Source organism: Phalacrocorax carbo, chromosome 2 (genome assembly GCF_963921805.1).
Source record: "Phalacrocorax carbo chromosome 2, bPhaCar2.1, whole genome shotgun sequence".
Taxonomy (NCBI): Eukaryota; Metazoa; Chordata; class Aves; order Suliformes; family Phalacrocoracidae; genus Phalacrocorax; species Phalacrocorax carbo.
Genome location: NC_087514.1, coordinates 158,938,503 through 159,009,779, shown reverse-complemented (window position 1 = coordinate 159,009,779; position 71,277 = coordinate 158,938,503). Strand labels below are relative to the sequence as shown.

At 46.5% G+C, this 71,277-nt stretch overlaps 1 protein-coding gene and 1 long non-coding RNA gene across 3 annotated transcripts; one reads left to right on the top strand and one right to left on the bottom strand.

Moving 5' to 3' along the window:
- Window positions 1-12,120: 12,120 nt before the first annotated feature.
- Window positions 12,121-12,648, bottom strand: LOC135312124 (uncharacterized). The gene is made up of 2 exons (XR_010371788.1): window positions 12,560-12,648; window positions 12,121-12,472 (listed from the first exon to the last, which is right to left on the bottom strand). It is a non-coding gene; the product is annotated as an uncharacterized LOC135312124 (long non-coding RNA).
- An 11,476-nt stretch (window positions 12,649-24,124) lies between these two features.
- INSIG1 (insulin induced gene 1) lies at window positions 24,125-34,881 on the top strand. 2 transcript variants are annotated; one of them, XM_064445031.1, is made up of 6 exons: window positions 24,125-24,253; window positions 24,706-25,112; window positions 27,757-27,881; window positions 28,556-28,722; window positions 29,218-29,317; window positions 32,582-34,881. In XM_064445031.1, the coding sequence occupies exons 2-6, from the start codon at window positions 24,722-24,724 to the stop codon at window positions 32,609-32,611; spliced, it is 813 nt and encodes a 270-aa protein (XP_064301101.1). In that variant the 5' UTR covers window positions 24,125-24,253; window positions 24,706-24,721; the 3' UTR covers window positions 32,612-34,881. The 2 variants fall into 2 exon arrangements, with proteins under 2 accessions (XP_064301101.1, XP_064301100.1); XM_064445030.1 differs by lacking the exon at window positions 24,125-24,253 and adding an exon at window positions 24,267-24,423.
- The last annotated feature ends 36,396 nt before the right edge of the window (window positions 34,882-71,277 follow it).

Below are 71,277 nucleotides of genomic sequence, written 5' to 3'. Positions count from 1 at the left end.
TAGAGACTTCTTCCTCCACTGTTGCCACAATACAAGGCACATAAGCGTGTTCTCTAAACCTAGTTATATTAGGGGAAAAATACTTGTAATAACACAAAAGCTTTCCTTGACCTTGTCGTATAGTTGGATCAAGATCTAATTGCTAAATGTTGCATGTTTCCCTAATGACAAAACAAATATGAGAAAAGCCACTGGATTGTGAAGGCTGGCAAAGCTATCTATCATCTGCAGAAATTCAGCTGGGCCTCCAGCAGATAACAACAGCAGACAATACCTTGATTTTCCTCATTTTTCTCTCCTCTTACACAATGGAATATCTTCTCCACTTAGAACTTGGTTCCCCATTAGTCTGACTAAGGAAATGTTTTCCTGGGACCCTGCTATTGTGAAATGCTGGAACGAATCTCATCTGTGCATTTGTGGTAAAAGTCAACATCATCTTGAAATTCCAGACAAGAATAATTGCCTCTGGTCCTAAAAATGAGCCTCCTGCTACTTCAACTAGGAAAAGTGTTTGCAAAGCTTGCACTGCAAGCACACACAGTTGTAGAGGTAAGGCATAGGTTGGCTGCCTATTTTTTCATAGAATCACTTGATTTTGGACTCTTTAAATGCACTGATCTCAGAGCGCAATGCACGACCATCTGCTGTCTGGTCCATGTGTGAGGGTTGAAAAGTATGGGAGGAAGGTCTCTACAGGGAGGACTTTTTGATTTTGCATTTTGAGGACAAGCTGGGAGAGCTTTCTGTGCCTCATGTCGGGATTGATTCAGGCAGTTCTGCTCTGGAAATAAATGGCACAGCTAGACGCATGTCCACATGACCCAAAGACCTCGGTGGGGATTCAGCAGGGTGTGGCACTGTCTGTCTCCCACAGGCAGAGCTGTCTTCTCGCCCACCCCACCTTTTTTTTTTTACTGTAAATTTCAGGTGGTTCAGACCACTTAGACCTTTCTGCTTAGGTACAAAGGAACACCGCTGCCAAAAGATTACACTGACCCTTGAGTTCCCAGACTGCCACCTTCTCCATATATAAATAAATGGCTTCTTCTCATCCACACAGACAATGCTGCTATAACATGATGCTCATTTAGCTGGTTGCAGCACTCAGCATCCCTCATCACGGAGCAGAGCTCACTGGTGTTCACCGTATTCCACCAAGGGTAGCTACATTCAAAGTGACTTGCTTCTCTTTTTTAATTTATGCCTCTAATTTGCTATCTAAATGAAAGATTCTCCCATGAGTATTTCTTTTCTACAGTCAAAGGCCAATATTTGGGGACGATTGTTTCCAAACTGTGTGGCTAAAGTCAGGTTGATACTGTTATAATTATGTGAGTTTGTATTATGCAGACTTGATTCCCTTTGTGTCCTCCTCTAGACTGTGGCAGATGATGGTAATGGAGAATATGCTGCTGTATTATACCCTAAAATTTCAGTTTCCTGTTTTGGAAACTCACATGGCTCATGTATCCCCTTTTGGTAAACGTCCACACTCTGGGGAACTGCTCCCTTGTCCGTGTGCTAATGAGTACTTCCTATCATTAGACCCACGAATCATTACTGTCTAATCATAAATGGTTACAAAGCAATTAACAGGGAAAAAGGCTCTTAAGAAGAATGCTGATGGTGTTCAGGAGCAGGTCCAGCTTTCCACCTGCCACCTGACATGGGGTTTATAGGGGAAAACATTTGAAGCCTGCCCTGCTCCCATGCCTGTCCCCCGGCTGGGGCAAGGCCTGGGACTCACCTTAGCCCCCAGGCACACATGACGGCCAGCGCATGACCCAGGCTGGCTCATCACGTTAACTAACCACACACTGGGCAGAATTGCTCGTTATTTCCCTGTCTCTATTTCCCCTGCTCAGGGACATATGACTGTATTTAAGCTGATTTCTCCTTTTGAAGGAACTATTGCTGGAGAACTGTGGTGAGATACCTTCAGGTCCTTCAGGCTGCCAGCACATCCATGTGGGACCCACCCGGCAGAGGACAGCCACCAGCACCAGAGGCACTCACCCCAGATTCCCTTAAACTGAAGGAGCTTAGCAATACAGTGAGGGAATGCAAGGGCACGGTTCAGCTTCCTCCAAAGTAAAACCTAAATCTGGACAGCTGTGCTCAAAAGGGAGCCTAAGGTAGGTGGCTCAGCTGTAGGTCTCTATTGCAGACAGCAAATGTTAGCTTAGATTTTGTCCTCACTTTTGGGTTTCAAATTTGTTTGGAGGATAATGGCAGTACTGAGGATTTTATTCTCTTTTGTTTTCTTGCATTCCTGACCAAGCCACTGTTTTAGTGGTAAAGCTGCCACTACACCCAGGAAAGAAAATCAATAAACAAATTAGCTAAACTCTATATGCCAGAGATAAAGGGAACAAGCAGTCCCCATGAGGCCTCACTGTACTACCGAGGACTTTATATCAGCCATGCATTAATTCTTAGAAAAATTCCCTCAAATTAGGGTTTACATGCATCTGATTGATAAGGCACAAAGACAACCAGAATGATATCTGGGTTAGGGTCCCAGTTGACTGCTAATCTGCACTAGCATCTCTGGGAGCAGGCTGTGCTTCAGTTCAGACCAGAAGCAGTGCTCAGGTCTTCTCGGGGCAGAAATCAGCAGATGTGGGTTAAGCACAACCAGGGAAACAGGATTTCAAGTGAGTTGCATTAGATCAGAAAAAAGAAGTTAGAACAAAACTGGGACTGAAACCTGGAGTAGCTCAGTTCTGCACGTGCACCTCCACCAGGCAACCATCTTTCTCCCTTGACCAGGATGAGTGCATAAAACCAGTATTCAAACTACCCTGTGGTTCAAGCAAGCTCTGTGCACTTAGCTGGAAACCATCTCTGTCTGAGCCCCAGCCCCTGGTAGCTCTCACCAGGAAATGTGTGTCCTCCTATAGAAAGAACATGGTTTTAATATGTACAGGACTCATGGCTTGAGTCACCCTTCCTCACTGTCACACAGTCATTTATACCAGAGCGGGATGGAAACAAAGCACTTTGGTCCTAATCTGAGAGCACGGCGCTGCCTCCTTGCCCAGCTCTAACCGATGCTACATGCCACGAGGCAGGGCAAGGCCGGGTGCACACGGGTATCCAGACGCACCATCCTTCCCCACATCTGTTGGTTTAAACTGCAATCGTGTTTTCCTGAGTTTGAAGTCAAAATGCCAGTTTTTTAAAGGGAAAAGCAAAAGAGCGGTTTAAAGCCATAAAATAATACATCACAGCAAAAGACTGAGTAGCAGAGGGCCCTGTGCTGGAAGAATAGCAGTGCTGGAGGGCAGGACTGAAAGCCATTAGCAGAGCTTTGTGAGGACACTGGCACAAGTACTTACTCCCATCACATATGTCATCGTCAAGGCTTTCAGCCTGTTTAATGAAGGTTAAATTGCTCCCATAGTTTATATCTACATGGAGGATTTTCTGAAGTCTCACCAGAATCCCTGAAGTGACGCTCCACCAGCACCAGCACTACTGCTACTTTGCTACTAATCCTGCTTGAGCAAGGTTATACAAAAATATGGTAAAAATGACAGTCATAGCAACATTCATGCTGCCATGAGGCTACAATGATCAGAGGAACACAGGCTTGTAGGAAGACATGAAGTCTTTTATTAAACCAATACTTTTTAATAGCTATTCCTGGAAAAAAAATTAAAAAACAGGGATAAAAGCTGTAGGAGACAAAAAGTTGTCAATGAAACCTATTAGACTAATGAGTCCAAGCTTAGCCTCTGTATAGACAGGCTGAAGTGAAGAGTATCACTCTGTTTACTTTAGGCAGCCAAGCAGATGTAAAAAGCCTTGGGAAGAGGTAAGAGAAGGTGAGAACTTTGTTGAAGAAAGCAGTCACTATGCCAAACAGAGGTAGTGCGGGGTGACATTATGAATAGAGAAGCCGCTCACACAAGGTACCAAACATCCCTCAAGTCCTGCTCTAATAAGTTAAGCCTGGCATCTCACAGTCAGATCCTGAGAAACTAGTGGAAAGCTTCCTGATGTATTGATATGCTGGAAGACAGGGGACAGAGCCAAGTGATTGAAAGCCGACAGTCCTGCAGCAACTGCCAAGATGCCAAATCACAGGCAGAATCCAAACGGTGTATACACAGAGAGGACATTTGTCATTGCCAATAGCTGGTAGCGTTGTTTATTGATCCAGTCCTCTAAGAGTATTAGATGCTGCCACACTGCACAAGTGCAATACTGATAGAGTAACAGGTCGCTCGACACTCCCGTGGTGCTGCTGTTCTGGGGATGAGGCAGCTCTGCAAAGCACACCACCATGCTCCATGCATAGCATGGACGTGGTTCCTGGCAGCAGCAAGGGCAGTATGAAAGCCTTATGGTTGGTACACTGCTTTCACTGACAGCTGAAAGGGTGAAAGATTAGTAGCTAAGGGTTCTTTAGCCATCAGGTTATCTGTAAGGTGATAGTCTAACTTACTCTCTGCCTTTCTAACTGATTGCTGCTGGGTTTTTTTTAAATGTACATGCTAAGAACGTGCACCCCGTTCGATCTTCAGCTATTCCCTGAATTGAAATGTGCTCTGTAAAATTCTTGTTCCGTATCATTGCTCTGAATATGCCTTAGAATGACTGAACAGTTGTCGTTTTACTAGAGAAGGAGTAAAATTCGTGCAAGTAACAGCTTCTTGGCAATGTCGAATGTGCTGCAGCACTGGCAGCACTACTCTGCTGAGGCACGGCACAGGGCTCGGTGAATGACTCGCTGGAGTACAAATTATCACCACACTAAAATGTGAATTAAATGGAGCTGCTCTAGCAAATGTCATGCCAAGTAATTTGATGTTGGAAAATATGCTCTAACTGATATCCCGATCCCTCCTCTCTACATCTGATGATCCTCTTTCTAATATATTTTTCACCTGGGTTAAAGAGAGGCAGAGACCACACCTCCCAGCTGGTGAGCAGCACCCTGCCTCTGGGTGCAAGCCCTGCTGCCGAAGCTCCAGGCACAGGTTCACTTTCACCCATTCGTGATGCCAAGAGGAGGAGGTTTAGTGGGATTTTGCTGAAAATGCCACATTTCCTTTCAAAAGATCCACTTCCTCAGTGATTTTCACTTCTTGTCAACTTTTGCGTAACTTGCTTTTTCTAAAGTTGGCAAGGGAGCTCGCCCTGCAGATTAACTCTTTCCACCCCCCAACCAAATGTATAAGCTAAAGTTTTACGTTTTAACATCAGTCCAAACGCAAGGGCACTCGTGCTGTTTTGGCAGCTGAGCTGCAACAAATTCCAACAAATTACCTAGGATATTTCCTCTAAGGGCTTTCTATGCTCTTAAAAGCAGATGGAAATAAATAAAATAATCTTAGAGCTACCAAATTGACAACAAATAATTGAAACTATACGAGTTCTCAAACTGCATATGCAGGCACCAGCGACTTTTGCCCGCATCCATGCGACTGAAAGAAGCTGTGTCACCGACTTCAGGGTTTTGCACTTTTAAAAGCCCATGATAAATGGAGCCAGGGTGCCAACATAAACACCCGTGCAAGGAACTGTGGTGAACTCTGCGATGTATAGGGAACACAGGCATGTCTTTATTCTTCTGACTGGTTTAAAAAAGCTTAAGCAGCACAGACAATAATTACAGCTGTGCTAGAAACTTGACTCTGATCCCAGCAGAAATCTGCTCTACCAATAACATTTTTGAAAGCTTGTCAAAGCATTTTCTTAGTTTTTAATTAGCTTCTGAAAGAGATCATGGCTTACAGCTTGGAACAGAGAGCTGGGAGTAAAGACCTCCAGGGTCTATTCCTAGCTGAGGAAGTGACAGGACAGGTGGCTCTGGGCCACTGGCTGCAGCCCCTCTGCCCAACTTCCATAACTGTAAAATGGGTAAATGAATACTTGTGGCCCAGGGATGGTGCAAGACCTTATTAGATGTTTGCAAGGAGCCTGCTGCCCCTCCAATGAATTGTGCAAGAGAAATGAACAGTATTATCATACGGGTAATGAGCTCTCACAAGGTGGGGACTCTTTTGTTCAAAGAGATAGGCTTTTTCAGCAGCAGCCAGGTTCCAGCAGAAGTTTATTAGAGAAAAGTGAGTGTTGCTCATCAATGTGTAACTGAGAATAAATTGCTTTATATTAGGAGGATTTATCTGCAACGTATTGCATTCCTTGGAGTCTTTACCTTTAGGGAAAGCCTTAGGAATAACTGCTTAATGCCTAGTTTTGTTATGAAAATGAACTTTAGCTATCTTATGAATTGTTTATCTTAAGGCTGCACAATCGTTTTGGTTATAAAAGTCTAGTGTTATTCAAAAGACTGCAGAATCTCAAGTGAGTAGATGAATATTGAAAAGATATGAGGGACATTCTGCTTTTCCAATTCTGTACCACTCATGTCCCCATTTCTCATATGAAGAAGAACTAGAGTGTAATTATATTGCAACCTATTATTGTAATACAGAAGAAGCAATTACTCTATGTATACAAAAAGATCATTAAATATTTCCACTAGTAACCACGAATCATGCCAGAAACATATTACTATCATACTGTATTTTCATTACATTCCCCACAAGAAACAATTAATTCCAGCAACAGCATAGGGAAATCGAAGCAGAAGATAATTTCTCAGCCATCCTTACAAGTAGACTGAAATGAAAAATGGGGTGACAAAATGTAACTGATACTTTGTAGGTTTTTAGCTAGTAGAGTAATAGATGCAGACTTGAGTGACTGTAGGGTTTGCAGCCACATGAGTGAAAGGTGGAGGTGTGTCGGTGCAGCCATGACTCCCTGCATGCTGAAGAGGTGAAGCAATCAGCCCAACCCTCTGTTTTTCACCACTGAGAAAACAAACAAACGCTGACATCCCTTCTCCCGCCTGTGCGTTGCCACCTGCACTGGCAGTTCAAGGCAAAGGTTCCAATAGCTCCAGCACAGGTTCAGAGTCACTCACTACTCTGTTCCTCTCACTTAAAGTGTATTTTCCTTTTTTAGGTGCCTTTACCAACAATGGCAGGAAATACCAACAGGTTTTCTGTTACTATATCATGTTTCCATGTATAAGCTAACAAGAGGCTACATGCAGCACCCCTACAGTATCACAGCCATAAATGTAAATGGCACTAACAGTGCTAATGTATGACATTTATGAATTACGTATGAACTTTATATTTCCACAGTGCCACAGCATCCACCAGACCAGCAAGATCAGTCTTGTGCCTTCCCTGCACCACCTTGCATCACCACACTGCACTGAACTGCCCTGTCTCTCCCGCTCCCGGCCGGCGGTCACTGCCCACGCAGCTCCACCGCTGTGGCCGTGGAGAGGAGGAAGGCTGGGAAGCAGCCACGCTCCATCTCACCTCCTTTCCCCAACGGGCAGAGTGCCTCTGTGTCCCCAGAAAAGTGCCAGTTCAGAGCAGAGTGTCTGTGGGGTCGGTCAGGGGCTGCACCAGATGGGAGTGGGAGTGGGAGGGAGCCCCTGACTCCAAGTGGGTAGTGGAGGCAGAGGTTTTCCAGAGGAGGGAGCAGTGCCAGAACAGAAACTCCTGAGCCTCAGGAGGGAAGGAGGATCATGAGCAGACCCATAACAATGTCTTGTGCTGCAGCCTCCAAAAGGCAGCAAAGGCCCCCAGGCCCAGGTCCCAGCCTCCTGGTGAGGTCTGCTGAGGCTCAGGGGAGAGGCAGAGAGAAGGAGACACCTAAAAGAGAAGCTGTTGTGGTTATCATCAGTGGACATTTTTAATTCTCACACCCTGTGACAATGCCCAGTTAACAGGTAGGGTGCTAGACAAACATCTCTGCCACTGTTATCATGCGGAATGGGAAAATCCTAAATTCTTTCTCCTCTGAAACATTAAGAGAAGCAGAACAGCGTTGTACATGCTCGCAGCCGGATTACTTAACAAGGAACTCCAGGCAGCTATCAAATAGGTATAAAACAGTGTTCCAGGGCTCCTGAGGTTCCACAAGCCTTAATCAAAGGTAAGTCCGAATGACAATAGCACCAGAGCCATCAAGTCAGCTTTGCTTGCAACTGAAGACAGACATCGCAACAAAGTGAGTCCCTTTCTGCCATTTATTTCCAGCTGGTTTGCAATTTGTCATAACTATAAAGCTTACGGCCTTTCTCAGCTCTTCCAAGCTATGTAATCACGCCAGCAAAAAATTAACAGGAGGCCAGTTCTGAATTAGCATTTTAGCAGAGTTCAGCTGTCATAGTCCATATTTTTTGTCGGTATATAACTAAATTCAGCACCTGCAGTGTGACTGCAGTCCTCTGGCCTCGTAATATGCACACCAGATAGAGAAAGCTTGCCTGAATTACTTCTTTAGTCTTATTCTAGAAGGAATCACCAACTGGAAGGAGAGGTAAGTCAGCCTGATGCCACTGTGATGGTAAAAGCTGCCACTTTAATGTCGATAACACTTATCATTGGCAAGTCAATGGAATGTCTTTCATGGTGAGTTTTATAACTTGGAGGTGAAAAGTTCTGGATCCAGCTCTTATTTTCCTATCTTCATCCACTGGAAAGTGTTTTGATTCCACCAAAGTTAAGAGAGCAATATCCATTTAGTATAGCAGAGAATACAGCATAACTCCCTAATACGTTCAATACTTAAATTTCATGTAAACTTGTTTAAAATTAGATCAGTGTAATGGGATCTACTCCAGACTAACATAGGCTTAAGCATAGAACCAGAGCTTAAGCTGAAGGCCTCAGGGTCCTTCTTTCTGGATCGCTATAGCTGTTCTACACCTCCATAGCTACTCCCAATCTGGCAGATATGATGAAAGTAGCCTACATAGCCAGAAAAGGTGTTTTCCCCTTTGCCAGCAGTTACTGCCAACATTAAAGCAGGCAAATATTGGGTAATCCCTATGACTCTGCTTATGTTCTGGCATATCTCTGCTTGGAAAACAGACAAGTCAGCATCTGAACAGAATGATTTCTGCTGTAACAAAAAACCAAAGTATTTGCAAAGTGCCTCTTATAACAGATGTTGTAAAGAAAAGGTTAGCAGGTGAACAGATGAAAATGTGAGAGCGTTTCTTTTACAGCATTTTCTAACCTGCTTCTCAGACTACTTTTGAACTTAAATGGCATTCATCCCTGGGGAATTTTCTGGATCTTGGGAAATACATATTTTCTACAAGTAAACATTTTTGCCTTTCCTTGAATTTCCATTCTCTGTTCTTCTCGCATTAGTCATGTCGTCATACAATGCTTACCTGTTTATTTTATTAAATATTTTTGGAACAGCCTGGTACACCCACTGTCTATTCTTCTAATCTGATGCAACTGCTTGTGGTGTTCAGAGAAGATAAGCAACATGCAGAAGACAGCCATCCTCGATCACATCAAAGATCTAGCTAGCCCAGTATCTGACAACGAGCAATGAGTTGTCAATGGGTTAAGAACAGCACAAGCTTGCACGGTTTGCCCTCCAGAATGTTTTCCCAGTTTCTAGCGACTTCTAGTTTAGGAACTTTATGAGCAGAAATGTTGTCTTCTTATTTAGTATAGTTATGTGTATAAACATTTCTTCTAGTCGTTTGTTTTATCCCTTTCTCATTCCTTGTAAACAGCATACTCTTGCAGGACGCAGATGTCAGATTCTCTGGTAGGAAACTAAAACAAGTAGATTTTTTACTGTTATATAAGTGGAGTCACATCATCTGTGGTCATTTCACGCCTAAGGAAAAGAACAAGACTATGCTTAATTATATTCAGATTTCAAAAAAACATTTAGTTTCTTCAAGTTTGGATATTGGTGATTCGGTAGACAGATTCTTTCTCCAAGTCATTAAAAATGTTGCCTCAGCATGTGGATATTGCTGGAGGTATCAGCCTTAATATTGAATAAAAACACAAAGTTCTCAGCACTTTGAGACTTTAAAAAATAATTAATCCAGCCTGAGTATTGCTGGTTCTGCTTTCCTCAACCTGCATGGCTGACACAGTCTTATTGATGGTCACTTAAATGCTCATTTTTTGTCCTCGGCTGCTTCATATACTTGCCCTGTTTGATGATGGCCCTGTTCCATCCAAGAGGAAGCCAAACATGAGGAAGCTGTACAGAGCTGTACTTGCAGCCAAATGACTATGTTCATTAAGACCTCACCCCACACTCAATTTTATGACTTCGGCGCTGGCTCTAATTACTGAATGGATTGAACAAGCTAAGCACTCTAGCAACCTATTATTAAGACTACCTGAAAACACAGCTGAGTCTAGCTATTAGAGGTGTGACCAACTTTGTTTTGGAAAATAAAATCTAAATGAGAGCAACTCCTCCCCTTCTACCCAGTCTCACCTGACTTCTGCTGATCTGTCACACCCTTAAAATTTTTACCTGAGTGAGATGAAACTACAGAGGAAACCATGAGTTACATGTGATTCAGTACCAACTTAATAGGACAAAAGGAGAGTGTCCTTGTTCCTTTAGTAGTGTGCTCTGCACAGCAACTCCTCTCTTCCATCACTACACTGGCCGTGCTTGCTCGTTAGCCTTGGAGTCGGTTCTGTTAATAGAAAATGTGCCAGTATGAGCCCACCCTCTCGAGAACACGCTGCTAGTAAGTGGTTGATATAGGAGCTTCTGCAGAGTCGGCGGGAAATGAGTTTGCTTAGCCAGGACTTGCACTGTCATTGACCGTGAGCACTCTCACTGCAGTGGTGTCAGCACACCAGCCCAGCTAGGACCAATAAAACCCCTCTGCAGGCCTAAGCATTTGATTATTGCAAAAATAGGTCACCTAGGAATACAGACTGCCAAAAGCACACGCGGACAAGTAAACAACTTCTGGATGTGCATGGCAGAATGGGGAAATATCCTAAAACCTAGGACCAGTAGATCAGTGGGAGAAATAATCCTGCTACCCCAGGATTCCAACTGCCACGTTGAAGTTAGTGTGAATACAGCCAATGACTTCAATGTGTACAGGATCAAAATCCTGGGACTTAGTTCTGCAAGGCATCAAGCACTCCCATACGGTGCTGAGAGCACTGGCTTTCCTGTAGAAGCTCATGAGTTTTGAAGAGTCTGAAATTTAAAAACAAAATGTTAGTGCAGATACTTTCTGAAAATGAAAGACCTGCAAAGACATGGAGTCAATACATGAGTTAATTACATCTCACCTGCTTTCAACGGAAACATAAATTACTGGTTTGGCTAATTACAAGATTGCAAGAGCACAGTTAAAGGTGAGATAGAACCTCTCTTCAAGATCTCTTTGGAATAATAAAAGATAAAGATAACAGGGTAAATACAAATCTATAATTTTTTTCAATTAAACAAAACAAACTATATCCCTTTTGCTGATATCATTTTAGTATGGAGTCTATTATTTAAACACCTAATCATTTAAAACTGAACCAATGACCTGCATTAAGGTCTAAACTCACCACATTCTATTAATTTCAAGTAAATACAGATTATGGTTAAGCAGTCCATATTTGTTGCTGAAGATGAAAAGGAAAACCATTGTGCTGGGGCCACCAGCAGGGAAACACACAGAACTAGAGCTTGCTGTAGCCATGACCAGTTTTTGAAAACAGCAGCCTTGCCTACAAGCACAGTATATGCAGTCTACTCCAATTTAGTACTAACTAAATTAAACTAACTGCTAACTAACTAGCTTATTTAAAGTTGGAAACCTCTCCTGTGCTGGTAGTTCAAGGAGCAAAGATTGTTTTCTCAGCTTCAGACAGCTGAGGGTCTTACCACCATAGGTCCCAGAGCATAAGTAAGCCCAGCTTGATTCAAGGTAAGTGTGCAAAGAAGTGCTATACCTCTGCCTTGCTCTCTCCAGCGCTCCTGTAGGAGCCTGATCATGACAGCTGATTCTGCACACCACCGTCTGGGCCTGCAGAGGCTATTGGCCTTCACACAGCCGTGACGCAGATAATCTGCTGCTGAACTGGAGGGAGCCATGGATTTGACAGATGTTCATGCAACACTCTGCTTGAATCAATACAGCCTACTGGTCTGAAGTCAACTTTCCACGTAGTAAATAAACTGAGGTCAGTGTATCCCCAGCCTGGTTAATCCGCAATCCAGACAAGCCATGCGTAGATAACCGAGAATTGATTTCCACATTGAAATGGTAGACAAATGACTACAAACTGTCCATTTGATTTATTATCTACAAGGAAAAAAATACATGTTTTAACTATAATCAGTGTAAACTCTAAACTTTTTAATTTTTTAAGGAAAAAAACCCAAAAGATCCAAAACTAAAAATAATGAAGTGGCTTATTTAAGGCATGGCTTCTTGTTTGCTGATTTAAAAAGCAAAGCAGTGTTACTAAGACAGATGAAGAAGCCTGAGCTGTCTCTCAGAACAGCATATCCAGCATAACTTCACACGGATTAAGTGGTGAGCTGAGAAAAGTTAATTTAAACCAGCTTTGGATCCTCCCCTTTTCAGTCTTCTCAGGAGATGAAATAACATCTGGTAGCATTATCAGATGGACTAAACAAGGAAAGGAAATAGGAAATCAGTTTGAAACAGCCATGGCTCAGGCAGTTTGGGGGGAAAAAATGAAAGAATTGTGGATACCAGCAGAAGAGGTCACTAGCAACACTGATGCAGTAGCTAATCCAGTCATGGACACTAAGGCTTGCTGTATTTTCCTTTCTTCTTTAGTTATGTGTTGATAGCTACTCCATGGGACCGTGGGCCTAGGAAGGAGAAAAGTTTTATGTGTGTTAGTTTGGAATAAAGAACTAAATTTGGGGGTTTGTCCTCTTGAGCAGTTGAGCCAGTGGATCTGTTCCTAGTAGCTGTCCAGAGGAAGACAAAGCTTTGTTTGCCTTCTTGATGCACTGCGCAATAAACTGGAACTGAAAGAGTTGAGTCAAACAGGATTTTAGCTATTGTGAACAGTCTTTGTAAAAGACCTGAACAGTACAAACTCAGTTTTTCCCAAAGGGTAGGATTGACCAACTATGCAGCTGCAGGTTGGAGCACAACAGACTCCTAGAGCATTCATTCAGCTTTGCTAAACATCGTTACTTCAAGCTTAGGTCCAAATTATTTTACTAATGCTTGGATTAAGCAGAAGATCTTCTCATTACTCTCTGTTCTCCTTGCACTTCTGCCATTTGTCTTTTCATGCTGAAGAGTGGCCTTTCAAAAAGACTGAGTTGTTTGATGGACAATATTACATAAAATCATATTTTTAATTGTTTTTCAGCCTGTTTGTATCTGTCCCTGAGGAAATGTTTATGGCAAAAGCAATGACAGGCTCCACTGCTTGGGAAGAGTTAAAGACAAACTATTGTGCAAGTTGTTTGCTCCTTACGAGGGGTGTGTTTGCTGAACCACCTTCTCCCGGTCCTTGTTCTCTCTATTCCCCTGGGAAAGATATTGATGGACATACTTCATCTTCAACAGGAACTAGAAGCAGGCTTTATTTCTACAGAGAATCCATTATGCAGAGAGGAACATAAAGACATGCCAATAATTCTTACAGTATTTATTACACTGTTATCTCAAACATCAGATGAATTAATAGTTATCTGTAAAATGTACAGTTAGTCTAGGCTAAAACAACCATACCAGTCTTTGAAAAAATTGTAAATTTCCTTTTTCATTCAACAGAATTTTTCATGAATGAATTTTTTGGGAGCAACCCAGGTTTTTGCATTTCCCATTGAAATTTATTGGTAAAGGGTATTTCCTAATACAAAGTAAAATGTTAATGACCTCCCTCAGCAAATCAGGTTGTGGACTTTAAACATGTGCTTAAAAATTTCAAGCGCATATTTAACTTTTGCTTGTGGGGAAAGTCATTGGGCAGTTAGGCACTTCTGACTGGCTGCCGATCCAAATACCAGATATTCGTGATGAAATTTCTCTTGTGAATGGACAAGACTTGGCTTTAGCAGATCCAGGAAGATGAGTAGAAGCATAAAAGGACACGCTCCTTCCCCAGCCTCATGAAAGCTTCTCTGCTACTTAAATGAGTCTTCAGTAATACCCCAAGACCAAACAACAGGACAAATTCTGCTTCCTCAACTCGGATAAGCATTCACAGTAAAATGTAATCCAGGTTAGAAAGCTTTGTCCAAATCTTTGGGCAAAACCAGATGGAATTATTCAGAAAATATGGCAATAGTGGGATAAAGATCTGATGGAGAGTGAGAAATGTCCAAGGCTACTCACACACATATCACCAGCATCACTAAATGCAGCCCCCAGAGAAAAAGCAATACTTGCAGGAGGAACCAAATTCCATGGGTGGCTGCCAGAAGCTGAGGATTAGGTGCTGCTGTACTATTACTACAGACTGTTTACACACAAGAATCAGGAAAAAAACTGTACAGAAATAGGATTGGTAATACTAATCTCAAAATCACAAGGAAGACTGTCTATATATATCTAATCTGTTAACCAATATCGAGCTGGGGAAGGGAACTGGTACCATTTCTAGCTACCTTTCTTAATGAAAAAAAGATTTATTCAGCCTTGCTGCCTTGTCTAGTATTTGTTTTCCTACTTATACCTTTAAAGCCACTGAATGATTTTAACCTGATTTTATAACTGGATAAAGGTGACTAACCAATACAGTGCAAAATGTTTTCAGAATGAAGGTAACAAGGAAAGACACAGAATCATACATGCTTTTTTATAAATTCCAGTTACACATTAATGAGGGAAATACTCAACATGAGCTTACAAGAATCTACAAAGAAGCTTGCAAAGACCCCAACAACAAGAAAAGTTACAGTCAGCTTGCCATCAGTTGGCAGGTGTAAGCTCATAGGAAACTCCTCAGCACAAAGCTTGTGAGGTGGCTTGGTGGTGAACTGAAGTGAGACGGAACATCCCAAGCAGGGAAGGCAAAACAGGCGGTGGAACAACTGACCTCACCAGGTTCAGTCCCTCTGTAGCTGCTTATTCTTACTCGCCACGCCATTCGTAAGGATGGTTGAAAGGTGGATTAGATCAGAGAAGGGATACAGCTGAAAACAGCAAGGCCATCTGTGCTACCTGGCTCACATCCCCGTTGTTCTTCACTGAATGATTACACACGGAGATCGGTGAGCTCACTGTAGGCACTGGCAACAGGAACTATGCAGGAGTAGAGATAGGGCTGACTAACCTGGTCAGTGAATGCTTGCTCAGAGACAATCTGAGCTTCAATACACACATTGTGAAGGCAGACAAAAATCTGGGGCCTGCAGTGAGGGACGAGGAGGAGTGGATGGCTACACTGTGGGTAATAAAAGGCTTAGAACAGACTGAGAAGTTTTACTCAGTCTGAGGGACACTTTGCAACATGATTAGTATCAATGAACCCAGCAGAACTAATGATGAAGATACCAGACAGTGTAAGAGTATCAGAGTTTGGCTCTGTGGAAGTGAAACTCTAAATTATTCCTATTTATTTTTTGAAGACAAGAATAAATATCTGAACCTTGAAGAAATACAGCAAGAATTTCAAACAAGATGAATAATTGTTCACAAAATAAAACTCTCATATATTAAAGTTTTTTCTTAGACCTACAGGCAGACACTTGTTCCCGTAAGGCACGCGTGAAGCAATGGCACTATGAGACTATGCAATTCTTTCAAGACTAGGCAGGATAAATCAGTTCACAGTAAGCTCCAGGCTTTCATAGCTACAGCTACATGGAAGCTGAACGAGGGTCAGGTCTACACAACATCTCAACTGTGGAGTTCAATCTTACTTTTCCGTATGTCACAACCATTTTTATTAACCTTTGTACAAAGAAAGGCTGAATTACCTATTAACAGCCTCTTCAGTCATAAGCCTTCATTACAAACTGTTCATATGTGTGTAGATCTTTATAGCGTACTTTGTAGCTTAGCTAATGATAACACACACAATAATCACCTGGTATGGTTTATACAAAGTATTTTTTATATGTACAAGCATACCTTCCATGAGCACCACAAGCTTGCAATTTTCAAAACAGCTTCAGGCATTTGGACCTATTAATGTTCACTCAGGAAATTTCTACATCTGTGGAAAACTCACCCTTGATGTCCAAAGACAGGCTGGTAAATAAATGTCTTGTTTTGAAAAAAGGGCTAAGTCCCAGTGGAAGTCCAGCACTTTTGAGCACGACTCAGTCAATAAGGCAGCTTCCCCCTTCATGGCTGTAATCACAAGACCTCCCGGCTGGAAAATATAGCCATCTGTAATTAGAAAGAAATATGCACGTGACAGTTATTTATGCTAAATCTACTTTATACGGTCTGACCATAAGAAGTGGCCTTGTAGTTATCAATTTTATTTAAGCCTTTACGTTGCCGGGCTGGCTTAAAAGGCCATTTATGTCAATAGGAATCCAACCCTCTTTGTCTCCTGTGCATGCAAGTATAGCACTGCAAATATTTACCCCATTAGACAGTTAGCTCCACCCGAGTATGAACAAACAAAAACAACTGCTCATAGCATTCCAGAGAAACAACACAGCACAAGAACAAAGATTTCCACATGCAAACACAGGCAACCAGCGAACCACAAAGCAGCAAAACCAGAAGATTCTTAAACTTTAAAAAATAGGGGCAAGTTCTCTTTGATATCCACAAATCTTTGTGCTGCTGATCCTGGAGTAAGGGATAGAAGCCTGCCTGATTTTTCCAGCTGAGATCCCTCCAGTGAACGTGAGAAAATTAAATACATATTCAGTTGAATAGATGCCAAGGTTGGCTGATGAGAAGACTGATAGCTTCTCAGATGGGAGGCAGAGACTTTTTAGCTTCTCAGATGGGACACAAAGCCATTATATCTTGAGGCATTTGTATTTGTTTCTTCTCTTTCCTCTGATGGGGTTGTCGTTCCTTATTCCTCATGTTTGTTTCTCGCTTGCTGGATGTGGGACATAAGAAACTAGTAACACCCAAGAGATTGATGCCTGTTTGCCATGAGATCTTTTTGCAATCAGAGTTTCTGAGGCTCTGCAATAGATGTGAAGGCACCGATCTCATATTTACAAATATCACAAACATCTGACCTTGTGAGGCAATACACAAACAAACCTGACCAAACAGTGAAACCTGGGCGAGTTCTACACCTATAAACCATTTCGTATGATAACAGGGTAGAAACATATAGTTGCCTTCTGACCTCAAAGCTTGAATCTATCCTACTTTGCTCACCTTTGAATAAAGAAAGCAGAAGCTTTTGCAGCAGTCAGAGAGAAACGGGCACCTCTCAAGGCCAGTCCAGACAAACTGGGATCTCAGCATCCCTCTGGAGGTACTACCTCCCCCTGCTCTCTCCTAGGGCAACGGAAAGCAGTGGGCTACTAATTTCGGCACCTCCATTACATGCGTTAATCTAAGCAAACTGAGTGGGCGCAGTGCACATTCTTAAACCATGCACGTTGTTCTCCGATCTGTTTTGAACTCCTTCAGCACTGTGCATAGGCAACATCCCAAAAAAAGCCTGCATAAGTGAGTGAAGCTGGCAGCGTGCAGCTCAGATCATTAACACGATGAAATTTGCAGAACCCTGATCTAGTATTTGATTTAAGACTGATCTGTTAGCAGTATCTGTAAAAATAGTGAAATTTACTGTGGCGTGTTTGAAGCTGTTGTATAAGGTCCAGTCGTGCATTACAATGATTACAATGAGTTACAATGAGTTACATCAGCATGTAACTAGTACAATTTAGCACATAATTATGTCCTTCGAGTTTGCATGCAAGTGGCCTGATCTCTTTATTACAAGTGAAGTGTGTGCTTATATGAGTAAAAGCTGAAGGGTTTGGCTTTAAGTAAATACATTTTTCAGCATAACCTAGTTTTAGCAGTTTCTAAAGTATCGCACGAGGCAAAGTGGTAGGCTTCCCGCATGCTGCACTTTGTTCAGCTTGGCAATCTGAAAACATGCCTAACAGCAATTCTTACCACCTAGGTATAGTGAACTGCCTTAGAGAGCACTGATGTAATCACTGACATGGGAATCTAAAGATTTTGCCTGAAAAGCAGCAATGTTTACAGCACCAATCGTGATACAACACAGAATCATAGAATCATACCACATCATGCACTAGTGCACGTGCACATTCTCTCTCCGATGTTGTTTCTCCTCTGCATTGGTCTTCCTGGTTGCATTGGGAGTTTTACACTGGAAAGCCTATCCCCAATGTCCTGTCCAAAACCAAGCCTATTCTCTGAATATATGACTCTACAGCACGATGGGAGAAAAAATCTTGGTGAGATTAGCTCCGTGTATTCACGCTCTCAGGATGGCAGCCTGGAAGAGGCACTGGCAGTATTCAGGCACCTCCTCTGACCTCTTTCATGCTGTCATAATGTTGTCCTGGAGGATAAGCTATAGATGTCTTAAAGTACTTTTTTTTAAAAAAAGCAATGTGAATTGGGCAGAATCATCCTATGGGACAAGCTCTGGAAGGAAGTATTTCCCATACAACAGCAACAGCTCTAAAGCTGTCAGCCACTGTGCTCCAGAGTTTAAGGGACATGAAGATGTGCAGACATAACCAGAGTGTGTGATACTGAGTCTATTCTTGGTAGCCACAGCTCTGCTATTTATAGGTATTACTGCAGTAAGGACATGGAAGGAAGGCACAGAGGAGAGAATTGCTCATCTGATTTAGACCCTGGCTATCTCATCAGACATCAGGGCTGCAGCTAGCTCTCCTAGATGGGAACAGTCCTTCTACCTGACATAGCAGGAAGAGTTTGGAAAATGAGGATGCTGTGAAGTTCCTTCCTCTCCTGTGTAACTACTCGTTCCAAGCTGAACAGCTACAGGAGACTGTCACTACACATCTCCTGCACTGTGGCATGATGAAGTCTAAAGCTTTAAGCAGGCACTGGGGGAGTAACTCCTTTGCAGTGACTTCATGGTTAACCCTACAAGCTAGCACAGGAATTCCAGAAGCACCCTCCTCAGGCACATATGACAAGAATAAGTGGGAAGTTTGCCATCACAAGAGGACAAGAAGTGCTGGAATGGCGTACCACGAGAAGAGGGCTGTAAGGGGAACTTAGTTCACATTGCAATCCTTGAGGAAATTTCCTTTTCATCCTACATGCAAATGACCAAGTCCCAGGTCGCCAAACAAGCTAAAACCTTTTGAGCTTACAGTCAGCCACAGACATGCTTGCACATACACCGTGGAGGAACCCTTTTACAAAACCTGATGTTGTCTAAGGATCGGAGATAGAAATGTGTTTAGTTTTCTTCCTCATGCAAGTAATGTTTCCATCAAGAAATAAATGCATATAAAAGACAGCGTTCCTTCTGGGCCTTTTTAAATGATGATACATCTCTTTATTTCACCTGTTCTTTAGACTGTAATGACTTGGACTGCTATTATAAGAAACTGGCCATCCCCTCATATAACAATTGACTAGCTACTCATTTACAAAGGCTTTATAGCCAATAATTCCTCTTTCAAGGACCCCCACTCCTTATAGTGCCCTGGTTTTTATGTCTCAGCTAATGTAAAAAAAAAGAAAAAAAGATGTCAACACCAATTCTAATTAGTATCTTTAAAGATCTGGAGGTAGTATAAATACATGTATAAATGTAAATATATCAAGACCAGAATCCCAACAATTTTTAACCATACCCAGATAGAACGGCTTGCCTCAGTAACACTGCTCGTATCAGCCTCAAAAACCTACTAGTATCAAGGAAGTAATTTTTTCAACAATAATACAACCAGAAAATAGTATTTTTTTTCACAATGGAGTTTAAAGCAAATCACTATCCTGAATATGAAGTATGAACTCATTGAACTCGCTGCTACATAAATATGCAGAACAATGGCCATGAATGGAGTTGAAACCAAGACAAAGCCGCTGTCTTTGTGTCAGGACAGAGGTTCATTGACAGTGAGTCAGTACCCACAGCTGCATGTGGCATGTCGCTTAGCTAATTATATGATAGCTGTTACATGAATTTATGGGCACTTGAAGACTGCAGCCTACATATAATTGTTCTTTCTGTTTTGTTCTGGTAAAAAAAACAGCTAGAGAAACGTCAGCAACTAAACAAAAAAAAACTTCAATTAACATTTGTCATATGCTCGCTACAATATTATTAACTACACAAAGATAGAGCTTTGTTAGGATATCTTAGGGTTTCATTTCCTTGCTCAGACTCCAACCATAGTTTATCACCCTTGGATTATGTAAAAGCAGCCAAGTTTTTCAGTCCTGCTCACTGTGGATGACTCACATTATTATATACTAACCACCAACACATTTTATTTTACTCCTTTGTTTTACATGCCTGAAGTGTTCCGGCTAGGGTTTGTCTTGTTCAGAGCCTGTACGTTCCGCATACTGCTTATTGTACCATGTAATCACTCCCTGTCCTTCTCCTTTTAGCTTTTAATGAGATCCTGCACTGGGACTTGGGCAATTTCACAAAACTATGCTACAGAACTCATCATACAGCCTGTATTACCGAGGTACGCTGACCTCCAAGCAGGCACCATGCCATCTGCAGGCTTTGCTGCTGGCGCCTGAAGATTCACACAACTACACTGGAGATCGCTGCTAAAGCAAAGAACTCAGTCTGACAAACTGCTGCTGATGTCAAAAAAATTTCTCAACTCTTAAACATAAGGTTGCCATCAGAATCAACGCATGCCACTAAATCCTTTTACGGAGACACAGGAGATTAAGGCTTAGCTTATGACTGGGAAGGTTTCTATTCTCTGTATCAATAGGAGAAAGGCTTGAAGGTGAATAAATTCCAAAAAGTCCCCAGCGAAGCAGAGGGAGAGCAGCTTTAGGCGCAGTATAGGTCTTGCTCTGTGACTCTCCACCTCTGCCTTCTGAGGTTGTACCAGCAGCCAACTCATTGGTTGATCTAGTTTAAGCAGGGAGAAAAATAAAATGCCCAAGTATCCTAAACTTCCTAAGAGGCCCATGAAACAGCCTTTGTGAGGCAAGCACGTTGTCAGATTCCACAACGGCACAGAGTGTAACACAGAAAGCATGAAAGAACAGGTGAAATTATTTATTTATGTAACGAGTAGTGATGCTGAGTGCTTCCAGATTCTGCCGTCTTTGCTAAGGAATGAGATAAAAATAATGATGTCATTAATCTCACAGACACATGAGCGCTTCCTTCCAGAAATAACTGTTAGGCATAAAATTTCAGGCATTAATCAAAGCTTGCAGAGGCCTAACCCTTTTCAGGATTCTAAAATGAAACGTAGAGCAATATGACCGTAAAGCAGCACGAATGTGAAGGGGCATTTAGCCTTTATTCTAAGCAGGTGACTTCAAGAGAAACAAGCTTAGGGCCGATTTCTTAACCAGTGCATGGTCGTATTGCTTCCGCTGGTTTTAGCAAAACTGCAGCAAGTCTTACCAGCTCAGAAGTTGGTCTCTGCTCTCTGAAAGAAGCCTGGAAGAAAGAAGGGCACCACCACATGATATTATAAATATGGAAAAAAAAAAAGTCATAAAAAGACACTGCAGGAAATTGCAAAGGAGACATACCATGAGGAAAGGAAAAACACAGGATAAAAAAAAATGCCTAAGAGGTTCTCTCAGGAAAGAAAGCTAGCAGATGCAGCTCAGGGAATGTGAACTCTGCCCAGACACTCCGAATATGGGTAAGACTCAGGGAAAAAAATTTTAATACAGAAAGATGTGTTTCCAAATAAAGTAGAGATGTAGCACAAGCAAGGATGAATTATATTTGCTTTCCATAGGTCAACACCAGAAAGAGATTTCTTAAAAAGATGGGCCGTTTTATCTCAGATTCGCAGTCCTGTTAATAAATCTCAAAATAATTCAACAAGAAAGAAAATTTCCCAGGGAATGAGTCTAGCCCTCATTTACAGCTGCCGAAGGTATTGCTTCGCAGTCCGGGGATACAGATAAATTGCCTGTGTCAATTCAAAACGCATACACTGTTGCCATGACGGGAAGTGTTATGTCTGCATGTAATTTCCTAGAACAAATCAAATGTTTCTGCAGAAGAACCCATAAAATGCTGACAATAAATTAAGACTTTTTTCTCTGAAACTAGTTAACTCAAACTTACGGTCAGGTCCGCTGGGTCAGAATAAAAATGAAGAAAGGGAAATAAATCATGTCAAAAAATCTGACATAAGAATCCAAACAATTTTAGCATATGAGACTAAAACCAAAAGCTGTTTCAGTATGCTATTGAGGTAAAACAGCAATGGCAACTGAGTATTTACAATTCCATGTGGAGAGGACACATATGCGGTGGTCGAGCACTGAAGTCTGCGAGGAAAGACTGGGCTGATCCCAAACCAGTCAGTATTAAGAGAAAAATGTTGGGCTCTTCCATCCCTTCCAACAGTGGCACTGACAATTTGGCCACCACGACGACAGTCGAGCACCTCGTCCAAAGGCACAGCGCTCAGCAGGCTCAGCTGTCCCAACTCTTTGCATCCCAGCTAGAACTGAGCAAAGATCACAAGGGATAACCATGTCCCAGATTAATCCTACTCTTCACCATATACAGAGGACCTGCCTCTTTCTGTGTCTTTAATTGATCCTACATTTTTTGTTTGTTACATTTAACACATCGATGAAAGACAGCTGGAACCATCATTGAACCCTCATTGAACATTGACGGTCCAAGACCTTGGACCATCATTCTGCCCGTCATGGGCACAGCTAGCAACGGTTCTTAAATCCTTGGTGTCATTGCTTGGGAAAGCCATTGGGTCCTATACTCTTTCCAACTGTAAAGAGGGCATACTTGACGTGGAAAGGAAGACCTGCTGGCTCCAGTGAGGCCAGCTAAATAAACAAGAAATCCAGTTATTCCTACTGTCAGCACAGTAGCCTCCAGTGTGTCCTGGAGGACCAGCGTCTTAAAAAAGAAGCCTAGCAACTGAGCCCTGCTCTGTAGACACCTCTTGGTGCTAAACTCTAACCTGATGTGCAACACACAGAGGTAACCATCTCTGCTAGGCCGGTTTCTGCTAGGCTGGGCCCATCACGACCCAGGCTTTGCTGGCGCTGGCAGAGCGGCTGCTCAGGTTGTCAGCACGGATGGTGACAGTCAGGAGCCTGGGATCTGCCGAGCGCCCTGTGGCTGGCTGCTGATGCGGCGTCTGGGTTTGATGTGATCTTCTTACAGAGTCCTGGGTGTGGCGGGATCTCACACCATCATTTCAGAATTACAACAGCCAGGATCACCGATCCCTTCATCTTCAGGGCACGCCGCAGCAGACGCCTTCAACCTTCCCTGTGACAAACTGCCTGCCATCTCCCAAGAGGATGAGCCACCCGGGTGGGCTGGACGAGCTGGGAGGGCTGGGCTGTGGGGGCCACCACCACCGCCACCGTCAGCACCACCACCACCAGTGTCAGCACCACACACCAGTATCAGCCCCACCACACACCAGTATCAGCCCCATCACACACCAGTATCTGCACCACCACCATCAGTGTCAGCACCACACACCAGTATCAGCCCCACCACACACCAATATCAGCCCCATCACACACCAGTGTCAGCACCACCACCACCAGTGTCAGCACCACACACCAGTGTCAGCACCACCACCACCAGTGTCAGCACCACCACCACCAGTGTCAGCCCCACCACACGCCAATATCAGCCCCATCACACACCAGTATCTGCACCGACACCACCAGTGTCAGCACCACACACCAGTGTCAGCACCACCACCATCAGTGTCAGCACCACCACCACCAGTGTCAGCACCACCACCACCAGTATCAGCCCCACCACACGCCAATATCAGCCCCATCACACACCAGTATCTGCACCGACACCACCAGTGTCAGCACCACACACCAGTGTCAGCACCACCACACACCAGTGTCAGCACCACCACACACCAGTGTCAGCACCACCACCACCAGTGCCAGCACCACCACCACCAGTGTCAGCGCCGCCGCCGCCCCGGCTGGGCGGGCGGGCTCAGCCGGGGTCCCCTCAGGGCTCCCCGCTCCGCGGGCGGTTACAGCCCCCCAGAGCAGAGCGGGGCGGGGTGGGGTGGGGCGGGGCGGGGCGGGGCGGGCGGCGCCGCGCGGTCCCGCCGCCCTCCGCCGCCGTGCGGGCGGGGCGGGGTGGTGTGTCCCACACGTCATATCAGCCGCCCGCCCGGGATTGGCTGCCGCTCCTCACCCGACCGGAGGCGTGCGGCCGGGCTGGCGCGGCGGGCTCCCGCGCTCGTGCCCGGCCCGGCCCGGCCCCGCCCCGTCCCGAGGGGAGGGGTGGCGGAGCGGCGCGGCGCGGCGCGGCGGGCCGGTCGCTGCCTGCGGCCGCCGGTAGGTCAGCGGCGGGTAACGTGACACCCGCGGCTGGGGGCTTATAAACCTTACCCAGGGCGCAAGGCCGGCGGCGGCGAGCCGGGAGGGAGGCGGCGGGGCAGGGCTGGGGCCGTTCGCCCTCCCTCCCGCAGGGGCCGAGGCGGGAGCAGCGGGCGCAGCCCCCTGAGGTGAGAGGGCGGGGGAGGGACGCGCGGTTTTAACGAAGCCGGGTCTGACAGGAGCGGCGGCGCGGGAGTGCTGCTCGCGTCCTCCCGTGGGGCCGAGCGTCCCGGGTCACGGGCGCCGGGGCCCCGCCGCTGCCCGCGACCCCCCCCCCCCCGCCCCGGCTCGTCGGGCTCGGGGCCGTTCGCCCGGTGCCTCAGGAGCGTGGGGCAAGCGGCGGCGTGCGGGGGCCCGACCTGGCCCGTTACTGCGGGGTTTAACGGGCTGTCCCCGCGCGTGTGTTTCAGGACTGCGGTGAGGCCGATGCCCAGGTTGGAGAGCTGCGCCTGGAGCTGTTCGTGCGCTGCCAGGGGAAGGCACAAGCCCCAGCTGGGGGACGCGGCTGCCGGGCTGGCCGCCAAGGTGGGCGAGATGCTGAGCTCCTCCGTCTCCAGCCCCCCGCTGGCGCTGGCGGGGCGCGGGGAGCGCAGCCCCGGCGCCTCGGGCGCCAGCAGCACCTCCGGCAGCAGCACGTTGATCTGGAGCCAGCACCTGGTGCGGAGGAGCGTCGTCCTCTTCGTCGTGGGCGCGTTCATGGCCCTGGTGCTGAACTTGCTGCAGGTCCAGAGAAACGTGACCCTGTTCCCCGACGAGGTGATTTCCACTCTCTTCTCCTCCGCCTGGTGGGTGCCCCCGTGCTGCGGGACAGCAGCAGGTGAGTTGCTGACCTCCACGGGTGTTTGTTTGGGTTCGTTCCCCGCCACCCGCCCGTGGGGAGGAGAGGAGAGGCGGCGGGGCTGAATTTGCGACCCGCGCACGTGGGGGCTCAGCGCTTCCGTCACCTGGAGTAGGTGACGTGGGCTCTGGCTTTTGCAAGGATGCGTGCCCGCTCCGGCTTCACCCACACGCGAGAGCGACCCACGCGTTCCCCGCGTGCCCGAAGGCTTTTTAATTTGAGCCGGCGCGCGCTGAGTGTGGGTAAAGTGTCCGTTCCCCCGCAGGGCGGTGGCGCGTGGCGCTGCCACGCGAGCTGCCGCCGCGTTTCCCGGTGACAGTGTGAGTTCGGTGCGGGGTGGCCCCGCTCTGTGTGTGTGTGTGTGTGTGTGTGTGTGAGTGTGTGTGTGTGTGTGTGTCCCCACGGCGGGGCGCGGGTGGGCGAGGTGCGGCCGCGCGCCGTGGAGCGCTGCCGTCGCGCGTCCCTGCCCCGCGCCGGCCATTGGCTGCCGGCGAACTGGTGAGTGGCGGACGGCGCCCGCCATTGGCTGCCGGCGCGAACTGGCCACGGGCTGGGCCGAAAACAAGGAAGTCACGTGCGGCGGCCCCCTGCCCGTCCCTGCCTGCCCGCTGCCCGTCCCTGCCTGCCCGCTGCCCGTCCCTGCCTGCCCGCTGCCCGTCCCTGCCTGCCCGCTGCCCGTCCCTGCCTGCCCGCTGCCCGTCCCTGCCTGCCCGCTGCCCCCTGCCCGTCCCTGCCCGTCCCTGCCTGCCCGCTGCCCCCTGTACGTCCCTGCCGCTTGCCTGCCCGCTGCCCCCTGCCCGTCCCTGCCGCTTGCCTGCCCGCTGCCCCCTGCCCGTCCCTGCCTGCCCGCTGCCCCCTGCCCGTCCCTGCCGCTTGCCTGCCCGCTGCCCCCTGCCCGTCCCTGCCTGCCCGCTGCCCCCTGTACGTCCCTGCCGCTTGCCTGCCCCTGCCCCCTGCCCGTCCCTGCCTGCCTGCTGCCCCCTGCCCGTCCCTGCCTGCCCGCTGCCCCCTGCCCGTCCCTGCCGCTTGCCTGCCCGCTGCCCCCTGCCCATCCCTGCCTGCCCGCTGCCCCCTGTACGTCCCTGCCGCTTGCCTGCCCGCTGCCCCCTGCCCGTCCCTGCCTGCCCCTGCCCCCTGCCCGTCCCTGCCTGCCCGCTGTCCCCTGCCCGTCCCTGCCTGCCCGCTGCCCCCTGCCCTTCCCTGTACGTCCCTGCCCCTTGCCTTCCCCTGCCCGTCCTGCCCGCTGCCCAGCTGCAACGCAAAGTACCCCAGAAAGCCCGGGCCCCGGTGCGGTTGGCGCAGCAGCCGGCACTTACCTGGTGCGCTAGTGTTGATAGCTCTCTCCTATCCTTGTTAAAATAAGACATTGATAAAGGTTTGGGAGATTAAAAAGGTGTTAAATCTTAGGAAATAAACCCACTGGAAACTTTTTTTAAAAAGCTTGATTGAAAGTACTTTGAACAACTCTTCCATGGTGTGTTTTTTTTAATGCAGTGATATTGTCGTGTGCTATTTGTACTTCATAGTAAGGGAGTATGAATGATAAACTTGAACGAATTATAAACTGCATCGTAAAAAGGCATTACCACAAGATATGGTCCAATGACAGTTCTCATAGTCCTGTCATGGTTGGATTAACTTTGGCATTTAGCTGTTACTATAAGGTAAAAGTCCTGGTAACTGGCATCAGAACAATGGAACTGTTTCAGCATCTGATCACATGGGTTTTTTTAGAATGGTATGTCTTGTAGCTTGCTTAATGTAGAAGTCATTCCTCGTAGGAGCTTAAGGAGTGGGAAAGGGTAGGAAAGGAAATGTGCGTTTTACATATAGTTAAAGCAGCACGTCCAACCCTGGACTTGGTGACAACACATGGAGTTGCAAGGCTTAGCAGAATGAAACTCATCTATTGTTTGTGCTAGCAACTGATTTTCTGTTTTTCTTCTGCAACCGCTTTGCAGACTGATAAGGCTGAGAAAATGCTATATGAGGATAAAAAATTTGTCTGATTAATAGTATGATTAGTTATTTTCCCCTGACATAAATATGACTGATGGCAAGTGCTGCTTTAAGTTCAGCTCTGCTTCTGTTTGATATCAAAACTCATCTGATCTGGATGGCAGCCTAGGCTGACTTACAGCCCAGCAGAAGCAGAGAAAGCAGCTCTGTCAAGAAGCTTTTGAGTCCAGGCAAATATTTAATTGAGGACCTGATACACAGCTGTTGAGTCAAGTTCATAAAACTGTCTGCCCAGCACGTGAGCAATAAACGTACATTCCATTCCTCACTTGAATTAAGCTTTTTGTTATGCTTTGTTATTTTTGGTACAAAACAGGCATCTGCTCAGGATGTCAAATGAGATGTGCTCATGGGAGAAAAGGAGCTTGAAGTCAGATACCTTAACATTGCAACGTATATCTCTGCTTTAAAGGTTCAAACAGAATATTGCTTGTTGGAGTGGGGTTTTTTCTTTTCTAAAGGTGGGGGGTAATAAGTGTCTTGTCTTCATCAGGCTTACAGCGGCTCACTCCTTTGTCAAGCACTTATTTGCCAAACTAATATTTAGTAATACTGAATTAATCATTGTGTAACAGTTAGTACAATAGTGTTACTTCTCTTGCAGCTGTCGTTGGCCTGCTGTATCCCTGCATTGACAGCCACCTTGGGGAACCACACAAATTCAAGAGAGAGTGGGCCAGCGTAATGCGATGTATAGCAGTTTTCGTTGGCATTAATCATGCAAGTGCTGTATCCTTGAACTAGTTCACATTGTTGCTTGATGTGCTTAGTCTGTCACGAAACAATCTCTCCCATTCACGTCTGGGAGAATTACAAAGGTAAGGATGGTGCTACTGGCAGAGACACAAACTTCTGTGAGACCTGCAGTACACTGCAGTACTTACTTTAAGATAGATAGTGCACTTCACTTAGAAGTAGTTGGGGGGCTGGTTCGGGGAGGGTGGAGGTATAGACATCATAGTATGTCTGGTTTAACTGTAGGTATAACAGTTCTGTTATTCTAATCTGTACATTGCCTACTTAACACAATTAACTAGTGAGGTACACTGAACTGTTCAGTAAGAGTGTTCTTTGTGTTGAATAATGATGGTTTGTGCAGAAAACCTGCATCAGTAGGGATAACTGGGTTACATGATACAAAAATCCATAGAGTTAAGTCTATTGCAATACAGTGTATTCTTCAGATGCTCGGTGTGACAAAAACTGATATTGCCTTTGCACTCACACTCCAGTCAAAGTCAGTAAGAGCCACGATTGCTCACACGTCTGAAAACCAGATCCTTGATGTGTTGCATTTCTCAGTACAGAATCATGCTCGCTTTCAATTTGAGTTCTCCCTTGTTCAGTTTCAGCAGCAGGATGTCTGCAGATGCAAAAGGATTGTCCTTAACATCTTTTTCCAGAAACTAGATTTTGCAAACAACGTCCAGCTGTCCCTGACTCTAGTGGCCTTATCACTGGGTCTTTGGTGGACATTCGATCGTTCAAGAAGTGGTCTCGGACTTGGAATTACAATAGCCTTTGTAGCAACTCTGATAACCCAGTTTCTTGTATATAATGGTGTTTATCAGTAAGTTATGCTTTTAAAATACTATTTCAACTCTCTTGTCTTAACTAAAAATGGGTGCACATGCAGTGGAAGTTAGTTATTAACATACGTGACATGGTCTTATAATAAGTGTTTTGTGTGTCTAAAGCAGAGAATTGTCCAGTTGTTCCAAATGATCAGATTGAGAACTGGGGGTGGAGGGTGGGGAGCAGACAAGTTGGCATCTATGTTGAAATGGTAACAGCTCAGCAAACTGAACTTCTACTGGCTTAGTGTGTCTTTAACTGGCTCTCAGGAGAGAAAATTTCTAAACTTTGCTGGCTAGGACATTGGGTTTTAGAAGCTTACAAAGTTAACAGGTTTAATTTGGTCTCCGTATTTCTTCTCCTGTATTATTGGGTTGTTTGGGGTTTTTTTGGGGGGGGAGCCTAGGAAGAGAATTTTATAGCCTCTTGTTAACAGTATGTAAGGTGATGATAATAACTTTTCTCTAACTTATTTCCTTTTGTTTACTAGGTATACATCCCCAGATTTTCTTTACATCCGTTCTTGGCTTCCATGTATATTTTTCTCAGGAGGTGTGACTGTAGGAAACATAGGACGCCAACTGGCTATGGTAATTACTGTATAATTAGCATTTCCTTTAACTATCTAAACACCTTCCATTGTTAGTCCAAGAACAAACTGTGCCTCTAAGGGTATGACTCACAAACTGAGAGATTAATAGATATCTTCCCAAGAGCTGAAATGTAAGCATACAACCTATGTTGCCAGTAGAGTGGGAATTGTCTTGGTAAGTGTTTGTATCTTCTGTATTTAACTTTTCCAGCAACAGCATAAATAAGACTGGAATCAGTATGCCACTTCTGGTGAGAATCTTAATCACTCCTGCTCTGTCAGTACTTTGAATTAACATCTAAGGTAGCTAGAAAACTGAGACACAGATGGGCTTTCTCTGTTTATTCAGTAAAGCATTTCTGTAATGTCGATGAAAGGAAATGTCCCTGCATAGCATGAAATTCCATCATCCTAGGATCAAATATGCCCTTTCTGGTCACTTAAGATGTAGTTCAAGTATGATTCCATATATGGGGTATACAGTGTGAATTACTGTCTCATTTGCTAGGTTCCTAAGTAATTATTTCCTTGTAGCATTCCTTGGCTGTATGCTTGCACATCAACCTAAGGCTTGGTTGTGAAAAGTGTTCTGACACTGATGGATAGGAATAATTAATACTATATTGATTTAACTTCTGTGTTCTTTGCTACATAAGTCCTTTATCCTGAAAAACATCCTTCAGGTATTTAACTTCTCTAAGGCTGCTGTGGTTTAGTTGCCTTTAATTTTTACCGAACAAAGGGCATCTGTAGACTTGGGAGTTCTTGAAATATTAGACTCTGAACCGTTTAGTAAAGGGGAGAGCTACTTTCTGGGACTGAACCACAAATGAGTAAAAAGATTAGTCTAAAGCTAGCTGCCTTTCCTGGAACAGGCGTTCTGTCTCTTCTGCCTACCCTTGCTAACCCAGCGGATGGATGCTAATGTACTTTTAATGTGAATAGTCTGAATTTGATGCTGGAGATGAACGGGCTTGCAGACAAGCTGGGGAAGAGAGCCATGTTCCTTGATCACCACTGTCTAAAGATCAGTTTCTTCAGTATTGATTCTCAGTTACACAAAATTAACAGTAACCTCTTGTAGAAAAGGCTGGGTTAATAAAAAAAAAAAAGCATGGGGCAAATCTACTCCTGTTCTTGAGGTTTTTCTTTCATGCTGACTTGATACCAAGTTACAGATTTCCCAGGACCGTGGTCACAGTCTTAATTTCAGTCAGTTTTCGTTTGCGCTGAGGTTCTTTAAAATACAAGCTCGCTACTCCCCGTTCCCACCCCAGCGGCACATACTGTCTGCATGTGTGTTTTCTTAGGACTGCATGTCAGGGGAGGGGAAGAGAGGGTATAATTTCTCTTTTTAAATTTGCCACTCACATCAAGTGAAAAAGATATATTAATATAGTTCTATGCAAGCTTTGCTATGGCAAGCAGTCTCTCATAATAAAATTATAGTCAGTTATGTGCTACAGTTCCATATTTCACATCAGCAGATGCAATACTTCCAGTTGCTGTGCTTCTTATGTTAGAAAGCAAAGGAAGGGAGCCTTAAAGAAGAAGGAGATAAAATAAATTTAGACACATAGGACTATTTCTTTTTTTTTTCTTTGACTTCTTTTCACCTGGCATCTCACCCGAATGTGGCTAAAAATCAGACTGGCACCTGCCTGCAACTTTCCTGTCAAACTTGTCATCTTCCTTACAAAGAAAGAGGGAAGTTGTCACAGCAAAGCATTCTATTCTGGTTATCTAGAAGTATCTTCTCATGTGGTTTACATTACTATTACTGAGTCTGGAAAACTTGCAGAAGCCCAACATTTTCATAGGAATGCTTCTGCAAGTCACTGTGAAGCATTTGGTGCTGGAAGCTTAAAAAATTCCACTTCTGAAACAGAATGGCAGTGTTCAGTCTACCAGGTCTTTCTTCTACAGAGATGGCCCAAAAGCATCAGTCTGTTCTGTCAGCCATTGCAAATGTGGCAAGATGATGGAATATAGCATTTTTTAAACTAAACCTGAATAAACCAGTTATTTTTGTAGCTGTATTCTCCTGTCGTCCCTGAGCTTTGTTTGGCTGCATGTGACAGTAGATCAGTCGATATTTTCTGGGCCTGTCTAGAGTAGAAGGTAGCACTTGTGGAAAATACTCTAGTGGAGTAGAGTTGCCTTGCTTCTTCCTCAGCCCCTGCCTAGCTGTTGTAGGTAGAAAAGAAATTAACAGAAGCAGAATGAGAGGTGTCCCTGAGACATCCCGTCTCATCCTGAGAAATGTTAGCTGGGAGGTGCTTGCTGCTTTTCAGTCACAGGATCTCAAGTGAGATTCCATGCAGTAACCAAGTGCAATGCTACCATTAAGCAAACCTGGTCTCAGCAGAGGGGTTTGGGGTTGGTTTGCTTGTTGGGGTTTGGTGGGTTTTTTTGCTATCAGCTTGAGGATGAAATCCCAAATTTTCTTTAATAACTTGATTTGAAAAAGAAAAGATGAAGGTGTTACTGCTGCCACCATCAGCTCTCACTGCTCATTATGACACCTAAAGTTGCTCAGTCAGTGCTCATCAGCTGGATTGAATGGATGGCAACGCTTCATTTTGAGTTGTAACCATCATTCTCAGCATCGGGCAAACTAGGGTGGCATTCAGAACTTGGTCCTCATGAATATCTGTCTTTTGCTGCTGCTCGAGGCTGTAGAACTGTGAATGCATTCAGTACTTGCCAATGCGTTGGCATTTTTGCTCTAGAATGAGAACATATTACAAGCTTTGTTTTAAAGAAAAGTTGGTTAAATTTCTTACACTGACATACTGTAGGGTTTCATACTAGGAAAGGGACTTAGGAGGAAATAATGAAGTCTATCTGATACCAGGCTTTGATTGGAAAATAAAGTAACTTATGCTTGAGGACAGTTTGACAGAGGACTGTTTAAAAAAAAACAAACCTGAATTAATGCCCATTAAGTGAAGCACTGCGCACCTTCTGCTAAGAAATAAACTGAGATAGGGAGGAAAGCTAACAAAGTCTTATAAAAACCAGTGCAATTGGTAGATGGATTTACCAGATGCACTAATTGAGGCAGCACAGACCCATAGTGACTTTTTTGTCTGCAGTTAAAGAGTACGTCCTTGTTGAACTTTTATAAGAAGGCGTGTCTGCTAGGTCATTGTCAGCCTGACTGAAGCTGGTTGACTATTTAATCATTGAAAATATTGCATAATGTAGTCACTTGTCAGATGGCATTAAAATATAACCTGTGTTTGGTTTTTATCCATAGGGTATTCCAGACAAACCACACAATGACTAAATCTTTGAAGAAGAGAGCACGGTGCCAGTGTGAAAGCAACATTAAGAAGATGTGTTCCTGGTTTAAATCAAAGATTATTTAGGAAAAAAAATAATCTTTTTATGGGCTCACTGCACAAATGACTTGTGGAAAAAAATGTTAATCCACTCTTAGAATAGCCAAGTGAAATTAACTGCTTATCTTGAAATCTTACCCTGATTTACTGCATAAGCATTTGCGTATGGCTGTTCTCTGGAAGAGTTTAACACCAAGTTGTCTACAACTGTTCAGGCTAAGTGGCAGTTTTCCAAGTATTAGATTCCACTCTAAGTTATGGAAGCAGCTGCCGTATTTTAAAGCCTTGAAACTGAAATTTAATTACAAGCTCTTGTATCAGTGCCCAAAGGAAGTAGATCGATGGTGCTTAACAATGATGAAGTATGGTTTAATAGGAATAGTATTTATCCAAATCTTTAAAAAATAGGGTTATTTAAAAATAAGAGTGATCAAAGCAGATTAAAAGCATTGCACTAATGCTTTTAAGAGTCGTATGAAGGAATCATGCCCTTACTTGTAATGCTGCATTAAGTTTCTGTCTTTGACGGTGGAGAGGGTTGGAGGGACAAAAGGTTGGAAGTCACTTAGTTTGGAATTTCTAAATTACTTCAGTACGATAAGTGAACACTGGAGACAATCTTGTTCTCACGTGAACTTTATCAGGAAATTCTGACTGGAAATTTCATTACTCCTGAAGCTTGCAGTCAGATTTGCAAGAATCAAGTTCTGGCCCCAATTCAGTAAGAAATTTAAGTGTGTATGAGTACTCCTGTTTAATATTAGACGTCTGCTTCAGTATCTCACTGAAGGAGGTCTTGGGTATCTTAAATGTCTGGTGTCACTGAAAAAATGTTTATTGCAGGCCGTTGCTTGGCCATTGAACATGTGCCCCCAACTCTGTAGATCTGCAGTTTCCTCCTAGAGGTGTCCTTGATCTCGCTTCTGTTTGAGTTGGGGTTTTGACTGAAATGATTGGAAACAGAAGCGGGCCTAAAATGTGATTTAACTGTATGTGAAGAATAGCGAACAGCTTGTTTTCTCAGTTCAGTTTCTGAAAGAGATCACTACTTGTTTTTTCACAACCCTATACAACTTGCAATCTGTGATTGCCTAAAAAAAAGTGCTTATGTCACTACATTAAACATTTGGTGTTTCTTAATACTTAGTTCTGGTGAGCACAACATATTCATTTGATAGCTTAGACCACAGGAGACCTAAATAGCAAGTATTAGGTCTTAAAGTTGAAGTGCAATGTACAGTAAATCTGACCCTCATGTTCTCTTCAGCATCGATCATTTCTTATGAGAGATTAAAGAGAAAAGGGTTCTGAGTTCATTTCAATGCTGCATGGAGTCAAATGGAGCAATAATTTATTTAACTAGTAAAGCTAGTTTTGTTGTACTTTCATTGAACCCAAATTTTTAGAAATACTCCAATTTTGTGGTTATGGTGTACTTGTAAACTTTCATGGATTTGCCTTTTTTGTATTATGCAATTTTTTTGTGTTCATTTCCAATCTTATATGGCTTCAGATGTAGTTGGAGGCATCGGTTGAAGACTGACCCATCAAAAAAAGATGTTGAGGCAAGGTAGCAGTGTTCTGGCTGTTTTCACTCTTCTATGGGAATGCTGTAACTGCTGCTTGTGCTTTTTTGTAGCAGGAAAGGTTTAGCACAAAGTCTGTATTACAGAGCGGACCCCAATTCTAATCTTGCTTTAGTGTAAATCAAGAGTAATTGCATCGGTCTAAGATCCTTCCTCAAATGTTTAAACCTAAATAATCACATTTTATAGGGCTACCTGAAGAAGTTGGGTCCTCAAATCAGGACTGGATCGCCTCAGCTGTTCTAAGAAGTGTGCTGCCTGCTGGGGAGACAGTTTTGTAATCATCTTGAAACCAATTTCAAAATGTTATAAAACCAGATGTAAGTAAAGGGGACAGTGATCTCTACAGCTGTTTGACAGAGAAGTATTTAAGATTTATTTGTAAAGACTGAAACTAAATCTGTATGTGTTGGAAGTAACGCAGCCAAAAATGTATGTCAAAAGTTCATTTTTTGCCAATACTTCTGAGTATCTTAACCAAAGTGATTTAAGTTTGGAAGAGGCAGGAGGGGAGTGAAGAAAATTTGCACTATTCTGAATTTGAACACTTAAATTCTCATTCTCACTGATAAGTTTTCAGCAGTGTGTTCGGTTTTACACTTTTTTTACTATTAAAGTTTTAAGATCAAGTGGTGTTTGCTTTGGATTCTCTGTATTCACATTATGCAGGAATTTTTCTTGAGAAGGACAGTTGTTATGGTTGCATAACAAATATTCAGTCATGCGTACTCGGTGGTTTAAAAACAAAATCTTAAACTGAATGTAGAGATTACCTTTTAGAGGTGTTTGCAGCTTGGGTTATACAGTTGAAGAAAAACAGTCTTGTTACTGTGCCAAGAAAGCAGCGTAAGTGTATGTTATGGTTACGTGACTTAAGGTACAGAATCTTATTACCATTGTCTTCCAAGATCCTGAAATCCATAATTTGAAACCGAATATGGAGGGGGCAGGGTAAGCATGCAAATTCCTGTTGAGGCTTGGTTATCTCTAGTAATGGCTACCAAACTGAAGTATCTTAAAGAGTACAACCAGTAAGAATGAGTAAGCACAGCTGTTAAGGCTAAGCAATTCTGAAACTGTTGCATCATCTGATTTAGGGAAGAGAGCATCTTGTGAATTTAGGTGAAAAGTCTTCAGTTTTACTGCACTTAATTATTTATTTCAGACCTCTAGAAGCTGCTACATTTGTGGTTGAAACAGTAGAATGGCTTTTTGATTAATCTTCATCCGTATCAGTCCAGAGTCTGTTGGCTTAGGCGAAGGAGGCTTCATTAGGAACTTCTTAAATATTTTGGCTTAAATAGCCTGTGCTTCAGGTCAGTGCGTGCTCCACGGCAGCTCAGGAGGTAGCTGTTAACAGCGCCAATCTGAGGATGGCCCAGATCTGCCAGGTACATTGCTTTCCCTCAAACTCTGCTCAGACTTTGTCAAAAGGAATTAAAAATAGCTTTTAAAAAAAATGTGGGATACAGTCTGGTCTTGGAGAACTAGGACATGATGGTGTCCTTTTGAGACAGGAAAGTGTGTACAAAGTTTTTAAAAGAGAAAAAAAAAAAAAAACCAGTCCTCCCAGGGAGAAGGATGATTTGGCCTGTGCACAGTTCCTGCAAATTCATTCAGCAGGTTGTTCAGCCTTTGGCTTTAAGCATGGGGATTTGCAGGTGCTAAATTAGCCACAGGAGGGCCCATAGTCTGTTCTATGAATACAACAGGAACATATTGAGATGAATAATGAAATTAAGTCTCAGTTGCCTTAGTGCACATCAGAGTAGCTCCAAAAGTCATGAGAGCAAAGCATTACATGCTGGACTAATTGAACAAAGCACACTTTGTATAAGAGATCATTGAGGGCCCTATCTTGGAAACCTGTGAGAGGTGTGGGGGATCACAGGTTCTTCCAGCTAAAAGGTCAGGAGGGGTACCTGTGGGTGACAGTGATATTTCTGGGCAGTGAAAAACCACAGGAGTTGCCCCATACTAAGTTTGGAGCCCTTCCCCTGCATTTAAATCCTCGTGTTGTGCAGTGATGATGTTCTGCCTTCATAGGCTACAGCCGGGGACAGGTGAATTAGGTGTGCGACAAACCCACAGTCCACATGCTTATTTGTGTGATAAGAAAGTTTGTGGGTTGTGAAGATGCTACTGGTGTGATCTGGTTAACTTTCAAGGACAGAAATCAAAGTACATGTGATAATTTCTATAGGGAATGCATTGCTGGCCAAAAAGTCCTAAAGGGTCAGAGCTCACATGAGTTTTATTCAGTAGCGTTTCCAGCTGCAAATCACGTTTTCTTCTGTAGTCCTGCCTGTGTGTTAAGTAGTTTGAGTGCTGTTATATTGTTATATTAAACACCAGACAAGGGCTACAGAGATTACGCCAACTTGCTATGTTGCCTAGGGGTTAAAATGCTAGTTACAAATCAGCATTTTTGCACAGAAATCAAACATTTTCTACTGGGCCAGTGGCTCCAGCACTGCCCTGTGGCAGCCAGATGGGTCTCTGGTGCCGACCTTGTGTGGCTTGGAGCTGGCGAGGGGAGGCCAGCCCCTGTAGCAGCTCCAGGTATGCTCCAAGCTTCCTCTTCCCAAGAGCAATAGATGTTGAGTATTTTTTGTGCTGATGTTTATTATTTGTTTTCTAACTGGTCAAAGCAGCTGAGTAGCTCAAACAAGACCTGTAATAGTCACAGAGTCAATTATACCTGGCCTGCACTTTGCTGAGGAGGATGGAGGAAAGTCTATTCCACCCTTTCTCTCCAGTTTACCACCAGACAGAAAATCACAGGCTCCTGCATTGCAGAGTCTGGCTTGGGACAACCACAGCTTAGAGACGACTTTACCCCACAAACCAGAACAGCCCACAGCCAACTGGGAACAAGCCCAGCAGTACCTGCAGCCTTTCCTACCCAACACCAGAGAATTGCTGGGCATACAAGACTGAACACAGGGGTTGTGATCCCTTTTTGGGGGGGAGACTTCTAAACCTTGCACTTGGACACATTATGTTACAAACAGAGGTCATTTAGGAGCATTAGTGATGGTGACATCACTGAGACATCACTGAGAGAGGTCACTGAGGTTTGAGTTTTCCTGGACGCATTAGCATGCTCCTCAGCTCATCATTTGAAGGGTCAATGTCACTCCAGTCTTTGAAAAGGACAAGAAGGAGGACCTGGGAAACTATAAGCCAGTCAACCTCACCTCCATCCCTGGAAAGGTGATGGAGCTGTTCATCCTGGGGGTCATCCCCAGGCATGTGGAAGAAAAGGTTATCAGAAGTAGTCAGCATGGATTCACCAAGGGGAGATCATGCTTGACCAACCTGATAACCTTCTGTGATGGCGTGACTGGCTGGGTAGATGAAGGGAGAGCAGTGGATGTTTTTTGCCTCAACTTCAGCAAGGCTTCTGACGCTGTCTTCCATAATATCCTCATAGGTAAGCTTAGGAAGTGTGGGTTAGATGAGAGGACAGTGAGGTGCATTGAGAACTGGCTGAAGGGCAGAGTTCAGAGGGTCATGATCAATGGGACAGAGTCCATCTGGAGGCCTGTCACTAGTGGTGCTCCCCAGGGGTCTGTGCTGGGTCCAGTCCTGTTCAACATATTCATCAATGACCTGGACGAAGGGACAGAGCGTCCCCTCAGCAAGTTCGGTGACGATACCAAGCTGGAGGAGCGGCTGATACACCAGAAGGCCGTGCTGCCACCCAGCGAGGCCTGGACAGGCTGGAGAGCTGGGCCGAGGGGAACCTCATGAAATTCAACAAGAGCAAGTGCAAGGTCCTGCACCTGGGGAGAAACAACCCCATTCACCAGCACAGGCTGGGGGCTGAACTATGGGAAAGCAGCTCTGCTGAGAAGGACCTGGGAGTGCTGGTGGGCAGCGAGGTGACCCTGAGCCAGCACTGTGCCCTTGTGGCCAAGAAGGCCAATGGTGTCTTGGGGTGCATTAATAGGAGCGTGGCCAGCAGGTCGAGGGAGGTTATCCTCCCCCTCTACTCTGCCCTAGTGAGGCCACATTTGGAGTCCTGTGTCCAGTTCTGGGCTCCCCAGTTTAAGAAGGATGCGGAACTGCTTGAGCAAGTCCAGCAGAGAGCTACCAAGATGATCAGGGGTCTGAAGCATCTCCCTTATGAGGAAAGGCTGAGAGACTTGCGTTTGATCAGCCTGGAGAAGAGAAGACTGAGGGGGATCTTATCAATGCTTATAAATATCTGAAGGGCGGGTGTCAAGAGGATGGGGCCAGACAGTGGTGCCTGATGACAGGCCAAGGGGCAGTGGGCACAAGCTGGAACACAGGAAGTTCTACTTAAACATGAGAAAAAAACCCTTCCCTGTGCGGGTGCCAGAGCAGCGGCACAGGCTGCCCAGGGAGGCTGTGGGGTCCCTTCCCTGGAGACATTCAAAACCCTCCTGGACGCATCCCTGTGCCCCCTGCTCTGGGTGTGACTGATCAAGCAGGGGGGTTGGACAAGATGATCTCCAGAGGTCCCTTCCAGCCCCTACCATGCTGTGATTCTGTGAAATCCATTCACCTGGCCCATGATGTGTGGTTTTGTGGGTTCATGTTGCTTCTTGTCGCCACAGGCTGGCAGGTATGTGAGGCCAACTGCCCAAACACAGCCCTGCAGCCCTGTCTGTTCACATCTTCCAGTGATGACAAAAGTCTTCCATCAGAGGTGGCTGTGGGAGATCTGCCACTGACTGCAGTAAAAACAAGACCAGACCCTTATTTTTTTTTTTGCATGAAGGCAAGACCTCTGAGCACAAAGTTTGGGTCAACTGAAACACTTGTTACCATCTTGAAATGCGTTATTTTGATTCTGACCTTTGAAAAGTGGTCCAGATAGTTTAACAGTACAATGTTTTACCAACTCAAAATCTAAACCACGCTTTTTTATAAAAACAAGATAAGCAATTTCAATGTCCAAACTTTTCCCCAGTTATTTTTCATGTTACAGAAATTTACCAAGTATCTCCTTGCTCACTTGCCACACTCATCAGTCCTTTATTTCCTGCCCCTTCGTTAATCACTTTCTTCTTCCTTCACACCCCTTCTTGGTTAAACAGCTCCTCCAGGCTCAACACTGGCTTCACCACCCTTTTTGCTTCATCCTTCTCCATGCCACCCCAACGGCGGCTCGAACGGCAGCAGAGAGCTGTGCTGGATCAGCAGTCTGCACACTGCACAGTGTGGACCTTTTAATTCTCAGACTTCACGCTCATCTTGTTCAGGGCTTTTTGTTTTTCCCCTTTTTTCCTGCCTGTCTCTGAAACTCTTTCCACAATAAAGAAGTCAGCTTGCTGGAAGGACCCACATCCCCCACCTCAGTGCCTGGGGGAGCAGGCAGGGAGCTGGGTTGCTCACCACAATCTCTGCCTTGTTCTGACAATTGCATTTCAGAAGATGAACTGAAAAGTTTATTAAAAAGAAAGAAAAGGAAAAAGCCAAACAAACAAAGAAAAAAACCCAAACCAAATTTTTCTCACCTGTTCCACCCTGGCTCAGAAGAGCAGCTTTGCTGTACCAGCCTCGTAGCTGTCATGTTGTACTGGAAACTGCTGCGATTTCAAACAGCAGCTCTTGGAGATGGGATACTTCAGGCTGTGTGTTAACTCTGAAACCTACAAGCCATCATTGCCTTGTTGCTGCTTTATCAAAAAAACAAGCTACTATTGAATTTAATGCTAGGTATAATTTGAACCTGACATCATCCAAAAGGAAGAAAACTTGTCTGTGATCCCTGATCAGTCCTGGTGTGCAGCTGGCAAAGAGTCCTTCCGGTGGGGTCTGGGCTGCTCTGCTCTTGCACCAGGACCCCATAGCATGGGAGCCTGGGCACTGCTGGTGGGCTGAGCAACGTGCTCTTATACCTCCAGGAAATTTGCTGCTGCTGGGCTGGTGGAAGAGGTGAAGGGAGCTGGTATAGAAAGGAGGTGCAACACATCCCAGCCAGCATTGCACAAGCCCACTCCAAATTCTGCCCTGCAAGGGTCACATAGCACAGTCCAGAAATCTCTGTGAAGGTAACAGAGATGCAGAGCTTGAGCTCAGGAAGAATCACCAGGAATACACACCCTGCTGGCTGTCCTGGTTTCAGCTGGGATAGAGTTAATTTCCTTCCTAGTAGCTGGTGTTGTGCTGTGGTTTGGATTTAGTGTGAGAATAATGTTGATAACACACTGACATTTTAGTTGTTGCTGAGCAGTGGTTACACTAGCCATGGACTTTTCAGCTCCCCATGCTCTGCCGGGTGCACAAGAAGCTGGGAGGCGGCACAGCCAAGACAGCTGATCCCAACTGGCCAGAGTGATATTCCACACCATATGACATCATGTTCAGTATATAAACTGGGGGGACTTGGTGGGGGGACAGCTTTTCTGCTCGAGGACTGGTGGGGCATTTGTTGGTGGGTGGTGAGCAGTTGCATCACTTGCTTTTCCTGGGTTTTGTTTCTCTCTCGTTGTTTTCCTTTTCATTACTACTACCACCAGTAATAATAATAATAATCATAATAATAATAATAATATACTATTATTGCTATTATTATCATTATTATTATCATTAAACTGTTCTTGTCTCAACCTATGAGTCTTCTTACTTTTGTTCTTCAGATTCTCTCCCCCATCCCACCGGTGGGAGGGTGAGGGGCTTGGCTGCTGACTGGGGTTAAACCACAACACTGACTTACCCAGCATTAGCAAAGTAAACAGAGCAGAAATCAGGATTTCCAGGTTCTCTTGTGCAACAGAGATATTGTCCAGTCCAGCAGAGCTCATTCATTTCCATGCAGAACACTGCAGCGCTGAACTTCTTTGCAAGCTCTGGTTTTGAACATTTTTCCTTGCTTTACGGAAGCACCCAGACATTGCAGTCAGTGAAGCCTTGATCTCAGAAAGGATTCAGACACAAGGGACATGAGGTGTATTGTAGGTGAAGTCAGTGGGACTGGAGATGTGCTGAGCATCACACACAGCTTCAGGTCTGGAGTTCTGCTCACAGAAGGGAACAACAGCCACACAAGAGCAGCAGTGACCGTCATGGCTCGGGGCTGGAGGTCAGCTGTTGAGTAATCCTCTTACCAAACCTCCCATGGGTCACCTCCCGAGCACCTCACCTAAGGCTATCTTGGAGCAAGTTGAGTAAAAGTGAATAAAAAAATCAGGAAAAGAGCCACACAGTAGTAAGAGCTACCAACTGCAAGTGGAAGAAGATAGTAATGGTATCTGAGGGGATAATCGGCCCTGATGATTTTACTTAGGTTTTTACCAGATTTTTTTTCATGCAAAGAAAGCACTTGGTATCACCAGGGCAGATCCTGATGTCGTTGCTTAGTTTTATTTCATCTTTACCCAAACAGCTTTCAGTGCTGCTGGGATGAGAGTCCTACCATGGTACGAATTAGTCCTTACTGAATACAGACTTGAAGATACGACCTGGGGACCAGTGATTCTCTTGATGGGACCCATTTGCAAAACACAAACATCTACTTTCATTTTAGACACCCCAGTGTATTCAAGGCATCCCTATGGGACTGGTAGACTGGGTTCAGGAGACCCACAGCCAGGAGCAGCAGCTGAAAGCCACACAGACGATGTGGGACATCTCAGATGGCACCAGGCTCAAGTTTTGAACCCCACCCTCAATGTCCACTCATATGTGGACCAAAGATGTCGATCAGTGTTTAAGATGAGAAATGCCAGGGCATAGGGATTTTGCCCAACAATCAAACATTGGAAGTAGACTCAGAAGCCAACACTGCAGAGATACTAGAGCATTATCACACCCACAGCTCGTGATCATGACAAGCAGCAGTCTCATGGAAGGTGCAGCCAGGTGAGGGAAGTTTAAACACAAAGTTATGAGGTTGATAGAACAAGTAGCCTCACATAGGAGCCAGTGGATGAGTCTTTCCCATCAAATCTGCAGTGGGACTTGGGGAAAGAACAGCTGCATTTGCCTGCCTGCTCCTTGGGCATGTTCCACCTGCTTAATTGAAGGCAGGTCCAAATGAGCCATCTGTTGACCTGGTTGAAGAATCAGATCTTCCCATTAATTCAAAGATATTTTTACACGTTATTAAAGGCCTAGAAGGAAAGGAGAGATGGATAAAAAACAACGGTAAGAAGCTTTGCCTTAGAGGCACAGGTAATATCTGTAACAGCTGCTACACCCTATGCCTAAGCTAATTGTTAAATGAGTCACCCTGGCAAAAGAAGCATTAATAAAGGGAAGTGAAGACTGAACATCTGGAAAATAATATGAAAGAGAGGAATTTTCATATTTTGGAACTCCTTGCTGGGTGGGAACTGCTTGGGGAGACGGCTCTAATTGCTTGTCTGAGAGAATGAAAAGTGAATCTATTCCCAGCCTGAAATCAGCACAGTCATTGCGTATTCCTCTCCGCTCTCCCATCCCAGTGCCACAACAGTTACGTGGGGCCCTGACCTGCAACGACCAAGGCACGCTCTTCATCTTCTGCGCCTGGGTCGGACAGTGACGTGGGCCCATAAAGCCAATGGTGTGCAGCAGCCTCCTCAGGACCTGGTACAAGCTCAGGAGAAGTTGGTTTGAGGAGCTGAGTGCAAGATGTGCTATCAAAACGAGGTTCTTCTGGCAGCACCTGTGTCTTGGTGTTTACCAGGATTCATTTCAATATATCCTTCTCTGCCTGGGGCTGTCTAACCGCCTTGGCAATGGCCATGGGGTAGGAGGGGAGAACATCAGGCCTGCCTGCTCCTGCTGTGCACAACCCTGTGCGTTGTGGCTCTTTGCTGGGTGTGGGGAGCTATAGACATGGTCAAGTTTCTCCCTCTCCAGAAAATGGAACGACCAACATACAGCAAACACCCTCCATGCACATCTCTGGGGAGACCTGGTCCACCTTGGCAAGGAGCTCTCTGGAAAGTGTCTGTACCTCAGCCTGAGCTAGACTCTCTCCCCAGTTTGACACTTGAAACTGGGCTGGATGAAACTCAGGGACATTCTCAGGTCTCATTCATCTTTGTCAAGGAGAGGCGAACTGGGATGCGATGGGTCCCTCTGATGACGGGGTGCTGGGATTTTAGCGCATACCTGGAAAACAGGTTGTGCTGCAATGCCTGTGCCCTAGCTGTGTCTCACTGAGCTTAGCTTTTCTTCTCACCATTTCTTTGCAGAAGCAGCTAATGATTCTTCCACCTCCCCTACACTTGGTCTTCTCTCTTTTCTGTCATTTTGTACTTTCTCTGTCTTCTCTTTCCTATCTGCAGAAGAAGCTCCTTCCCTAAATGCCTTCAATCCCCACTGTGCAATCGGGAGATCTCCATCCAGCCCTGGTACCTCTCAGCCCAGGGCTGGCCTCTGCACAGGTGAGCACCCGGCCAGGCTGTTCCTGGGCAGGGACTTCCCAGGGCCGGCGTCCAGGAGGACACAGTGGGTCCGCAACAGGCACATGGTGAGGGCAGGGGAGAGAAGCACTGAACAAGGGCTTTGCAACAAGAGAGGAGTCACAGCTCTCTCATTTCAGCAGGAAAGTAAAACACGAGCAGTCTGATCCACTTTTCTGAATAGAGCCTAAAAGCAGCTCAGCCACCATCCAAACATGATGCCGCTCCCAGCCCTAGCTTGCAAGTCATCGCCAGTGACGCATCAAGCCTTTCTGAGCTTTTCATTTCCACCTGCCAAAGCAACGAGAGAGTTTGTCAGTATATGTTTGCGTTTTTGAAGGTGAAGATGCCATCCTGAGCACAGGCAGCACTGCCCAGCGTGCCCCACATGTCGCCCCTCTGGTGCCACTGAAGGGAGGACAACATTGGACACCTATTTCTAACTAGCTGAAGACAAAATTGTCAGTAACTGGCGACTCCGAGCTGCTTCTTCCTGATTTTCTTCTAGAATAGGCATGCACGGAAATCAATTTTGCAGGCAGAGAAATCAGAGGGGTTGAACAGACCTGACACGGGAATGTGTCACCAGCCCGTTCACAGCATGTGCCGTGACGATGTGGCACGGTGCTCAGGAGAGATTTCCAGTGACATGGACCAGAAGAGGGCTCAGTGGGACCGCGGCATGGGTGCCAGGGATGGGGATGGGGAGGGAGGGCACCACGGGCACCCTTGGGTGCAGGGAGTGGGATGTCACCGAAGCACAGGCAGGGAAGGGGCTGCGGCAAAGGAGGGTGTGTGACGGGGGCCAGGGCTGGGTAGGCACGTTCCCAAACATCCACGCAAGGATCCTAAAACGTAATTATGAAATTTTAAAAAACAACTTGACGTTATAATTATAACGGTTCCTGGAGGAGCCGCGTAATTGAATTCTAGGGTGTCTCACTCTTATTGCAGACGCTAACAAGAGAACGGCTCAGCTTCCCTCGCAGCCTTCCCGGAGCCCTGCAAAGCTCGGGAGACACCCAACAATTCAATTATTGTTTCCCTCTGGAAAGCAGATCATTTTAGACACACGGCCAGCTCTAATTACGAAGGAGAGGGGGGAAATTTCTTGTGTCCAAAATTATTTGACTCATTAAAAGGATTTACTTTCCACCAGGCCTAAAGAGTTGAAGCTCTGGTGGAAGGGTGGGAAGGAAGGGAGGAGTGGCACGGCTGGCAGGGAGGGCAGGGACCCCAGCCCTGCGGGAGCATGCCGGGGAGCCTGCACTCGGGGCTGAGCCCCCCCAGGTCCCCTTCCCCACATAAAGCCCTTTTCTGTGCAGAAGGAAAACCAAGGCTGCAACCAGGGGTGGCCGGGCAGGCAGGTTTCATCGCAGACCACGAGGCTTTGCCCAGGCAACATGTGAGGAGAGTTGCTCCCGTGGCCAGAATTTGGCAGGAGTGAGGCCGGGTCTAGGGCTGAGGGACTTTCATCCTCCCCGCTCCCCTCGGCAATAAAAACAAGGTCTTTTGCTCAAAAGCTTCATTATGGTGTTGTGGGTTTTTTTTTTTTTTTCTCAGATTATATTTAAATGCTCTTTTATGGAGAAAGAAGATTTTATGTAGGGGAGGTCCCTTTTCCAATTACCATTAATTAACTCATCTTTAATAGATTTTTTACAGCCCTCCATTTCCCGTGGCCGGGCAAAGGTGGCGGGCAGGAGGCTGAGCTGCTGCTCTGCCCCAGGATGGATCAGGCCGCTCCAAACCCCCCAAGACAGCATTTTAGAATGATTTCATATAATTTTTTCAATTTGTATATATATTTTTATAATTATAATAATGCCTTCACAGGCTCTGCAGGGGCAATGCTTCCACCCGGTGTGGCTTCCACCCGGCTTGGGCAGGGGGAAGCGATGCTGGGCCCAGGGCTCCGGGGATGCCCCGTCCCCCAGCCCCAAACCCACCCCTTCCCTCCTTTCTAGTGCGGTGAAGTGAATCCCGGTGTCATGTTTATGGTTGATTTGAAATCTAGCCCTTGTTAGATAATCCTGTTAGTTGCTTGCGAAAACAAGGGACCCCTTGTATAATCAGTAATTATAACAGGCGTTTTATGTTAAATTATATCTAATAGGCAAGACAAAAAGGGAAATGTGTTTTTGGATGGAGCCTTCCTTAGCCAAAAAAGAAGAAAAGTCTTCTCCATGGTGAAATTATACAGCTAGGGGAGAAATTACAAAATAAAGTGGTGGGGCTGTCAGAGCTGGGGTGCCAGGGGGTGGGAATTGGGGTGATTTCACCACCAGCCCACATCCCCCCAGGACCTGCCCCAGCCGGGGGCCGTCGAGGGCTGTGGGGCCACGGGGGCTGGGAGCCCCTGCCTGCCTGCTGCCCCCAGGGCAGGAGGAGGAGGAGGAGGAGGAGGAGGAAGAGGAGGAGGAGGAGAGGGAAGAGCGCGTGTAGCGCAGGGCAGAGCCATGCCGCCCCCCCGGGCTCCCGCTGGCCGGCTCCGCGCCGACGGGGCGGGCTGAGCCCCGCTCCCCCCGGCACCGCGCCCCACCGCCGGGCGGGGGGCGCAGGCTGCGCGGCCGGGAGCGGTCTTTTCGCGGCGGCGGGCGGAGCGCTGCGGGGGGAAGAGCGAAAGAAACCCCGGCGGGGGGACGGACGGAGGGACGGACGGACACGGAGCCCAACGAAAAGCGGCGCCACAAAAAAAAAAAAAAAAAAAAAAAAGAAAAAAAGAAATAAAAGAAATAAAAATAAGCACCCCAGCCGCGCTGGCTGCTGTGGAGAAAAAGGCTTTGTGCCCCCCCCGGGGGAGCAGCACCCCCAGCCTGCGGGCAGACACCGCCCGCGGAGGGGCCGCGGGGTGCCCGGGGACGTGGGGCGCGGGTGCGCACCTTCAGCCCCTGCTCCGCGGGGCCTGAGGGCTCCCGTCCGCGGGGACCGGTGACAAAGACCCTTTTGTCTGGCCGAAGGGCCACCGGCCCCGGGTTCTGTGCTTTATTGGTTGTAATGTCTGGATGAAATAAAAGAGGATAGAATAAAAGAAGGTGAAATACAATAAGGTAATAAAATAAAATAAAATAAAATAAAATAAAATAAAATAAAATAAAATAAAATAAAATAAAATAAAATAAAATAAAATAAAATAAAATAGTAAAATAAAATTAAATAAGCCCGGGGCAAGCAGGAGCGCGCGGTTCTCTGCAACTTTTTCCCGTCTTAAAATTAAACTTTCATTAAACCCTCCACTAAATGTGACAATGTTTAAACACCGGAGTTATTGTAAATACGTTTAATCAAATAGACTCTTGAGGAAATCTCCCTCCATAAACACGCAATCTTGTCCTTTAAACATGTCTATAATCAGAAAATCTAATTAAAAGCTGATCGGCGGCCGGGCGCTGCTGACGCCGCGCGGTGCGCGGGCGAGGCGCTGCGCGGCGGCTCCGCAGCCCGGCCGCCTCATCCCAGGTTTTCCATATTAGATGGCAGATTCCGCCCGCCTGCCCGGATTTCAAACACGATGTGTCAGGACGAGAAGCAAATGTTGTTTTAGGAGGAAAGTAGTAATAACAAAGCCGTTTATGCAAGCACATTAGAGCGGCGGGGATCCTGCCTGTTAGTTAAAATTTTTGAGCCAGAAAATTAAAAACAAATATTTAACTTCGCAATTTTGAACCCCTGCCTGCTACCGCCGTTAAACTTTTCGCATGCATATTCAATGAATCAGACCCGAGCTCTCGCCCAGCCGAGGGAAACGGGTTTAATGCGGTTTAAAATAAATGAAGAAGAGCTCGGATCGATCCTCCCCGAGGCGCGGAGGGGCGCGCTGCGCCCAGCCGGGCCCGCGGTAACTTTGCCGGGGGGTGGCGGGTCCCCGGCAGCCCCGCGGCCATCGCCTTCCCGGGGCCTGAGGGCCGGGGGGGCGCGGAGCGGGCCTGGGCGGGCGCTGCCGCCCCCCCGAGCCCCCGCGCTGCTTCCGCGGGCGCGCACCGGCCGCCGCCGCCCCCCGCCCCGCGTTCGGGGCTCCGCGCCCGCGTAGGAAGGCGGAGGTGGGCGCGGGGTGAGGGGGCACACGGGCCCCCCATCGCGCAGGGCCGCGGAGCGCCGCGGAGGGGTGCGGGGGCGGCGCTGGGCTTGAGCGGGGCTAAGCAAGGAGGAATGGAGATGGGGCTGGGGAGGGGAGGGGAAGAGGAGAAGGGGAAAGGGAAGGGGAAGGAGAAAGGAAAGGGGAAAGGGAAAGGGAAGAGGAAGAGAAGGGGAAGGGGAAAGGAAAGGGAAAGGGGAAAGGAAACAGGAAGGGAAGAGGAAGAGAATGGGAAGGGGAAAGGAAAGGGAAAGGGGAAAGGAAACAGGAAGGGAAGAGGAAGGAGAAGGGGACAGGAAGGGGCTGGAGAAAATTGAAAGGGAAGAGAGAGAAAGAAAAGGGAAGGAAGAAGGAGAAAGAGGGAAAGAAAGGGAGAAAGAGAAAGAGAGAGAAAGAGAACGAGAGACAAAGAAAGAGAGAGCTAAAGAGAGGAGGAAAGAGAGAAGGAGTGAGAGAAAGAGCGAGAAAGAGAGTGAGAAAGGAAGAGAGAAAGAAAGAGCGAAAGAGCGAAAGAAAGAGAGAAAGAGTGAAAGAAAGAGAGAAGAGAGAAAGAAAGAGAGGAGAGAAAGAAAGAGAGAGAGAAAGAAAGAGAGAAAGAGAGAGAAAGAGAGAAAGAAAGAGAGAAGAGAGAAAGAGAGAAAGGAAGAGAGAAAGAGAGAAAGAGAGAAAGAAAGAGAGAAAGAAAGAAAGAAAGAAAGAAAGAGAGAAAGCGAGAAAGAGGAAAAGAAAGAAAGGAAGGAAGGAAGAAAGGAAGGAAGGAAGGAAGGAAGGAAGGAAGGAAGGAAGAAAGGAAGGAAGGAAGAAAGAAAGAAAGAAAGAAAGAAAGAAAGAAAGAAAGAAAGAAAGAAAGAAAGAAAGAAGAAGAAAGAAAGAAAGAAAGAAAGAAAGAAAGAGAAAGAAAGAAAGAAAGAAAGAAAGAAAGAAAGAAAGAAAGAAAGAAAGAAAGAAAAGGAAAGAAAGAAAGAAAGAAAGAAAGAAAGAAAGAAAGAAAGAAAGAAAGAAAGAAAGAAAGAAAGAAAGGGAGAAAGGGAGAAAGAAAGAAAGGAAGGAAGAAAGGGAGAAAGAAAGAAAGGAAGAAAGGAAGGAAGAAAGGGAGAAAGAAAGAAAGGAAGAAAGGAAGGAAGAAAGGGAGAAAGGAAGGAAGAAAGGAAGGAAGAAAGGAAGGAAGGAAGAAAGAAAGAAAGAAAGAAAGAAAGGAAGGAAGGAAGAAAGAAAGAAAGAAAGAAAGGAAGGAAGAAAGGAAGGAAGAAAGGGAGAAAGGAAGGAAGAAAGGAAGGAAGAAAGGAAGGAAGGAAGAAAGAAAGAAAGAAAGAAAGAAAGGAAGGAAGGAAGAAAGAAAGAAAGAAAGAAAGGAAGGAAGAAAGGAAGGAAGGAAGGAAGGAAGGAAGAAAGAAAGAAAGAAAGAAAGAAAGAAAGAAAGAAAGAAAGAAAGAAAGAAAGAAAGAAAGAAAGAAAGAAAGAAAGAAAGAAAGAAAGAAAGAAAGAAAGAAAGAAAGAAAGAAAGAAAGAAAGAAAGAAAGAAAGAAAGAAAGAAAGAAAGAAAGAAAGAAAGAAAGAAAGAAAGAAAGAAAGAAAGAAAGAAAGAAAGAAAGAAAGAAAGAAAGAAAGAAAGAAAGAAAGAAAGAAAGAAAGAAAGAAAGAAAGAAAGAAAGAAAGAAAGAAAGATGCAAATCAAAAAAACCAGCAAGCAAGCGAGAAAAATGAAAGAGAAGCAGCCGCCGGGTTCGCTGGGTAGGATCGGGTCCCAGCTCGGCTGAGCACGGCGGGGGCCGGGGCGGAAGGGTCACCCCCCACCTGGGCACCCACCCCAGGGCACCCAGCACCCGTGCCTGGGCACCCGTCCTCACTGTCACCACAGCGCCTGCCCTGCCGCTTCTCCCCCCGCACACGAAATCACTCGCGTTTATCCTTCTCCTTTTCCCTTCCTTTTTTCCCTACCGCCGGTTTGTCAACCGAGCACCATTTCTTTCGGTAAAATTCAATTTGACGACCGCAGGTTGCACCGAGCGCCCCCGGCCCTGCGGCAGCCGGACGGGGCATTTGCCGGGCTGCTGGTAATTGCAGGGGTTTGGGGGGATCTGGGAGATGCTCAGCATCGTGAGCCGCTAAGTGTCATTTCCTTGGCTCGCTGGGGAAGTTTGTGAAAGTTATTTTTATTGATGTACTCCTGGTAGATCGTTTTGGCAGTTGCAATTTCCGTGTGACATATCCAGCCTCTCCTCCGAAAATCGCGGAGGGAAAAAAAATAAAAAGAAGGGGGAAAAAAAAAGCCTTGACATTTATCCCCAGCTACTACCGCTGCTCAGTAACGTTTAATTACAAAACTCGGCTGCGATGCCAGCCTGCATCGGTCATTAGGAACCTTTCTTAAAATCTTGTCAACCTGCAATGAGAAACAGATTTAATGGAGGCAACCACATCCCTCCTGGTCTGCCAGCTGAAACTGAGACTATGCAAAAGAGGATAGAAATGCCAAATAAGCCACCGCATTCCCTTCCTAGCAACCAACTCTAAATTTCTTGCTTTTTTTCTTTTTTTCCCCCTCCCTTTCCTGCCCTCCCAACCTCCCTTTGAGGAACTGGGCAGGATCTTCTTTATTTTTAACGAGGTGCTTCGGGGAGGAAGAAACAAGTTTTGCCCGGGCGTATCGCTTGGGTCGGTTTGCCTAGTTTTGTTGGTTGGGTTTTGGGGGAAAGAGGCGACGAGAGATGGAGGCGGCCGGTGTCGTCCTCCCCCCGGCCCCCCGGTCCCCTCCCCGGCCCCCCCGGACCCGGCTGTCCTTGCAGCGAGGGGACGCCAGGGGGCAAGAGGCGTTCACAAAGGCTTCATCCCTCCATCCCTTCATCCCTCCATCCCTCCATCCCTCCTTCCTTCCATCCCTCCGTCCCTCCTTCCCTCCTTCCCTCCCTCCCGCAGGGGTTTCAGCATCTCACAACGGCAAAAGTCGGATTTCTTATTAAAAAAAAAAAAAGGAAAAAATCCACAAAGCAGTATACATTTCCAATTCCCCCGACCTTAGCTACGCGTGCACCTCTTGGGCACGGCAACACGCTGCCTTGCACGCAGCACAACCAGGTGGAAACGATATCGAGAAGCCTTGTAAAGAATGGCACAGTTTATTTAAGCCAGCCATTAATCCTACTTACCTTGCTGCTATTTGGACATAATCCTATTTCCTGCGTGCATTATAAGGACAGTGAAACGGCACATTTTTGTTCTCCTGGCGGAGGCTGGCCAGGAGGAGTGCATCGCCGGTGCTGGGCTGCCGCCGGAGCCGGAGGAGCAGGATGCGCTCTGCGGGCAGCGACAGCTTCCAAAGGAAATCACTCAAGGGAAACTTCGCTGGAGACAAAAAACCACATTCAATTTCCTGACTACTGCTTTCCTCCCCGAGTTATTTATTTTGGCAATTGCACATTCAATAAATGAAATATTCAATCAACTGACCTCCTCACCAGCTCGTATGATTCTTTCAGGAGTCCCTTTTTTTTTTAAATTTTATTTTATTGCTTAAATAAACTACGGGGAGGGTTCCTGTATCCCAGCTTTGCTTGGTAACTGGTGCATTATGCGGCTTATGAATTTTGCAGACAATGAACCCCAGTGTGGACGAAGCGGACCATACACACATATACATGCCATTTCCCGGGCACGTTAGACATTAGGGCAAAGTATTGCATATTCTTTCATCTTTTTCACACCTTTTCCTTTCCCAGACTTTGCCCCAAATGCTGACAGTTGGGATGTGAAGCTAATGCCAGAGATTCTGCTGCAGAGACAGAAACCTCTTAAAATAATCAGATGGCAAAATACCAGGCTCACCCCCGAGAGCAGCGTTTGTAATGCTCCTGCCTGGCATTTTATTCCCTGCTTTATCTCCCCATATCACACAAATCCATACGCTGTGTATCATTTCTCTTTGAAATGCCATGAACTTGGTGTTTTAAATCAAACCAGCCTTTTTTTTTTTTCTTTCTTTCTTTTTTTTTTTTAGCTGCAAAACAATAGAGATTGTCAAAGGGCCCCGGGTTGAGCTTTTCTACGTGTTCACAAAGCGTTAAAGCTTTATCGAACAAACCGGCTCTGTCTGACCCTGCCAGACAAAAGGCAACTTCCATTTTCCTCCTTGGAGGAGAGGGGCAGAGGGGGACAGAGGGGATGTACAGTAGGGCTGGGTGGGCCTGGGGCCTTGGCGTGCCCAGAGGCAGCGGCAGGGTCCTCTGTCACCCAGCCAATACCCTCGTGCTGCTGGTCTTGGTCGTTTTGGAGGTGCTGCTGATGTGCCTGGCCTTATGCAGGTGGGGGACATGGTGCCAATGCAGCTAGGGGAGCAGCAGCCCTGCATGCTGGCACCTGTTGGGGGCTCGACCACAGCTTTTGGGTAGTCCTGTGCTGCACTGAGCAGTGTCGCACCCACTGCAGGCAGTGCTGCACCAAGCCTAGGCAGTGCTGTACCCACTCCAGGCAATGCTGCACCCACCCCAAGCAGCGCTGCACCCATGCCAAGCAGCGCTGCACCCACCCAAGCAGTGCTGCACCCACCCCAAGCAGTGCTGCACCCACCCAAGCAGTGCTGCACCCACTCCAAGCAATGCTGCACCCACCCCAAGCAGTGCTGCACCCACCCAAGCAGTGCTGCACCCACCCCAAGCAGTGCTGCACCCACTCCAGGCAATGCTGCACCCACCCAAGCAGTGCTGCACCCACCCAAGCAGTGCTGCACCCACCCCAAGCAGTGCTGCACCCACTCCAGGCAATGCTGCACCCACTCCAGGCAATGCTGCACCCACCCACTGCAGGCAGTGCTGCACCCACTCCAGGCAATGCTGCACCCACCCAAGCAGTGCTGCACCCACCCAAGCAGTGCTGCACCCACCCCAAGCAGTGCTGCACCCACTCCAGGCAATGCTGCTCCAACCCCAAGCAGTGCTGCACCCACCCCAAGCAGTGCTGCACCCACCCCAAGCAGTGCTGCACCCACTCCAGGCAATGCTGCACCCACCCCAAGCAGTGCTGCACCCACTCCAGGCAATGCTGCACCCACCCCAAGCAGTGCTGCACCCACTCCAGGCAATGCTGCACCCACCCCAAGCAATGCTGCACCCACCCCAAGCAATGCTGCACCAACCCCAAGCAGTGCTGCACCCACTCCAGACAATGCTGCACCCACCCAAGCAGTGCTGCACCCACCCAAGCAGTGCTGCACCCACCCCAAGCAGTGCTGCACCCACTCCAAGCAATGCTGCTCCAACCCCAAGCAGTGCTGCACCCACCCCAAGCAGTGCTGCACCCACCCAAGCAGTGCTGCACCCACCCCAAGCAGTGCTGCACCCACTCCAGGCAATGCTGCACCCACCCCAAGCAGTGCTGCACCCACCCCAAGCAGTGCTGCACCCACTCCAGGCAATGCTGCACCCCCCCCAAGCAGTGCTGCACCCACCCCAAGCAGTGCTGCACCCACTCCAGGCAATGCTGCACCCCCCCCAAGCAGTGCTGCACCCACCCCAAGCAGTGCTGCACCCACCCCAAGCAGTGCTGCACCCACTCCAGGCAATGCTGCACCCACCCAGGACAGTGCCGCACCCAGATGGGTCCAGGCAACGCTGCCCAGTGCCAGGCATGCCCCAGTGCCACCCTCCCAGGACACAAGCCAGTCTGGCTGTGCCCTCCTCAGCCACCCCCATGCCGTGTTGAGCTCATGCCTGAGCACCCCAATGCCTGCCATGTCCTGCCATGTGTGCCCCAGCTGCAGACTCATGTGCCCTGTCCCAAAAGTCACTCCCCAGCATGGAGCAGACACATGCCACAGGGCCAGGCTTCCCTCCTGAGCCACAACCCACTCAGATGTCCAGCCAGAGACACCAGTGAGCCTCTGCTGAACAAATATCCACCCCACACTAGTGGTCCTGGACGCTGAATTTCTCCCTGTGGTTCTGCAGAGGGCAGAACCACTCCATTGCTCCTAACTCCACCCTGATGGTTTACCATTTCCATGAGGGTTTTTCTAATGGATTTTGAACAAGACAGGACTGTCTTGTTCTTCTGGAGCTGCGTACCACTGTGGTGGCTGGGAGCAGTGGCCAGGCATTGATGGAAGAAATGGTCAGAGCGGTCAGAAATTATCAGAATGGTCTTCCGGAAAACACCACAGGCAGGGGGACAACTGGCAGATGGAGGGATCTGTAAATGCTGATGTCTGGACGTGGGCATCTACACGAGCTTGGGCCCTGGGTTGCCCATATGGAGCTTCACTCGACCTCCAACTGCTGGTCCAGAAGAGCGTTTGTCTTTTATAGGCCCTTGGTGACATCTACCATCACTGTGTGGGTGTCCCAGACTCCCTTCCAGTGGCACCAGTCTCTGCTAACCACCGCCACAGCTTGCACGTTTTACTTGCACGTAGACCCTGGCGTGGAGACAGCGGGCTAAATCCTACCCAGCATGTTTGCAGCTTTGACAAAAGTCCGAGCAACATTTCCTCAGCTCCAGCAGCAGGCAGGGAGCAGATGAATCATTTTATTGACGAGCACAGTGATCGCCATCAGCAGAGACATGTCTGGAGCACTGTGATGCTGAGCGGTGCAGGCAGCTTATTACTGCATCTGCTGGCTTGGACCCATTGTTCCACTTTCTCCTGTGTGAGGATGAGCAAAGGGACATCCTTTTCTGGCATCTGGGGCTGAAATGGACTACTCAGAGGTGGGTGGAAGAAACCCTTGCCTTCCATAAGATGTGCTTTGGCGTTTGCTGGTGAAGTCCGCACTATTTCTCCCTTGGGTTTGGTGATTTGCAGGGACCCTCCTGCCCTATGCCCATCCCTATTCCACAGGCAGGAGAGCAACACCAGTGCTGCTGCAATGGCAAAGACCACCTTTCTGTGGGCATATCATGTTCTTGCAGTGCCAAAGCACCCATTAATTTCCAATCCTGCTCATAAAATGTTCATTTCCAAGAAGGAAGCTGGCACCATGCTCAGCTTTGGGATTGTTGAGCTTTGGGTGGTGGGCACAGGCTGCTCCCCCCCCCCGCAGCATTTTGTGCAGCACTTTGCACTACTCATTAAGGGAAGCTGGCACTAGGCTTTGCTGTCAGCAGAGATTTGTAAGCCTGATTATATTCCTAAGCATATGTTTGGAAATGAGAAGCAGCTCTCTGAAGTCAGTGGAATTGCTCTGACTGAAAATCTCAAGTCAAGAAGAGGGAAGCCTGGCTGTGGGTCTGAGGTCCCACTAGGAAGAGCCACAGGCAGCTTTGGGCTCTGCCCCCCCAGGGGAGAAGCTGAACAGAAACCAGAAGAAACATCTTTGTCATGAAAATCCCATAATATGACAGAAGTGTTTGTGTTGGCATTTTTTAGGTGCATAAATGATGAACCGAATTACCTGGGTGGGCAGGTAGTACCTGGTACCTTTTGCAGGCTATTTTACATGGTTTGGAGGATAATCCTAATGGGAAAGGGAAACTCATTGAACTCAGGACGCACCAGTTTTTCCCTCCAGCAGATGCTTGGTTTTGAGTGTTGGAACAAAAGCAGCCAAGGCTGAGCAGCAGCAGCAAAGGGTTCACATCGCCTTGCAAGGTTCAGCTCCTCATGTCGCTGGGCTAAGCCGTGGCAAAAGCAAACCTCTCTGAATGGGAATCACATGTAGTAGAGCAATGACTCCGGCCTGTGAAGCTTAAAGCAGTGAGAGATTAGAAACACTGGAAAGGCAAGTGGGTCCTTTGGTTGCTCCATGTTAGAAGCAGTGGGAGATGAATGTCATAAAACAGTCACAACTCTGCGGCAGTCACGTATACATCTTCTGCATTCCCTGCCTCCGAACATGCCAGCGCTCAAAGTTTGACCACAAAAAATACCTGGAAAAAATAAATTTTAATTGTATCCTTGCAGGTTTTCACATCAGGAGGAAGATGCTGCTCACACAGTGAGGACCCAACCCACAGGGGCTGAGACCGAGCACCAGGAGCAGCCACCATGCAATGCCTCCCGGAGCATCTGCCCTGCCTATCCGCTCACCCACAGGACTGGGGCTGGGCCCTGCGGTGGGGGGTAAATCCCAGCCACATGGCTGGAATTACTCCCACTTTACACCAGCATAAGGGATGGGGGAATCAGGCTGACTTTGTGTAACTGGGACAAGAGAAAATTCTATTTAAATTCTGCACCCCGCCAGTGAATCTTACAGCAGCCTAATTTTTCTATGAATAATGCCTTGGGCAAGACTTGTGTGGCCCAGAAAAGCAAAAAAAGTTTGAATTTCCTCTATCCTGATTGTTTGAAACCTCCTTCTAAACAGCTGGTGAATCTTGGGAGGTTTGGCCCGCTGGTGGCCAAATCAGGGCTGTGATGCTGAAAGGGCACCTGCCTAGGGAGCACAGGCACCCGTCGAAGTGAGGAGGGCGAGGGTACAGGGAGTCAAACACTTGTGCGATTAAGCCAGTGAGCAAAAAAAAAAAAAAAAAAAAAAAAAATTAATTGAGTAACCTCAAATTACAAATCAATTTGAGGAAATCCCAATCTAGCTGCAGACACTGTGAACAGCTAAAGCTAAATTCATTGAGCAGACAGCTCTAATTAGCACACAGTGCCGGCTCACTCCAACAAGCTCTGCGTGGCTTTCTCCGTGTGAGTTGTGCTCGGTCCTGAGCCATGACACTCATCAATTTGACCCAAAATACATCAAAGGTGGGGTGTCACCGTGTTGAGATTGTTTAGGGGCTGAAGGAAGTCAGACTCCAAATTTCTCTGCTCCAACACCTCTGTGCTGCCTTCTCCCAGCCACCCCGGGCTAGTTTCTGACCTCATTCATGCCAGTGCAAATCTGCAATAACTTCACGTTAGCCACGGGGTTTATTACAAATTGTCCTTGTGTAAAGAGACCAAAATCTGGTTTATAAAGTTGGCTTCTTTTCCCTCATTCCCATGCAAGAAACCCTTCTGCAGCCAGAGTCAGTGGGACAGCTTTCACCTCTTAACTTAAGGAGAATTGCTCCCAATTCACACCAATGGAAGCAAGGGGCAAACCAATTTCCTCTGTAATAGCAGCGCTGCTTTGGTGGTGCAGGATTTAGCCCTTTAGAGTGAGTGAGGATTGAACTTTTTTTGGGGGGAGGGAGCCCAGCTGAAGATGAATACCAAGGACCCCACCGCAGCAAGGCATGTCTAGTTACCGGAAGAAGGGGATGAAACACTGCACCAAAAAAACCCACCTCTTTCAGCTTTAGTGAAAGATGTGACCTCATTCTTTTCCTGAGGCTGTAGAGATATGTGGCATTTTCCTTGTAGAGAAGTGTATTTTTCCTTTGGGAAAAGTGAAAGACTATTTGGGAAGCGTATTATTTTAGACATATTTTGCATTCCTGCCCTCCCTTGGAGAAGGAAACTGCTTTCTCCCACTTCTGCAGAACTTCTTTATTCCCCTGTTCCAAACCACGTTTGATCAAACACATGGGACTAGGTCCTTGGCTAATGCAAATACAAGCGTCCGTAAAGCTGTGCTGATTTACACGAGGAGATATACACCTCCATCATGAATTTCTGATATTTCTATAATATTCATCTTAAACTCTATCCTTCCTCAAGCCTTTTATCCATTTTTAACCTGATACCTTCCACTGGGAGACATTTTCTGATGGCTCCATTGTATCCTCTTGCCAATATCTGGAGCCCAAATCACATTTAGCTCTGTTTGCATAGTGTGTGGCAACATACTGGGGAAATGTAGGTAATATTGTCGTGGTCTCATACTTCTTGGGCTGCATTGCCATAAGGAGAGCTTGAAATCTTCCCACTGTATTGAAAACATCACTGAAGCGGCAGCAGTTATTGCTCTTCCTTACTGAAGCGTTTAAACGAGGCAATATTTGGGGAAAGAAACAGTACCTTTCATTAGATTAATTGTGGTGATTGCACACAGCAGATAGTCTTTGTGGTCTGCAGCTTTCAGATCTGAAGGGAAGTGTGGGTGCAATGCACTTTGTCATCCTTTCCACCTATAATAATACCTCATCTACCTTTCCAGGTGTAATGAAAGGTATTCCCCTCCCTGCAGCTGCCATCCCTGGGAAGACTTTTGCTCACTGGTTGTGCCCGGGTTGCTACTGCAACTCGGTTGTGAGCAGAGGGCTGGGATGCATTGCCCAAGTGTGGACATGGGCGTTGCAAATGTCACACTCAAGCCTGTCATTTGGGCTGCCCTTACAGCCGTGAAGAGAGGTGGGTGCTTCTAGGGGGTGAAGCCCCTCCCCAAAAGCACCTCAAGCAGATGACTCCTCAGAAATACTGTTTTCAGTCCAGCAACCGGGAACACTTCAGGTGAGGGTTTCCCCTGCAAATATCCCAGCTGAAGGGGTGAGCTCCATCCCCCAGTCTCCCCTTGCCCTGGTGAAGGAGTTGGGAAGGCAGCCAGGAGCCAGTGTGTCCATCCTGTGGTTGCCCCTGCAGCCCCCAAGGAAGCCACCTGCACCCAGATCTACCCTTATAAGCCAGGTACAGCTCAAGCAGTCTCAGGGTGGGGATCAAGCAAGCAGCGACGGCTCATGGAGCCATCATTCACTTTTTTGTACCCAGGAAAAGTCATATAGGCCTCCTCAGAGAACAACAAGCTTTCTGTCGACCCCATATCTCTTAGGGTATGCGCTGTCGTTCCATTCCCCAAACGCCATTGCAATAACTTCTGCCCAGATTTATTTCATTTCAGTAATGTCTCTTGGGTTTCATCTCTATTAGTTCGGACATTGGAAAGTGGGATTCACCCCACTTAGCTGCAGCCCTCTCCAGTACATGTGTCTCCATGCGGGCTTGTCACCCCGGTGCTCCACAGGGTTGGTGGAGAGGAATAAGCCCTTTTGGTGTCAGCTCAGATACCTACAGGGAGACGGGCAGCACTGCAATCTTCATGCCACTGAGAAGACAGCCCAGGGTAACTGGTTCCAGTGTATATGATTACATGTGATGAGCCTGATCCCAGCTTATGTATTTATCTTCTTATGTTGGGTATTTTATTCCTCTGCAATTTTTGGAGTGAGAATTATAAAGCCAAGTTAAGCAAGTGAACTTAAATCATGAAAACAGCTGGATGAAGTAGAGGAGACCCTGTATTCAGGCTATTCTGGAAATTTTCAGTGCTGTGCCTGGATATACCTTACTGGTCTCCTTTAAGTTGAATTATGCCAGCTTTCATTTCCCAAAAGCCATGTATTGGGGAGAAAAATGCAAAAATAAATGATGGCTCTCAAATGTAAACGACCAGGAATCAGCCTTGGACATGGGAGTACACAAACCCCTTTGCTACATTGACCTTGTGTCTCGGAACTGTGCTCAGCAATGAGGCATGTTTTAGAAATAGAAAAGAATGAAACTGGATGTTATTCGTCTTGCAAATAAGGGCAATGGGGAGAGGATTTTACCTGTTTAGAAAGAAGATGACCCTGACATTTCTGTATAAATTGGAATGTCTTTTCAAAGAAATCGTGTTACTGGGTGGTCTGACTTGTATTCCCTGTTCTGGTGTGTACCGCATTTGGCTCCAAGACCAGCAGTGGAATTGCTGGGGGATGGGTCTTTTTTTAAGATAATTTATTTTTTCAAATATTTTTGAAGTGTGGCTTGTATTAAACTGGGCAATAATTAGACAGTGAAAACGCTCTTATTTAATGCTTAGATTATTACAAGTGCCTGAGGCAATACTTCAAGGTTTATAACAGACACAGAAATCAATGTTTAATGTAAAAAGTGATCCTGGAAGGTGTTTATTGAGAGCTATTTTTTAATATAAAGTGTAAAGATTAGAAAAATGCTTTTATTCTTAGTTTTACTTCTAGTGGTGACAGGGGGAAAGGGATATCACGAGGGAGAAGTATTATCGTAAAAGCTGGTGTCAAATCTTCTTTTAAGATTCTTGATCCAAAATACCAGTTAAGACCAAAACTAGCCAGAATATTTAAGCCAGTATTCCCCTGATTTCTCTTACATTACACTGATTTCTTACAGCTGCTATAAACCAGCACTAGATACTTTCATCAGTGAAGCTTCAGTACCGAGCCCTGTGAGAATCTGGCCTTTCAAGAGAAACTTTCTGCAGGTTTGGGCTTACATCCATTAAAAAATCTTGTTGTACAATGACATGGTATAAAGACTGGTTTCCGGCTGCTAGAATAATACACTCAGGAGTATCAGGGACAGCAAAGCTGTTTCAGCATCCTTTTCCACCCCTCACCCTCCTCTTCCGTGCCTCACCCTCCTCGCCTGAGGTGGGGAAGGGGGGACACCTGTCAGGGCGTGGGTCCATCCCCACATCGTTCACACCATCTCACAGCCACGCAGCACCAACCCCGCAGCATGCAGCAACCCTTCTCTCAGGCTCCATCCTAACATGTTGCCCTTTTCATCCCTATGGTGTCTTCTGGAAAACCTGGGGAGATAATGCAGCCTGCTCTTCCAATCCCCCCTCCGATTAGGATGTTCATCTACCTAGAGGCTTGGAGGGCACCATGACTTCCTCAGATTTGGAGGAGGCAGTGTAAGAGCTGGTACGCAGCCAACGGGCTTTCCCATAAGCAGCACATCTGGGTGCCCCCATACCACCACAGGCACTGTGTGCCTCCCTTGGTGACAGCCAAATCCTGCCTCATTACGTCAGCAATGTCTGAGGTTGTGGAGATCGTGCCTGCCAAGGACTGCGTAACCACACCTTTGCCTGAAGTTTTGGTAACTTGAAAATGAGCTATAAAAGTGAATAAGGGCATTATGGGGTTAATCAGCTTACCCTGTGGATGAAAACACAATTGATAATAGAGGCCAACAGGCACTAGTAGGAGTTGTATAAAATATTGAACCTACATTTAAAATATAGATTGGGCCAACCCTTGAAACCCACTGTGTTTCAACAGGATCAGTCTAAATTTCATCAGGGTAGTGACAGCAGGATGTGGCTGGGGCTGTTTATCTACCTCCCATTGTGTTTCACAGCAAAATCCCAAATAGTAATCTTGCTTTGCAGTTGTTTTTTTTTAAGCTCGCTGCACTAAAATATTGTATTTTTCTCATCTTCAAGGACTTCTGAATATCAATCATACACACATTTTTTTATATAAAATGCTGCAATATTAATGGGAAAAACCTGAAGACTATACCTAGTGTAATAATGACTTATTACAGAAGGAAAGATATATTTTTCCTTAAAATATGCCAATGAAGTACTGAAACCCGTTTGCCTCTCATGGTACTTTTTTGTCGTAAATCCAACAGGCAATTAGAGTGTGTTAAATCTTGCCTGAAGTAACTTCTTGATTTACAGATTTTCCTGCACAGATGTGGAGAGCCGAATTGGTTTTAAAATTCTCCAGTGAGACTGTGAGAACGCTCATTTTTGTCAAATATGTCGATCTCCTTTTATGACCCTCTGTGGAGTTTGGATGCTCAACGTCTTTGACAATCAAGCCACTCACTGTACCCTTGAGTGTGGAGTCAGATGTCCAACAGTGGACACCAGCGTGTCTGAAGAGCTGCTGTTCTCGTTTGCTTCTCAGCCAGACCCGTCTGCCTCCGAAGTCTGTAGAAGCAAAGATAGAGAAATGGCTTCAGTATTTGGCCATCTCAAAGGCGTTAACTGAGGATGGCAAGCAAGGGTCACCACAAGATGGCAACCCAGGTTTTGTCCGGTTTAGGAACCAGGGGTGACTTTTTCCTCAGGGCAGGCAGCGTTTCCCCCCTTGTCTTTGTGCAGCATCCCCCACGGCTGGTGCCAGCGGGACTTTCTGGTGCTGCTGCGGTGCTCACCAACAGGGACGGTACCGGCTGGGGAATCCCCTGCACACGCTTCCAGCCACATCCCACTCGTAACAGAGCATTTGCCTGTGATGGACAACATTCTTCACTGCATGGCTTTTTACCTGATCCTGTGCTGGATTCCTACAAGTATAACTTTTCCCTGTGCATTTCCAGGTTTGCATGTCTGCTAACCACAGGCAGTATTTCCTTCAGGTATTTTGTCCTCGCCGCTGAAGGGCGACGTCCAGGAGCCAGTGAGGAGCCATATGCTGAAGTCAGCAGACATTAAAGTTTGGTCCAGAGTAGAATATACCCATAATCGTTGTTCTCCTGGTACAGCATGTGATGTCTCAGTATCAGCTGGTCGATGGACGTGTTTTTCATTACCCCTGTGTATGCACAGTACCTGTGGTTTCATCTGCATTGCTTCGTCCTGTTCAATTAGGGAACGAAGTTTCACAGCATGATAAGCTATATGCATCTTAAAGAAGCTGGGATGGGAAGTTTTGGCTATCCAGTGTAGACTTTGACCCTTCTTACCTTACAGTTTCCTGACTCCATCTCCTTCCTTCTGTGCTTGAATCCATCCCTGCAGTTCTGTCTATTATGTCACATTATTTTTGCGGTGTTCATCCCAGAGGTGTAAATGTTGAAACACCAACATTGGTGTCAGTTTGATCACTCTGAATTTCTGTAAGTGCATAAAAAAACCTCAGGATATGAGACAGTAATGCACACAGGAAAATACCTTTCACTGGAGAGAAGAGAATCAGCCAGAATATTGCCAGCAAGTGCTGGAAAAACATCATCCTGGGAAGGGCTGGGTGCTGGGTTCCTACTGCTTCCCTGCCTGAGGGACAGAAGGAGGGGATGTGGTGGGAGCCAGGACCAAGAGAGACATTAAAGGCAGCTGCGGTCCCTGCAGCTATCCGGTCTGCTTCAACAGCAGAACCACTCTGCGCTTCGGTGCCTCCTGCCATGCCAGGATGGAGACACCCATGCCTGGACACCAGGTACTGGATAGCGCCAGCTGACCCCTTCCTGCCAAGCCAGATGTGACATGCAGGAGGATGGAGGTCCACCTCCACTGAATCTAACTCCGCAGTGAGCCATGCTGGCCCTGTCCGCCACAGGATCGCTGCTGCCTGCGCCTGGCAGTGCACACGCCTGTGCTGCATTGCTTTTTGAAGATGGCAGAAAACTGACAGATCAAAAGTTTAGCCTGGAGGCTGCTGTCAGTTTGCTCAAGCAAATAACTTCATACAGTTTTCAGAGATCGGTGGGATCTCCATAGGCAGGAGAGGAACGTAAATAAACAGGAAAGTTTTTCTACAGAGAAAGGCTGGCTCCTGTCCCTTGGCCTCCCAGCTGGGTGCAGATGGGGAAAAGGAAGGGGTGTGGGGCTGGTATGGAGGGGGAAGTGATGGGGTGGCTCTGGAGCCACAGCTCCTGCTTCCCCAGTGCTGGGCTGGGGTAGGTAAGCAGGGGAGGACCCCAAAAGTGCAGGGAGAGGCAGGACATGCCAGGTGTATTCACCCCAGACCCCTGTATTGCTCAGGTTGATGAACTGCACTGGTTCCCCCGTGCTGAGGATCCTCCTCCCCAGGGAGGAGAAGGTCATATACGATGTCATCAGAGTTGCTGTCAAACCTCAGTAGTTACTGCCTCTGAGCCTTCAAATGCACAGACCTGGCCTTAGTGAGGGCTGCCTGGAGGCTTGATCCCACCAACACAGCTGCAGAGCTCAGGAAGAGCAGCCTTAAAGTGTTGGGAGGGTCTATTCAGAAACCCCATGAAATGTCACGTAGTCTATGAGTACCCCATCCTGCCACTGCTTGTTGGCAGTTCAGAGATGTTCGAATGCACACAAAAACAGCAAAACATTTGCTTCATCTTCTGCACTGCCCCAGTTTACCCAGCTCCCAGTCTTGGTATGGGCTTTAGGTCATTTAAACAGTGCTGGTGCCTGGTGTATCCCCCCAGTAACATTATGTGCTGGAGATATGGAAGGCATTCACATCAAACATTGGCTGAGATGAGGACGTGGGCAGGGGTCACTGGTGGCTCTCTAGTCCCCACAGGCTGCAAAACCAGTTCCTGCAAAGGACATTGTGGGAGAGACTTGCTCCTTTGGACTATTTCTGCTTGCTCCATAGAAGAAGACCACAGACTGACAGCAGAAGGCCACATATGCGGCTCATTCACCTTAGCTTTGAAAGTATGACAACAATGTTGGAAACAACAATGTTGGTGCCTCAAAACTAAGCTCCAGGTAAATATATGCATCACCATACCTGGTTCCCCAGGTGAAGAAAACAGCCAGGTTTTGGAGTAGTCTGAACTTTGCAGGCTGTGGAGCCTTTTCTATACCTCCTTGCTGTGCAAGCACCAGGCCTTCTCCTGCAATATCTTCCAGTGGTGCTACCGTTGGCCAGAAACAAATTTCAGCCCAGTGTTGGTTAAAAGTAAGGCTGGCCAGTATTTCCTGAGGAACATGGCCAGGCTTTCCAGTTGCGTACAGGCCTCCTTGTGCCACGGGCCCATGGAAAGGTCTGGTGAAAGACGAATGGTTGGACCAAGACACCTCTTGTCCTCCTAGAGATCTGTTTCGTAGGTGGTCCCTACAGAGGCTTGAGACTCGTGTGGACAGTAGCTGGGGCTAGGGTTAGTGAAAGGGACTGCGAGCAAGGCCAGCCCCCATGTAATTAAATGTAACGTATTTATATATATTTATATGGTGCACATGTCTATCCATCTAGACATATATATTCATAGACAGACACAAAAGCATCTTCTTTTGCTATGCTACACAACCCAGAAAAAGCCAGACCAGAGCCCTAACTGTTTGCTGAAGTGACCAGAGCTGCCTGCGGGGCACTGGTACCTAGACACAAGAAACTGATTGAATGCTTTATCCCAGCATTCAGTAATTCACTAAACCTAGATAACGAGTTTTAAACCAACTGTTTTCAAATTAATATTATTGCAATTCAGACACCTTCACTTGGCCAGACCATGGGCTTAATAAACACACCAGGCTTATACCTGAGCTCGCTGAGGAGAACCTGTAAGCACAGTGTGACAGATTTGCCACTTTTTTAGGCAGAGTAGAAATCCCAGTTGCTGGAACCAATGTCAAAGCTTCTCTACTTTAGGGTTTTACTTGTAACCTCTCAACTCCATGCCTTAGCAGTCAGGGGGAGAGTAGGACAGAACTGGAGAGGAGGGCTGAGAGGTGACTTTCCCAGAAATGTTGCTTTAATGATGCTCTGTTGATGTGACAATTTAGAGTAACATGAAACCTCAACATTTCTCTTTTTGTATTTCAGCCTTGTACTGTGTGGGTTTGTCTTCGTCAAGTCTTTGTATTGTGTGGGTTTGGTTCAGTTTCCTTTTTTCTCCCTGTGCTTAGCAAAAGGCAAATGCTGTTGGCCCCTGCCATGAAACAGGGAGAACCCTCAAGCAGATGGCTTCAGGCCTTTCACTCTCAAAGCTCAGACATGGATTTTATAGTTTTGCTGTGTTTCAAATGGGCTGGGACTGTGATGGTTTATCCTGGATTTTGGGAAGCAGGAGGATGCAAATGCGATCAGGCCCCAGCTCAGCCTCCCTCCCACATCCCTCTGAGAAAACAGACTCCAGTCCCTGGGCAGCCAGGAAGGGGGACACAGTAGAAAGCATTGGAAAAGTGAAGCTCTCAATTCCAGTTGTCCTGAGCTGGCCCTGGAGTTGAGGTCTCACAATTTCCATCCTTTCATGGGCATGGGTCAGAATCCTGTGGGGCCACTGATTTGGAGAAAACCCTCTGGTTTTGTCCTTGCCTTCCTTCATGCGTGGTGGTGAAGGGGAGAGGGCACTTCTCAGCAGGGACAATGCCCTCAGACCTTGCCTCAACCCCAGAGCTGTTCTCTGGTACCACCATGGGGCTGAGCCCCAGGCAGGGATCCGGGTGGGGTCCTGGTCGTGGGCTGCTGGCCAGGCTGGGCAGGAGACAGGCAAGAGGGAGCTCTGGCTCCAAGTCTTGATCTGGAGACTTGGCATCCTTAACTCAGTTCCAGGTTTGACCTGTAAGGACAAAGAGACCACATGCCTGGCAGCGACTGTGCTCTGCCTCCGTGCCAGGCTGCCAGCGGGGGGCTTGTTCTTCTTTGCTTAGGGTTTTATTTTTAGATAGAGACCAGAGGCGCTGGAGAGCTGTAGCTGTACAAGGAGGCACAGGCAGGGCTTTCACCCTCTAGAGCACAGACAGCATTTGAATATGTGATTTCACAAGAACTTGTCTTGCTTAAAATTGCATTGATTAAGGCCTTTAGAGTGAATGCTCCTTAATTGCTCAGTTGTGTTATGAGCAAGGTTTTCCCTGAGCAGCTGACTGTGTTGCAATCTTCATCATCGTCATCCTTATTCCACTGCCTCTTGCATCCCCGGCACATGCAGGTACCATCCTACCTGGTGTTTTCTATGCCTAAGCCATAGCACTCCTCACCCCAACAAGCTCTCAATCCACAGAGCCACACCAGTGAGAGCAGGGGGCTGCTACCTACTTTTTACAATTAAGTTTAAAATGACAAACAGAGCCTTGTTCTTTTGCAGCGTCACCTGGCAAGGTCACTGCAGCATCACTGTTCAACTAATTGGTTTGATACCTGAAAACGTAAATCCAGTGCCTACAGATCCCCAAGTACATCATCCAAAGCAGTATAAGCACTTTGTTTTGCACCAGAGTTCAGAGGACATCCGTCATCCAGAAACTGGGTTTGCATTAGTTTGGTCTCAGTCCAGGCAACATGACTCCGCGGCGGCATGGCCACTCACCAGAGCGGTGGAGGCTCAAGTGACACCGGCTGCTGCAGCCTGGCTCTTCCCAGATCATTTAAACCTCTTGGTTTACACTTCCTGTGCCCAGAGCAGTTATGTTTAGTAGGTGATTGACCTCTTGAGGAAGATTTAATTGAACAGGCCCTCTCAGAGACAGTCTTCTTGGGACTTGCATTCTTTTCACTCAGCTTCTGGGTCTAAATTGTCTAAAAGGTTATGAGAATATTTTCTACTCAGTAAACCTGATGGAAACCACAATTCATTCCCATCAGTGTAAGGAAAACACCACGGGCTTGACTTGAATATTTCTGGTCTCTGCCTGGATAAACAATAGCCACACTGATATTGTGTCCTTCTAATTTTGGGACAAGTAATTTGATTTATTACCTGGTAATTCAGTCTGTTCTTGCAGATCACCATTTGCTAACCTCTCAGGGAGGTGGATAAATATAAGGGCCACAAATGCATGACAGAGGAAGGTCCTCATGCAGGGAAGGGTCTGCAGGCACTGGTTTTTAAAGACCTTTACTATATAGTAGCAGCTGCTCTCTTAAACCTTCTCCCCAGTGACAACCCCGCCAAACACAGTGAAGTCCTGTCAAACTGATGACTTAACACCATTTCACATTTTAGTCATTGAAGCATTTAAAAGTTATCGTACAGGTTTGGTGTGATTATGTGAGGAGTGGGCCCATGTGAATCTCATGATGTTCAACAAGGCCAAGTGCAAGGTCCTGCACCTGGGTCAGGGCAACCCCCGGTATCAATAAAGGCTGGGGGATGAAGGGATTGAGAGCAGCCCTGCGGAGAAGAACCTGGGGGTACTGGTGGATGAAAAATTGGACATGACCCAGCAATGTGCACTTGAAGCCCAGAAAGCCAGATATGTCCTGGGCTGCATCAAAAGAATCATGGCCAGTAGGTTGAGAGAGGTGATTCTGCCCTTCTATTCTGCTCCTGTGATGCCCCACCTGCAGTGCTGAGTCCAGCTCTGGGGTCCACATTACAAGAAAGACATAAGTCCAGACAAGGCCACAAAAATGGTCAGAGGGCTGGAAAACCTCTCCTATGAAGAGGTGAAGAAATATTTTTACTCTAATGGTGACGAGACACAGGAACAGGCTGACCAGAGAAGTTGTGGATGCCCCATCCCTGGAAGTGTCCAAGGCCAGGCTGGATAGGACTTTGAGCAACCTGATCTAGTGGAAGCTGTCCCTGCCCATGGCAGGGGAGTTGGACTAGGTGATTTGTAAAGGTCCCTTCCAACCCAAACTATTGTAAGGTTTTATGATTTTAATAAACTAACCAAAGGTTTTTATCATTCAGGCCCAAATCTGCTTGTCCAGTGCCCAGGAGTGTGGCTGGGACTGGGCTGAGGTCTTCCAGCTGGAGGAGAGGAGGGATGCTTATTGCTGGTGGGCACTTGCAATGCTTCCAGACCCCCATCGCTTCCTCTTTCCTTGAGAGTTAATCCCTTTTATGAAATTTGACGTTGAAATGCCTCCCTTATACAACAGATTATCGTTGTAATTAGCTACAGGATAAATAAGATGGTACTGAGTATTACATTAGATTGCGCCTTTATTCTGTCAGTGAAGCATTTTTCCCCCCTATTGCTTCTCCCAAATCATCATGAGACTTTTGTAAAGAGAATATTTGCACAAAAAGCTGTGGGCTATTGCTCTTGAAAAGATTCTTGCAGTTACTTAACACTGTGAAAGGGCAAAACGAAATGATATTTAAATATATTTTCATGCTAAATTAGAATAATGAAACTTCCTTTTAATGCTCTGACAATGAAATTAGGGACAACTCACTTTACGCAGGTAAACTGTGCAGACTGGGAGCAACTCCTCAAACATGAGGAACGGAGGTTAGCAGTAGTTTTATTTCTTTTAATATTTTAGATGGTTGTTTGCTTTTTTAAAAAAAAAATATTATAGCCTGCTTCACTTGAACACTAACTAATAAGGTCTCATAAGATGGGGGAAAGAAGATTCTTTGATGGGAATCAGGGCAGCTCTTGGCTCCCACTGGAGAAAGAGGCAGGTTACAGGTTCAGTGGCCCCAGCATGAGGAGTATTGGCAATGGACCACGTCCAGCAAAGAAAGGCAACGTCCTTTGGATGTCATCAGGAGAACAGAAGACATCACAGTTTTGGCATCCACAGAGAGGAAGAAAGGGGAAAGTATAACCTATCACATTGTCTTCATCTATATGCTGCTCTGAGAGCACCCGGATTTACACCATCAAATAGTGAAACCATCCGTGTATCGATGCTGAGGGCTGCACGTGCGCAGCCACTACACCATCTCCCCAGAGTGCTGCACCGCTTCCTGGATCTGGATGAATATCCCCACGAGAAAAGCCGTTTCAAGGCTGTGGGAGCTGAAGGCACCGAACTCCCAGCTGCGCCCAGGCTTTGTGACAGGCAATGAGCCAGCAGAAGTATGGTCCAAGGCATTGCGCTTATTCAAATATCAAACTCAAGAGTTGTGTGATTTCTTCTATTGCCTCCCAAAAACCAAAGGATCTTTGTGCCACCGCTTGTCCCCATGACATGGCCCTCCAGCGGTTTTGTGCCTGCTGAAACTGGTGCTGCATCCTCTGGCTCCTCCAGGATGCCAGCACTGCTGCACCATGGCGCCTGCATCTGCCATCATCCCCGCTCCTGACATCACCTAAAAATCACAAGCCTTTTTCAGTGAATGGCTGCTGCAATCAGCATCATCTTGTATAACTGATTTTATTTTCCTCTTTTGAGAAGGGGTTTTAAACAAACTCTTTCCACTGCGATAAACCATTCGTTCAGGTAATGTTATGGCTCTGAACAGAAACCCCCAGAGCTAGCTAGAGATCCGAGGTGATATTTTCTCCGTGGCGTGTGCCCTTGTGCTTCCGGATTTCAAGGCTCTGGAGCAGCGTGTGGCCGGGCTCGCCATATGTGCTGCGGTACCCACACGCGGAGCCGCTCTCTCTCCGTGCAGCACTGCCCCTGCCCCTCCTCACTACTGCAGGCTGGAGGAGAGCCGGAGCATCACTTCAGTGTATATCTATCTTGTGGCTTGTTAATCATAAGCATGTTAAAATGAGACCTCAGTTCCTCCCCGTTGACCCTACCAAGGTTCACTGTCCTCAAGGTTAAGTCTGCAGACGTGAAATGCTCGGGTTGGTGGCGTTTCTCCTTCTGCAGTTTGCTCCTTGAACTTCCTTATCCTATTCCTATAGAAAGTATCCTGGAGTCGAGAGAAGAGAAATAGGGGTAGAAAACCCAACCGTGCAAGGAAGAAGACAGGAGGAGAGTGGCAGTGCTTTCCAGCATGGGTACATACAAATAACCACAGCAAGGGATGGGGACCTCAGCAGCCCCAGGGCAGAGGGATCGCCCAGGAATGTATACACCAGTATAAATGCTAACACTCACCTTCAGTGTGTGAATGTGTGCTTTATATGCATATATGTATATTGTGGTTCATGCTGGTAGTTTATATATATGTGTATATACATGCATATATATACACACATGTGTCTGTGTATATATGTATGTATATACATATATGTATGTATATATATGTATGCTTGTATATATACATATATATGTATGCTTGTATATACATATAGGTATGTATATACTGTATATAGATATATATATGTTATGTACATCTGTATATCTTCTGTCTGCTTGATAATGTCCAAAGGAGGTTGCGTCTCTTTGCTGGACATGGTCCATCCCCAATGCTCCTCATTCTGGGGCCGCTGAACCTGTAACCAGCCTCTTTCTCCAGTGGGAGCCAAGAGCTGCCCTGATTCCCATCAAAGAATCTTCTTTCCCCCATCTTGTGAGACCCTACTAGTTAGTGTTCAAGTGAAGTAGGCTATAATAATTTTTTAAAATATTTTTTATGAAACCAACCATCTAAAATATTAAAAGAAGTACATCTACTGCTATATATATGTACACACATACATAAAAATATATACATGTATATATAAACCACCAGTACAAACCATGACCCTGCAGTATATGACAGAGATTCTCGCCTGGCTCAGCCATAAGCAACTATCCTGATTATCATATCACATTTCAGAGCACCTAACCTCACATCAGATGTATATTTTCCTGTCACACAGCTCACCTGAGGCTACGTAAACCTCACTGAGCTGCCGCTGCCTGTCTCAGCAACGGGAATATAACTTAATGATTCAGTCCTTGCCTGGACCAACGTGTCAGCCCTCCTGATCGCAGGACTTGTTTAACCTCTTAGGAATAGGAGCTACCCTGACACCTGATGTGTCACATCAGCTATCAGGATTCAAGAGAGAGATCTGGCCGCCCCATCTCCATAAATCCTTGATCTCTATAGCAGGGCTGTCACTTCTCCCTGCAGAGACCATAATTTCGGGTTTGCTTTGAGCTGGCTGCAGTACAACTTGGGTTTGATATCTTCATCGCAAGTCAGAGTCTTTGTGCCAGCCCTACCTGACAGGATGGTGTTGCTGTGACTACCCACATTCATGTTGCAAGACGTCCAGACGAGGACTTCAAAGTCTTTGCAGAGGCTTTTTAATGCAGCTTAGTAGCAGAGGTATAAAGTAAACGTGCAAATCATATACCCACACAGACACAGAGAAGAGGCATCAGCTGGCTGAGACCATCCCTTAAGGTCAAAGCGCTTGGCAGGGTCAAGTAGGATGGGGCAGCCCCCCAGCAGGACAACCTGCCCCAGCCATTAGAAAAAACTTTGTTTTAACCCAGTTGCCATCTCTGTAGCAGCAAAATGGCCATAAATAATAGCATTAAACCCTCCAGATGCGTGCTACTGCTCTGAATGCAGCAGGCAGCAAGGGCAGCTGACTGCTGCCCATCCACCTCCACACTGGGGCATGTCCCACACCCTGCTCTCTTAGGAAAAAATCCTGGAAAAAAATTCTGGCCTGGGAAAATCCCACTTTCTGAGTTGGGAAATGCCATCTATTGCAAGAACTTTTTTT

Excerpts from the sequence above, each read along its gene's own strand:
- INSIG1 (XM_064445031.1), top strand. The coding sequence starts at position 24,722 with ATGCCCAGGTTGGAGAGCTGCGCCTGGAGCTGTTCGTGCGCTGCCAGG. Across the intron at positions 25,113-27,756 it reads GTGCTGCGGGACAGCAGCAG|CTGTCGTTGGCCTGCTGTAT; the intron begins GTGAGTTGCTGA and ends CTTCTCTTGCAG. Across the intron at positions 29,318-32,581 it reads TAGGACGCCAACTGGCTATG|GGTATTCCAGACAAACCACA; the intron begins GTAATTACTGTA and ends TTTTATCCATAG.